This window comes from Pecten maximus, chromosome 3 (assembly GCF_902652985.1).
Source record: "Pecten maximus chromosome 3, xPecMax1.1, whole genome shotgun sequence".
Lineage (NCBI taxonomy): Eukaryota > Metazoa > Mollusca > Bivalvia > Pectinida > Pectinidae > Pecten > Pecten maximus.
In genome coordinates, this window is record NC_047017.1 from 33,173,339 (window position 1) to 33,245,427 (window position 72,089).

Genomic DNA, 72,089 nt, shown 5'->3' on the forward strand with positions numbered 1-72,089 from the left:
TCCTACGTCCCCGACAGACTGTAGACCATTTGATAGTCATGACGTGTATGGTAAAGTCCTACGTCCCCGACAGACTGTAGACCATTTGATAGTCATGACGTGTATGGTAAAGTCCTACGTCCCCGACAGACTGTAGACCATTTGATAGTCATGACGTGTATGGTAAATAAATGATACGTTTGTTGCCTCTCGCCAATGAAGCTGTCGATACGTGGGATGTGGCCGATGTCTGCGCTATACAAGTAATAAATACACAGCAACGCAATTTAAGGCTACTTTCAATCTCACGGATGTACAAAGATTGGATGTTTTGGTTCATATGCTGACATTTAATCACAGATCTAGAAGAAAACAGAGATTTTGTTAAATGCGTTATACCAGAAGGTGGCTCAAAACTTCCTTATTTATGGAAGGTTGTTGAATAGCTCTGCTTTACACTTCCCTGTCATAATGGAAGGTGAAGGCGAAACTCTGTTTTAGACTTTTTCATTGTCGTAATGGAGGACGGAGGCGAAACTCTGCTTTAGACTTCACTAGTAATGAAGGATGGAGGCGTAACTCTGCTTTAGACTTCACTGGTCGTAATGGAGGATAGAGGCGTAACTCTGCTTTAGACTTCACTAGTCGTAATGGAAGATTGAGGCGTAACTCTGCTTTAGACTTCTCTAGTCGTAATGGAGGATAGAGGCGTAACTCTGCTTTAGACTTCTCTAGTCGTAATGGAGGATAGAGGCGTAACTCTTCTTAAGACTTCCATTGTCGTATTGGAAGATGGAGGCGAAACTCTGCTTTAGACTTCTCTAGTCGCAATGGATGATAGAGGCGTAACTCTGTTTTAGACTTCGCTTGTCGTAATGGAAGATGGAGGCGTAACTCTGCTTTAGACTTCGCTTGTCGTAATGGAGGATGGAGGCGTAACTCTGCTTTAGACTTTCATTGTCGTAATGGAAGGTGGAGAAGTAAATCTGCTCTAGACTTCGTTGGTCACACTGGAAGGTAGTTGAGAAATTCTTCTTCATACTTCCCTATTTATACTAGAAGGTTAGAAAGTGGATGGATAACTTTGCTATGGACTTTCTTATCACGTTTGAAGGTAGAGGAGTAACTATGCTGTAGATCTACGAAGCTATACTAGAAGATGGAGCCGTAACCCTGTTCTTGACTCCCTTAGTAACAGAAGAAGGTGGAGACGTATTCCTGTTCTTGACTTCCTTAGTAACAGTAGAAGATGGAGGAGTAACCCTGTTCTTGACTTCCTTAGTAACAGTAGAAGATGGAGGAGTAACCCTGTTCTTGACTTCCTTAGTAACAGTAGAAGATGGAGGAGTAACCCTGTTCTTCACGTCCTTAGTAACAGTAGAAGGTGGAGACGTAACCCTGTTCTTCACGTCCTTAGTAACAGTAGAAGGTGGATGAGTAACCCTGTTCATCACTTCCTTAGTAACAGAAGAAGATGGAGACGCAACCCTGTTCTTCACTTCCTTAGTAACAGTAGAAGGTGGAGACGTAACCCTGTTCTTCACGTCCTTAGTAACAGTAGAAGGTGGATGAGTAACCCTGTTCATCACTTCCTTAGTAACAGAAGAAGATGGAGACGTAACCCTGTTCTTCACTTCCTTAGTAACAGTAGAAGGTGGAGGAGTAACCCTGTTCTCCACTTCCTTAGTAACAGTAGAAGGTGGAGGAGTAACCCTGTTCTCCACTTCCTTAGTAACAGTAGAAGGTGGAGGAGTAACCCTGTTCTCCACTTCCTTAGTAACAGAAGAAGATGGAGACGTAACCCTGTTCTTCACGTCCTTAGTAACAGTAGAAGGTGGAGACGTAACCCTGTTCTTCACTTCCTTAGTAACAGTAGAAGGTGGAGGAGTAACCCTGTTCTCCACTTCCTTAGTAACAGTAGAAGGTGGAGACGTAACCCTGTTCTTCACTTCCTTAGTAACAGTAGAAGGTGGAGGAGTAACCCTGTTCTTGACTTCTTTAGTCACAGTAGAAGATGGAGGAGTAATCCTGTTCTTGACTTCCTTAGTAACAGTAGAAGATGGAGGAGTAACCCTGTTCTTGACTTCTTTAGTCACAGTAGAAGATGGAAGAGTAACCCTGTTCTTGACTTCCTTAGGTAACAGAAGAAGATGGAGGAGTAACCCTGTTCTTGACTTCTTTAGTCACAGTAGAAGATGGAGGAGTAACCCTGTCATTATAAGGGATGACGAAGTCCAGTCCGTCGGTGACTGTATCCCCCTTTTCTTGTCATTTCCATTCAGTACTTTCTCTGGGCTAGACATCTCCCTCAAACGGATGGATTCTACATCCAAGGCGGGATTGGTAGTCGTCTACTGCCAGTCTTCCACAGAGTAATTCTTATGCCATACTGAGAGTTGGAGAATATCTTCTGTGATGTTCCATATCATGCTGAAAAAGGGCAAGAGTTTGGTGGTTGAGTAAGTATTATGGCATAGCACCAAATGTCATGCAAACAACTAGGTGGGGCTAGTGTCTGACTTCATGCAGGTCATGAGTGGATCATCGGCTATCAGCGACAGACGTCTCAACGGAAGTTATTAGGACAGAATGCAATGTCACAAGGGATAACGAAAGTGGTTGGAAAAGGACGTAACAGACATGAAACTGTGTTACAATGCATCAGAGTATTATATTACTATGTATCAGAATAATGTATTACAATAAATCAGATTAATATATTACAATGTATCAGAATAATGTATCACAATGTATCAGAATAATGTATTACAATGTATTAGAATAAGCACTATAGTAATTATTAAACGCAAACTGTCTTATCTGCATAATTATATGATAGTTGACTCCATGTTCTTCGAAATATGAGGAATGGACCTTAGATGCGATATTGACTTGGTAATGTACACCAAATCATGAAAATCCTAACTCGGATACATTGTTTGTACTCTTACTCTGACACTACAGAAAGCAGACAAGATGATACCAATTCATTGTGTGTCATGCCAACCACCAATATTTCTCGTGAAACGTTATAAATATTGAGACATACGTCATGGGAGTTTTGATCTTAGTCATATCGTGTGGTCAATAATTATTGGCAGTCATTGACTGAGTTACCACGGCCACTCTCTCTCCTCGACTTGTCAATGGCAAAATTAGGATTTATGGTATCATTTCCGGTCTGCAATGCTCGATTCCGTATATGACTAAGACACTTCCGGCTTGTCTATTTTCTGTGCTTTTAGTTTTGTAATCTTAATACACTCATCTACATCACGTTTAAGTTTACTAGTCTGTATCGAGTACTCCACTCATCAAACTGTGAGAACACGAGGATCTACAATTAATTACACCACAATCATAATTATAAGAAATAACGCACGTGAACCCTTATTTTCTCTACAGCTACATTACAAGATAAATATGTTCGTGTTTGACATCATTCCCCAGGTATTTCCTCTTCCCTGACATGTGACGTCGAGTAGAGCATCCATCCTACAGTATTGGTTAGGATTGGATGGCTTCTTCTCCCAACAAAACGTTTTATTGTATTATATTCCTGCTACTACGGCTGCGTCTTTTTACTCATGGTATAATCACAGAACACTTGCTATGCTAACAGATGCAGCAAATGTCAAAGACAACGTGGAATTTGAGAAATTATTGTATTTAATGAGTTGTTAAATTAAAACCGTTCTGATTTACGACTGCCGTAAAGCTGTCCCATCCATGCATAAACAGCCTGTTTTTGACATTGTCGTGTGAATCAGGCTTTTAATGTTTTATTTTGAAATTAATCAAGCCGACAGTATGGTAAACAAATAATCATTATAGGTGTAAAAACCGGACACTGATAAATCTACGGCCATGCCATGTGGAGTTGATCCTATCAAAGTGCCCTCTAACATAGTGAATGTCGGACACATATTTGTAAATTTGTGTTTGTATTTTCCGATATTGCATAATTCAAAACAGTTATTGAATTTAAGATTTATGGGGATATATGGGGGAAAATGCATCCAATCAGATGTATGCTAACCTTATAATTATATCATACATAACACTCCGTCTGAATACAACTGTCCACTAACAAGTGAACAATCAAGCAATCTCAATAGGAACAGGGAATACGAATGCGCGTGTATCATAATTTGCTAACTTATACAAGGCCAGCTAAGACTGTTATCAAATGAATGCCGAACCTGTCATTCTTCTACCTTACTACCTTGGGAACTATATACATTTTGATTTGTGCGTTTGTTATTCAATTGTTGCAGGTTAATGTCGTGAAAAAGAGGAAAGAGAGAGGCCTCAAAAAATCACCTGTTTTATTGCTTGAATCTCGTTATTACACAACCAGATATATACACGTCCTGTGTTATCGTTATTACACAATCAGAGATATACACTTCGTGTGTTTATTGTATGGAATGTCATTACACAGCCCGAGATATAGAGAATACGTGGTCAGTGTCTTAAAATGTAAGCTGTATTTTGGCGAGGGTAAAGAATAATCATTTTGAAGTGAAATAGTATCAACAATGACCCAAATATGTTCGCCTTTTAAACGTTATTTCGCTTGGAAGTAAGTCAGTCGAATTGACGCACGTGCTAAGATTCCAAAATACAGCTGTTTTCCGTCACTGCCGTTTACAGCAAAGATATAAATGGTGGGTGTATTCCGACAATGCGGTGGCAGTGGCAGGATAAATACACTTCCCGTGTTACGTGTATTGTATGGAATGACGTTATTATACAGCCCGAAATATACACTTCCGGTGTTACGTGTATTGTATGGAATGTCGTTATTACACAACCCGAAATATACTCTTCCGGTGTTACGTGTATTGTATGGAATGTCCTTATTACACAGCCCGAAATATACACTTCCGGTGTTACGTTTATTGTATTGAATGTCCTTATTACCCAGCCCGAAATATACACTTCCGGTGTTACGTTTATTGTATTGAATGTCCTTATTACACAGCCTACGTTTATTGTATTGAATGTCCTTATTACCCAGCCCGAAATATACACTTCCGGTGTTACGTTTATTGTATTGAATGTCCTTATTACACAGCCCGAAATATACACTTCCGGTGTTACGTGTATTGTATGGAATGTCATTATTACACAACCCGAGATATATAATTCCTGTGTTACATGTACGTATCAGTTGAAATAGACATTCATTTACCATTCCTTCTAATGGGCCTCCTAGAGAATATGTTTTTTGCAATTTATCATAAATGGTATATATGTGCTTTCAAACATTTTTTTGATCATGTTAAAAAGTAAGACGAAACATTTTTTCTACGTTGTTTACTTAAACTTTTATGGATTTTATGTTCCTCAAACTTAAAAATAACACAATACATATAGACATTGAAAATGGCCACCATAGGTGACATTTAATAATATTCATAGAAAAACTTATAGCCATTACATAACACATTATAAATTCAAAGTACAATGTTTTCCCCTACAAGTAGGTTATACAACATTTCGCCCTAGTGGGGATGTAAAAATCCGCCACTAACATCTAAACAAGTACAATAAATTCTAAACACGTACATAACAATGTACAATGTAAGTTCTAAGTAATGGGGTTGGAAAGTGGGTAGGTAATTCAAAATTATCTAGAAAGCACTAAGAATAACGAAATAAAAATGGAAATGGCGCAAACAAAGGATTTTCTTTTCTTGCTATGAAATGCGCATGCGCAAGATGATTTTTATATTTAACTTAGAATTTCAACCAATCAATTTGTCCAGAAATATATACCTCTTTGTTTACAAACAATAACAAAGTTAAAGATGCTTACCCCTTACATAGTACCATGTTTACAAACAATAACAAAGTTAAAGATGCTTACCCCTTACATAGTACCACTATTCTCATGCTTACCCATTACTTATCGCAACTCAACAAAATTGCATACGGACTGACATCAGGCCAATATTTAAGATTAAAATCGAAATTTAATATTTAACTTTTCAAACGAAATTATTCTTAAGTTCTCGCAAGCATATATTAAGCTAATTAATTAGCTGCCTTTTATGTTCCTCAAACTTAAAAATAACACAATACATATAGACATTGAAAATGGCCACCATAGGTGACATTTAATAATATTCATAGAAACACTTATAGCCATTACATAACACATTATAAATTCAAAGTACAATGTGTTCCCCTACAAGTAGGTTATACAACATTTCGCCCTAGTGGGGATGTAAAAATCCGCCACAGAAGTGTGTATATCTATAGACTATATATATGCTTTTAGCAAATGGCAGAAACAAAGGAGCAATGCTGTGCTATATGTAGACTCGTTCCAACAAACGATCAGAAACCATTCCCTTTAAAATATTACAAACATGTTGTTGCTGCATTTATTTGAACATTAAACTGCCATTAATGAAAAGTTATTGTCCTGTTATTATCACAGGATTACACACGAACTGAATAACGCGCATCAGCGTGTTATGAGTTGTTTAACTGCAATCCCATGAGAATTATAGAATAATAACTTTCCAAAGAATGCAGTTTCATCGTTACATTTTCTTTTTCTATATTTATATATAGTCAGCCTGTAACAGTGTTATCACATTCCAAGGTCAATATTTCGTGCTATCAATTAAGGATTGATTGTCAATTTTGAGTAACAAAATTGACAATCAATCCTTATATTTACGTAAACCAAATTAAAAACTTCGCCACCAGATTGCAAAATTCGGTCGCAACAGTGTGACGTAAGTGCGTCACTTTGTAACATTGTTATACTTATCGTACATGTGTGCACAGTAGTGGAATAGCAGACAGTCAGCTATTCTCGTCGCCAATGCAACACAAAATATAGTGCCATACACGTTTTGATTATTGCGATATTGATACACATAAATTGTACTATATTTTCAAGGTAAAAGATTCATTTATAACAAATATTTATGATATTGTATAATAAAAAGTTAGCAATACCCATATAAATACGAATTTAAAGTGCAGTGTTTACAGTATAGTATGTGTGTGATTTGGTCACTCGAGACACAGTGACTCGGTTAAATAAAATGAGCACAAGGTTAACGTGACGACAGTTCAGTGAAATACAACATTAAAAACAGTGTTTATGTACTCTCTAAAGCCTTGAAAAAAATCGATTTTGTAAGGTTTTATAATTTGAATGAATGTTGGATTTTTACTCTTTCAATTATTTATAGATGTCATATGTTACTCAAAATTTAACGCCGAACCCCTGTGACCGTATGTGATGCAGTCTAATAGCCGCTCGAGAAAAAGTGTAACAATGTGGATTTTAGTCGCAGGTTAGCTGATGATGTACATGGTGTTCTTGAAATATTGGATTTCATTGTCGCACTGGCGTTTTGGGATGTAAATTCTGATAATAGTAAGTAAAGAAACATTGATTTGAAAATTGGCGGTATTCGACGGCCGGAAACTTGTGTCTTCCATATGTTAAGTTTTAAGATTGAGTCAAATTACGACAATAATGTGTCCCTGTTCTCGAAATAGCATACTTCTGCTACCAGTCTGTTTTGTGTTGTTAAATAGTGTTTAAATTAAGGTTTATTTTCTGTGACCACTGAGATGGTATCAAGCATTGCATTCGAGATACAGCTAACGTTAGACCTACTGCGCTACGTATGTCATGAGCTCGGTGCTATCGGGAGTGTCAGTGCTTGTCAGATCTTGTTTTCTAAACTGTCTGCATTATGCTGGCATTTTTATTAGCACATAAAGCGGCTATTCCACTTGTGTTCATATACGTTTATAACAATGTTACACAATTCACAAAGTGAAAGTGCATTCAAGTCCGAGGCGGTACAGAACTCGATCGCCATTGCAAACTCAGTGAATGTTCGTCTCTCAGAACAGAAGCACGCGACCCAAAATCTTCAAGGGGAAATGAAGTGATCTGAGTTTACTATGTTCATTGAGGCGGAGAGAAGTGAAAATGTAAATATTTGGACATGACCTTGTAACGTCACGAATACAAGCGACCGTTCCCGGCAAAGAAATCTTGTACATGTACTTCGTGGAAATAATCACAAAAATCATCAATTTTATTTTAACATTTTAATGAATGTGTTCTATCGTGAGGACATTCACCTTTAATAAGAGCGTAAGGCGTACGAGCTGAAAGCTCTCATTCTGTTGACACCTGGGAATACACAAGAAAACAGTACAATCAGTAAACAAATTCTTACTTAATCAACATCGATTTCGTGTGCCACTGTAAATTGCATGTGCATCATTGAAGGCCGCCATTAAACTTCCAAAACTGGAACGGAGAACGACCCATTCCGGCCATTTCATTGGATAAAAATATAGGTGCTACAAAAACAACCGCAATACTCATGTACAATATATATGCTGTGAAACTGTTATGTTTCACGATAACATTATTGAACTTCAGACCCGTTCGGAAATTCAGCATCCCATCGTCTGTTACCGGCGGGAATCAATCATTGCGTCGACTGCTACCGAAAATTAATTATTTAGCGAACTGAAGATAACAACAACAATAGCACGTGGCCCATTGTACAGTCTCCGGACTGTAGTAAGTTCATGGTGATATTACTCATGAAATATGTAATTTAACAGTAACAACATCTTTCTGATTTTTAAACCTACTGTCTTCTGTTCTGCTGGTCCATTCTTAGTGAATGTTTCATTTTCATGTCGACACTTTCTGTCACATAACCATGAAACAAGTTTATCAACCGAGGTCAGTATTACAGTATGTTATCTCATTAATTTAATGTTAACCCAGTTTTCTTGTTACCTATTGTCCGCCGCACCTGTCAGCTGTATAGTATTACAGGTAATACAGGACCTGGTGAACATATCAATTTGCAAAAATAGGTGATATCATAGCTTGGATTACGCTCTTACACCGTGGATCATCCGTTTATATATTCCAACATAACTACGTATATTGTTGAGAGTAACCTTGATCAATCGGTAGCACGAATTTTCGTGACGTCAAAAATACACCTAGTACAGCGACGTTAGAAAGAAACGGTGTCATTTAAGGATTGAATAATGTTATGTTGAGGTGTATGGGGGTTTCAATCCTTATATTTATATTTTTTTAATATTTTGTACAATATTTTGTCTTTGACAAATAGGGACTTGTGCAAGTCTACCACAGAACTTACCGAAATGTACGTCATCACTCTCCATCTACATATGGTTGATACTTTTAGGGTTTCTTTCGTGAACAAACTTAATAGCGAATTAAAACAAATATTAGTTTTAAAGGAATTTATTTCATATAAATATGATCACTTTGGAAAGGAATTAAAAAATATAGTCCAAGCTCAACAAATGTATTCCTATGCCGGACTTGATATAGTTCATTGAAAAATGACTCGAGTTAACTGTGGTAGGTTCATTAAGTCTGAATTGAGTGGAAATATAAATATTTGATGATGACGTCACCAACATTTTTCTTCATATCATTTCACAAATGGGAGTTATATAGGGATTGGTTACGGTTATCTTGTGTTCGCGATTCGACATGTTTGTGTGTTGTCGCTTTTGCGCGTTCTCAAACAGCGCCATAGTACGATTTAAGAGATAAAATGACATCTTGTCGCGTTTCTAAACTGCGACAAAGAAACGCGACAAGGCACAACCCCGAGATGGCCGTAATCGGCAACCATGCTATGGTAGAATTATGGTCTCGTAACTTCTATTTTGCTTCGTAAGGTTATAAAGTAACAATTTTGAGCAAATAGAAACATTTAAGCATTCAACGGCTTTCAGTTGGCATTCATATTGACTATGAATGCCAACTGAAAGCCGTTCAATGCTTATATTTACCATCTGCGATTTTTTATTTGTCGTGCGATTTTTTTTTGAAATTTTCAAATTCAAATTTCAGTTGGCAGTTCATAAGCTGGTGAACTCGCAACTGAATTGGTAGGGTTATATAGTGGCAGTGCTATACAATGGTAAATATTTGTTTATAACAACACATTATGTTGGTCTGTCTAAGAGTGGTAGAAAGGAATGTAAATATCCACAAATGCGGTATTGAATAATATTTACGAGTTTACGAGTTGCTTAAAATCCAATTAGGTTCCATTTTAATGAAAAAAATAATGTATTCATTCCAGCAACTGGCTGTTATAGTCACGTGGCCGTTCTCCACTGACAACGACTCTTGCTGTCCTCCTGGACAACCCCTATAATGAATGTCGCCTAGACATACAGGTCTCTCTCGCCTAATTGCATTTCGGGCAAGAAAGAAAACTAGATTTGTGAAAACGCATCTCTAAATCAGGAATTATTGTAGAAGTTACATCAGACATAACCATACACTTCCGACACGTCACAACTTCGTTACTATAGCAACATGTAACGTTGATGAAGCAAAGGAGGATTTAAAACGCACATGAGGATTACTGTTAATGTTAACTTGGCGCGTTGTCTAAAGGTTCGTATAAATCTCATCCCTATATCGCCGTGTAGCGCCCAATGTTACTGTGTAGTTCCACGCTCCTAACATCAGTACTATTTTAATACTGTTTCAGAATTTTATTATTTTCCCAAAAACTGATTAGTCGTGTCAGCCATTCCTCTGTATATTTGATTTGCCGTCGGAACCATCGGAACGTTGTTAAAATATTTAGTCAGTTAAGATGGTTGCCTTCACCTACCATGAAACTTTCCCTGTGTATAGAAAATTTTCAATTTATTTTCAGTGATTATCCAGGCTATGAAGGGTCAAAATTTGAAAGAACAAAGATAATTGGTCTCAAAGATTATTTTACAGAAAATCCCAGATTTGCTCAAATAAGACACTGTCGGGAAAATACTTTAAAACTTTCTTTAAGTGTTTTCATTTATGTTTTCGTTTTATGTTTATATATATATATATTCATGGCAATTTTTACAAAGAGAAAAACAATAAAACAAATAAAAACTATAAAATTGTTACCCAAAATAATACATGGCATACAGTACCTTGACACAAAATCACGAAGGCCAGGGGCGAGTAACAGGATATGAGCTAGTATACAGGTAAGTATAATTTCCAACCATGAGTGTACATTTCATTGTTACGGAGCTGAAGTGCTAACTTTGCAAAGTACAGAAAAACGCGCCTGCAAATAATACCGGTAGCATATATGGCACTTCCATGGTTCCTTGTGCTAGATGAGTAGAACACTATCTCACAAACCCATATAGCATTCGACATTGAGGTGCTAGGTCCAGGAAACAATATATATTGTAACAGTATTGTAACACCCTGTGTCAAACGGTAAATAGCAATTGTGAAAAATGAATGCCATCTCTAATATATTAAATATGTCTGAATGATCTTATAAATCCTATATGCGTTTTTGTTGATAGATATGAAACTTTATCAAGTTATATATATAACCTTCACAATCCCCTATCGATAGATCTTACGTCACCAATTCATAAGTAAAGAATGCAATAAACATTTAAAAATAGAACTTGAACCAACCTCGCCGAGTTACTTTACTTCTTCCGATGCTAAAAATAATAGGAAGGATTTGTTTATCAAAGAAATGCCGAGAAGTTTTACTGCCAATTCATGTTGACTTTTCAATATTAATCAATCTTTCATTTTGTCTAACAGACTCACGTTGACTTTGATCGCCAGTCTACCATTCTTCAAAACAAACTAGTTTGCGCATGCGTGTATGCCATATTTTTCGCGGCTCATTTACATATAGAGTTTTGTGCACCACATTAGAGATTCCGAGTAGTCAGTGAATAGTTTCCCGATTTTAATTGCAATTATTATAAAGTAATTTTAATTATTTCCAAAATATGTTCACTTTATGTAGCTGAATCTGAATTCTACCTCAAAAGTTGGTCTCAGTGATGGGTGTATTGCAAATTCTATCGGATTACATTATTGCATATTGCTGATTCCATATCGACGCATAATTCTTAATAATTAGAAGATCGTATCAAATAGCAAGACAAAAAGATTGTTTAATGCCGTTTAATAAATACTGTCTGTAATTAAAACGAAACAGTATGGACAGCTCAGTGGTAAACGCACCTGGTCCCAATCAATGACTCCATGAATACCGATGCACTTATAACTTTTATTAAGAGGTATTTATTTTGTATAGATCTCCATTATTGTTGCTCATGGGAAATGAAAGAAGACCGTTTACTCACTCACAGATTACCAAATTTCCCCCAGGAACCATGCATTTCACAGCCCAGATCGCTTTATAGCATCTGGTCTATCGCACTTTCAAATCAAACTTACTTTTTTCTGTTCTCGCACCATGTTTGACAAATGATGATAAAATAATGATAAACAAAGGGGATTTAGATAGTTTTATTGTTTGATTAGATATTGCTTCTTAAAATAAAATATATTTGTGTTGTATAGCTTATTACAACTAACTGCGATACACAGAGATAATGGAGCAATACAAAGTACACAGCGATAATGGAGCAATACAAAGTGTTTTTTGTCCGGCAAACATTACCTGTTTATTCGACCGATGATTTTCGAACCTGGTAATGAAATATCTACCAAAAAGATCACGACTGTGGTCATTAAAATTTTTGGTAAGCAGAAATGCTCCTCTCACGGAACGGAAAGTTCGCGCTAGGCAAAATGAAAATGTTTTTCCTGTTGATCATGATAAATGGCTAAAGTTTTCCCTTGCCTGAATTATGCTATTGGGTAGATTTACTGGCATATAGGCTACCTTGATGTTTAAAGTCGACGGGGAAGAAAAAACTGTAATCTCAAATCCAGGAAGGTATTCTTGTATATGAACGGCATGGTTACCAATTTCTTTATTTAAATAAAGATTATTATTGTCTCAAAGAAGTTTGAATAGTGTTTTGCCTGTCAAAAAATTTAAATTTATCTTTGGTCATTTATGTGTCTGGTTTTGACATCAAGATCACACCATAAAAAAACGGCTCTGTGTTTGGATTAATTTAGGATTTTACGCTTCCTCGTTTTAGAATGTTTGTCACGTTGGTCTCATGGGTATATTCACTCCAAGTGAAGTTCTGCAAGATATCGTTTTTCCACTCCGCCCGGAATCCATGAGTATTCGGAATGAAGATTCCATTTGATAATAGGGTTCTCTAGACATTATGGACGCTTCATAAAGCCCCTGGTAACAGTACATATTGATAAGGTTTAGAATGTCATTTTTACCACGCGTTCAGTTGAACCCTACATGTCTCGAGAAGCAACAGAACAAAATGCTAAGGAGTGTTAAGGTGTTCTAAATCGTATTGTTTCTGGACAAGTTACGTATAGTGGTATAATTGCATCCTCCTGTCGGGCATTATGTACAGTATTAACCAGTTTTGGAAGCAATTTAGGTAACATAAAATCCATTCAGACTGGTTTAATGTGTCTAATGTGTACATCATTAACAGTTTTATTTTTTGAAGTCTCCACACATCATTAACAGTTTTATTTTTTGAAGTCTCCACACATAATTAACAGTTTTATGGTTTGAAGTCTCCACACATCATCAACAGTTTTATGTTTTGAAGTCTCCACACATCATCAACAGTTTTATTTTTTGAAGTCTCCACACATAATTAACAGTTTTATGTTTTGAAGTCTCCACACATCATCAACAGTTTTATGTTTTGAAGTCTCCACACATCATCAACAGTTTTATTTTTTGAAGTCTCCACACATAATTAACAGTTTTATGTTTTGAAGTCTCCACACATCATCAACAGTTTTATTTTTTGAAGTCTCCACACATAATTAACAGTTTTATGGTTTGAAGTCTCCACACATCATCAACAGTTTTATGTTTTGAAGTCTCCACACATCATCAACAGTTTTATGTTTTGAAGCCTCCACACTAATTGATACCACATCAGGAACAGTTTTAGAACAAATGGAATATTAAATATACAATAATGCAGTTCGAACATGGTTCACACCTTATGATTAAGATGACCAAAATGTTCTGACTATCAGTTCTTACATAGGTATGTTTTTTACCATAACGGCCATTTTAATCTTACACGTATTTACAACGTGATCTAGATTATACACCAATGAAACATATATGTAGACTGGCCCCTTTTCTCTAGAATATTAAAATTGAGCTTTATGATTTTGGTCCCTGTGATATGTCTGATTGTAGAAGTTTTAAACTAGGGGGAGATAATTAGAATTTAGCTTGGTAATTCTTAACAACCAGAACTTAGGCTGTGGTGGTCAGTCTAACATGTATGCTATGTTTCAGGCTTCAGTTACAAAAATATGTAGCTTCAACTTTTAGCGTTATGTTATATTCTGGAGTGGTAGAAAATCTGAAGGACGAGTGAATGTACTACAAGGCCCTGTCGGTACAGAATATCTCCTTTACATCAATTAGTGACAGATCACAAAACATTCCCTTAATAAGTATTACATTTGTATGTTATCATGCTTGAAAATTGTAAACATTCTCCTTAACAGAGACGTGTAATTGACGTGATTTTGATGGATACACTGCCTATTGACATCTTTACGACAATGTAATCCAAGCGTCCATCAAATGATCCTATACGCCACTCCTCATATAAGATTTTGTAGATTACCGCCACTCTCGTTACGGCCGTGCACGTGCAGTAGTTCAGAAGAAAGAAAAGTCAATTGACTTGAAAATTATCACATCGATGAGATTACTAACATTCAGCGAATCGCAAAATTCAGCGAGAAAGCAACACGCAATAATGATGCTTACTGGTCGATCTGTTGTGTGAGCTGTGCCGGAACTGAAGATAGGGATACTGCGCCAAAACGCATCTACGGCCTGAACGTAATTGTCTTCTTTTATTGGCGATTTACTCAATCCAGACATTTGGTATATCAATAGCATGAAATTGATATGACTTCTCAGCGCCTAGAACGGACATGTGGAGACAGGCCTGGCTATGTAAGTCGGGGACATGTCGCAGAGAGACGGCCAAGCCTCAAGGTCAGACGAGCGAAAGTCGCCGATAGAAAAACAGGTTGCCAGAGACGATTACGAAACCCTTCAAATAAAATTTGATAAGCACACACTGAGTTAACTGGTTGATTTCTTTAAATACATAAACATGAATATTCAACGACAAGTAACAAGATGCAAATATCTTATTTCACATTGTGTACCGCGGTATTTAATTAGCTGTTTACGATAACAATATGATACATAACACAGGCATAATCATACCACGAGTCATATGTGTAGAAACCAATAATAAGCTTGGTACATCATAATAGATAGATGAAGATGTTGGTAACGTAAAGCTGTTATCCTACATAATCAATCTAGTACTATTTATTATATATCTTTGCACTCACAGTTTTGGGGACAAAGCAGTATTTCATTCTGATGGGTTTTTTATTTATTTGGTGTGGCAATGGAAGCTAAATGCCAACTTCCGTTTGGATAAAATTGTCACTGTTGCCTGGCATGATTGATCGGAACCTGGATATCATTAGATTTCATTCTTTCGTGTCCAAATGCATCATGGCGGTGTGGGCTTAATTTTCTCAGTGGAAAAAGTGGACGGCCGCGGGTGTGCCTCTTACACACAGTGAATCCCGTTTTTAAAGTATTGTGTACATCCATTACGTTACTCTATCGTTGATCTAGACATACAAATAAATACACCAAATCGGTCAATTGGTTTAATTGGTTTGGTTTATTTTGTTTAACGTCCTATCAACAGCCGGGGTCATTCAAGGACGTGCCAGGTTTTGGAGATGGAGGAGAGTACCCGGAACATCAGTCAATACCACGTGATGTTTTGGTAGTTTATCTGTTGGTGTCTATACCTGGCGACAGGTAAACACTAAGTACCAGACTGTCCCCTCTCTCTAGAATATCAACATCATAAATAATATTTATATTTATGATTTTGGTCTCTATGATATGTCTAATTATAGAGTTCCAAACTAAGGGGAGATACTCTAGTATTAAAATCAAGTCGAACTGTTCTTAACGAAAAACTTCCGGACTGGTAGTCAGTCTAATACAAACATACATTTCTGATCAAGAAATGCTATGTTTTCTGACACGTTTTTTTTTTTTTTTGTTATGTTATTTACGATAGATCAATCCCACTCCGAGCATGATACTGTTTTGAATAACAAGACAAAATGAGAGACAATTGTGTTGTGAAACATTTTGAGATCATGGGTTCGTACTGGGAGATGTGCCAGTTTATGTGTTTAGTACAAATCCTATGACGACCTACCAGCAGCCACACCGTCATACCGCCACCCTCACCAACCTTTTAATTGTGCAGTGATATATTGTTAGACGCTCTTGACAGTATCCTGTTGCATGCTTCCGAGTCGTTTCCGAGTTGATCCGGCGGTGTAGTGAGTGGTGCTTGGTTTATCATGTCCTCCTCTCGAGGGATAACACAGGCTTAGTATTCAACGTGAGGTTGTTTAGGGATAACACAGGCTTAGTGTTCAGCGTGAGGTTGTTTAGGCATAACACAGGCTTAGTGTTCAGCGTGAGGTTGTTTAAGAAATAATTAACGATGATTCGTGTATTGTTGCAGGATATACAACTCGGACCAGGATATTTTGCAATTAAATTAATAACGAAGGCCGCAGGCCTGAGTTATTAATTAAAATTGCAAAATATCCGAGTCCGAGTTGTATATCCCGCAACAATACACGAGTCAAAGTTGATTATTTCTATTCTACCATGTACTGTTTAGTTCTGAGATCGACCTCTTTCTAATAGAAAAACAGCAAAGAAACCCCGAGAAAACCTTGTAATTTATTTCTTTAGTGTTCAGTGTGAGGTTGTTTAGGGATAACACGGGCTTAGTGTTCAGTGTGAGGTTGTTTAGGGATAACACGGGCTTAGTGTTCAGTGTGAGGTTGTTTAGGGATAACACGGGCTTAGTGTTCAGTGTGAGGTTGTTTAGGGATAGCACGGGCTTAGTGTTCAGCGTGAGGTTGTTTAGGGATAGCACGGGTTTAGTGTTCAGCGTGAGGTTGTTTAGGGATAACACAGGCTTAGTGTTCAGCGTGAGGTTGTTTAGGGATAACACGGGCTTAGTGTTCAGCGTGAGGTTGTTTAGGGATAACACGGGCTTAGTGTTCAGCGTGAGGTTGTTTAGGGATTACACAGGCTTAGTGTTCAGCGTGAGGTTGTTTAGGGATAACACAGGCTACGTGTTCAGTGTGAGGTTGTTTAGGGATAACACAGGCTTAGTGTTCAGCGTGAGGTTGTTTAGGGATAACACAGGCTTAGTGTTCAGCGTGAGGTTGTTTAGGGATAACACGGGCTTAGTGTTCAGCGTGAGGTTGTTTAGGGATAGCACGGGCTTAGTGTTCAGCGTGAGGTTGTTTAGGGATAGCACGGGCTTAGTGTTCAGCGTGAGGTTATTTAGGGATAGCACGGGCTTAGTGTTCAGCGTGAGGTTGTTTAGGGATCACACAGGCTTAGTGTTCAGCGTGAGGTTGTTTAGGGATCACACAGGCTTAGTGTTCAGCGTGAGGTTGTTTAGGGATAACACGGGCTTAGTGTTCAGCGTGAGGTTGTTTATTGATAACACGGGCTTAGTGTTCAGCGTGAGGTTGTTTAGGGATAACACAGGCTTAGTGTTCAGCGTGAGGTTGTTTAGTTCACGACGCTTTCTCTCCGCTTAACTAAGATAATATATTTGTTTACCAGAACAATATATACCTTCCTCTACCAATAATTCCGTGAGCAAAGGAAAGGCAGCACATCAGAGAAAAAACTACGACAGCAAATCAATGTAGACGTTTTCTTCTACAAATGATTACATAACATGATTAACGGAACTTTGACCGAGGTGCTGGCCTGAGATATCTATTCCATAACAGTGCAACTATTAAACACGATACAATCCATTAAATGCTAGCTGGTCTGGCCAACGTTTTGATGGATGTATTTTACATGCCGACACCTAACCTTTGTCACTCATAAGGGACCAAGTCGCCATAAAACATTCAATTTTGTTGGAGTTTTACCGGACATTGATTTTACCGCTCGTTTGTTTGACGATAGGATCTTTATCTGTAACTCGCTCTGTACATCAGCAACAGTCTCTGGCTGCTCGTGCGCTTTGATCTCCGCGGGAGTGACGTCACGTGTTTACCCTCAACGGAGGTGGGCGTGTCAACTCATGTCACACACTTGGACGGTTACCACATCTCCCTGCTGACATAAATGACGCCTTTGAACAATGTCGTGGGTTTTTTCTGATCACTATTGCCTAATCTTGTTAATATCTGCGCCAATACAAGTGCTTGCCTCATTGGACACTTCCGATATCTCATCCTTAATCGTCTTTACCTCATGTTTGATAGGTTTTATGACTCCTTGGGGATTCACAGCGAGCCAAAGTTGCCTGAAATATTTGCGAAACTGATAACATTGAGCTATTTTTGTAGATGGTCCCAACAGGTGATCGATGACTTCAACGTACGTCATGTGTCAACGCTGCACAACAACTATTAATAGATCGAAATTCCAGGTACAAGTACATACATGTACACTATCCAAACCTTTGAAGAGTAGTTACTTAGAGAAAGACTGACACCACAACAACAGCAACAACAACAGAAAAAACAAACTGGTCTTAATGCGGACTTGTTTTGGTTTGTCCGAGTGCCATGCTTACGAAGAAAGGTTCACTTTCCTTTGGTTTCATAGGTCATAGTTCATAGTTTCCCAGTCACACATTGGCTTGACTAAGCACTATGAAAATCATTCTAACTTAATCATAAGTGCATGGTCACGTGGTACCGGAAGCAATGCTCTACGACACAGAATGGTTTATTGGCGCGTGTGTGTTAATGTAACGAGATTTGGTCATTGCTTCCATTAAATTTGTACCCTGTCAGATCACGTGATTAGCCGCTAAAGACATGCCATTATCTCAGTATCAGTGGCATGTAATCCCTTTAAGTAAAGCATGCCGCCACCACAGTAATGTGTATTGAAATGATCCCGCATCACCAACCAGTTTACAGACATTTATTTCTCTACACTCTTTCTGTACAATGACATGTTTATAATTTAGGACCACAACAAACTGTTAATAGTTCGAGCCAAAACTGTTAACGAATTCAATAAATGTAAGTTTAAATTTTAAAAACACTGTTTAGCTCTGTTGATGTTTGTAAATATTGCTACACAGAGAAAGCTTATTCTCATACGTGAATCAGAGAGACAAGTCCGCACAGTGTTCTGCTTAGGAGTGATAAAATTATACATTCTTGTAGGGTGTATCGAATGACACCGATTTGATTATTTACAAAACACGTTTGCAGACACTTTTACAGTTATGTATGTCGCTTTAACGAGAACAAAATTTGATGAGACAAAGGGACATAGCAACATGTGGCAACTAGGATATGACCAGCTGAGGACTGATGTAAAATACACTTAACTTTAACTAATCCCTGCTTTTGACTTTGAAATTGTTAGTTACTGTTACGAGACTAGTCCGTCGTCATTCCAGGAAAACAATGGGTCAGCTTTCACAGTGAAGTGGTCCTGTCTCCCGGGGGTTTAACACTACAACTCATCATACTGGTTTATTATAGGTCACGGGTAATCTGCACCATTCCAAGATACCACAGTAATGTCGATAAATAGCAACGAAACCCATTATTTCCCAAAGATCAGTGTTAGCAACGACATACATTCAGTGTTATGGTCAGTTAAAACGTTATGGTTTGTAACAACAGACATATTCAGTGTTATGGTTTGTAATAACAGATACATTCAGTGTTATGGTTAGTTATAACAGACATATTCAGTGTTGTGGTTAGTTACAACGTTATGGTAAGTTACAACAGACATATTCAGTGTTGTGGTTTGTTATAACAGACATATTCAGTGTTGTGGTTAGTTACAACAGACATATTCAGTGTTGTGGTTAGTTACAACAGACATATTCAGTGTTGTGGTTTGTAACAACAGACATATTCAGTGTTGTGGTTTGTTATAACAGACATATACAACGTTATGGTAAGTTACAACAGACATATTCAGTGTTATGGTTTGTTATAACAGACATATTCAGTGCTATGGTTTGTTATAACAGACATATTAAGTGTTGTGGTTTGTTATAACAGACATATTCAGTGTTGTGGTTAGTTACAACAGACATATTCAGTGTTGCGGTTTGTTATAACATACATATTCAGTGTTATGGTTAGTTACAACAGACAGGGTTGTTTGTAGTTTTACATGTCACGATCGAGCTACATTCATGGAGTCATTGGATTTTGTTGTCTTGTCGCATGACATACAACATGGGCACTATCGTGTAATGCGTTAAATGTCACCAAATTCCAATGAACGAGCTAGGGGGAGAGTTTGTTGCCATTTTATGTTTCTGGAGTTTTATAGAATATGTCTTTCGAAAGGGCAACTCAGTTTCTATCAAATGATACTTTGATATAGAAGCTAAATTTCCATGTCGTAAATTGTTGATGAGCAAACCTTTCCCGTCAAAAAAAGGCATTCAGCAATAAATTGTAAGAGAGGGGACCAGTCCTTGATTCGGTTACGGTAATACTGGTGAATTCCCCAAACAGAACTTCATTCCTGAATTATTTTCTTATTGTCTTTACTCAAGAAGTTTATATATTATGGCAGAATTCGCCGCTACAATAGCCGAATCGCCCTCCTGTGGGACCCATTTTCTTACGCAATCGTAGACTAATTCCTTTCTTTACCTTACATCTCATTGTTTGATGACTTCTTGGTGATTTTAGGGAGTCAAATGTATAGCGGAGGTATCTACAGGGCTTGTCACACCAGACGGGGAGCCATCTTATCAGTCATTCGGACTAATTAGGATAGCTTCACCTATAGGGGATGGTCTAAGATGATAATTTATGAAGCTTGGTAAAGTAAACATTGAGCATATATAACATTACCGGTACAAGTTATTGCCACACTCTCGCCACTCTCCAGCTTATCTTCAAAGAGGGATAGTAGTACTAAAATATATGTAAGATAATAAATGTTTCTCAAAGTTACCTGTTATTTACCTGTTATATATACAGGATCCTGGCAAGAGCGAGCTAGTAAGATCAATGATAGTTAAAACAACAGGGTTAACATATTCATTAGATTGAAAGTGGTCATTTTATTGATAGAAAAAAAAAACGCCAGTTCGTAATATAATATTTCAATTTGACATCATAGCATACTAGAACATTTTGGTCTTAGGTGGTGGCCAAAAAAATGCCATAATATCTACTATATATTACATAATTTTTACTGTGATATCTGTGAATTAACGTGACAACACATACCACATAAAAAATACAATGAAGACTTTGGTCTCTTCCCGAGACAGACATAGAATCTACTAAACTGAGATCGTTTTGAGGTATATCGTCATCTAAATGCAGGATGGGCCAAGGGGATGGAGGTGGGCGACGTAAGATCCATTTTTTTCCAGTCAATAATCCTTTGTTTTTGTTAGATAACATTTTCTCGGTGAATTATTCTGCGAAGCCCCATCACCTCCAGCTTCCAGATGACCCTTCCGCGAAATGTTTGTTAACAAACTCTTATCCATTAAAAACATAGTCCATAATTTTTCACAACAAAAAATATATAACTTTGCACTGACCTGCATAAAATTAATTGAAATGATATTTTAATTGTTATTTACCTATTATTTACCTATTATTATAATGTCTTAGTCCTTGGTATTCAGTGAGATTTTTGTTTATTTTGTTTAACGTCCTTTTAACAGCAATATTCATATAGGACGTGTCAGGTGTAGGAGGTGGAGGAAAACCCGAGGTACCCGGAGAAAAACTACCGGACTCATTTTTGGAGGGTTAAGTGTCGGGATACCTTAATCACCGCGGCCCCGTATTCAGTGAGAACAATTACCCCTGTTGAATACTACAATCATTGTATAGTAATGGGGTTTTATATCGCAGTATCTTATAAACTAAGTGAGCATTTACTTCCAATCGCTGAATAGTTTAATTGTCATTTTATAATAAAAAAAACTACCATAGCCTTTTGATTTCGGTCGATACATTATTGTACATGGTTTTGTTAACCAGAGAGAAGACAATCTAGGACTTTCTCGTCAGTTTATATTTTCTCCGGATAACAAAACTGTGTATCAACCTTATCGAAAGGCTATGACTGTATGAAATATAAAATAAAATCACCAAACCCGATAATTAACATTGCTATGTCTATCTATACTATGTAGGATCTTAAACTACAGTATTATGTAAACACATGTTTTGAAAACAGTCATATCATGGTATACAATGTATCGTGAATTCTCAGACAAACAAAACTATCTGGCTAACAAGTCAGAATCAATCCAGGTTACGTAATGGGGTTGTTCACACCTAGGGGAAATCAACGGAAATTAGGTTGAAGCAGGTTGTAGTTTTTTCTTTTTATTAATCTTCCTGTTATTCTATCGCTTAGTTTCAACTATTGCAGGGGGGGAAAAAATAGAAAATCTTTAAACACATCTTTGCAATATTTTACACAATAAACCCACAAACCGGATGCAGGAAGCTCCAACATTAAGGAAATGTGGGCTGTTCGGTACTGCTCAAAAGCTGAATATCGACAAACCGGATGTTATCCTCTGATTGTTATTACTGGACAGAAACGCTCGGGGAATGTTATTCTCAGTGGCTAGTAACCAACCACAATACAGCATAGGTTTGAGTAAACCAACCACAATACAGCATAGGTTTGAGTAAACCAACCACAATACAGCATAGGTTTGAGTAAACCAACCACAATACAGCATAGGTTTGAGTAAACCAACCACAATACAGCATAGGTTTGAGTAAACCAACCACAATACAACATAGGTTTGAGTAAACCAACCACAATACAACATAGGTTTGAGTAAACCAACCACAATACAGCATAGGTTTGAGTAAACCAACCACAATACAGCATAGGTTTGAGTAAACCAACCACAATACAACATAGGTTTGAGTAAACCAACCACAATACAACATAGGTTTGAGTAAACCAACCACAATACAACATAGGTTTGAGTAAACCAACCACAATACAGCATAGGTTTGAGTAAACCAACCACAATACAACATAGGTTTGAGTAAACCAACCACAATACAGCATAGGTTTGAGTAAACCAACCACAATACAGCATAGGTTTGAGTAAACCAACCACAATACAACATAGGTTTGAGTAAACCAACCACAATACAACATAGGTTTGAGTAAACCAACCACAATACAACATAGGTTTGAGTAAACCAACCACAATACAGCATAGGTTTGAGTAAACCAACCACAATACAACATAGGTTTGAGTAAACCAACCACAATACAACATAGGTTTGAGTAAACCAACCACAATACAACATAGGTTTGAGTAAACCAACCACAATACAACATAGGTTTGAGTAAACCAACCACAATACAGCATAGGTTTGAGTAAACCAACCACAATACAACATAGGTTTGAGTAAACCAACCACAATACAACATAGGTTTGAGTAAACCAACCACAATACAGCATAGGTTTGAGTAAACCAACCACAATACAGCATAGGTTTGAGTAAACCAACCACAATACAACATAGGTTTGAGTAAACCAACCACAATACAACATAGGTTTGAGTAAACCAACCACAATACAACATAGGTTTGAGTAAACCAACCACAATACAGCATAGGTTTGAGTAAACCAACCACAATACAACATAGGTTTGAGTAAACCAACCACAATACATCATAGGTTTGAGTAAACCAACCACAATACAGCATAGGTTTGAGTAAACCAACCACAATACAACATAGGTTTGAGTAAACCAACCACAATACAACATAGGTTTGAGTAAACCAACCACAATACAACATAGGTTTGAGTAAACCAACCACAATACAGCATAGGTTTGAGTAAACCAACCACAATACAGCATAGGTTTGAGTAAACCAACCACAATACAGCATAGGTTTGAGTAAACCAACCACAATACAGCATAGGTTTGAGTAAACCAACCACAATACAGCATAGGTTTGAGTAAGAACGTGTGAAAAATAACTTCCACAGTCTACAGAGATAAGTCAAAGGAGGATAGCATAGCTGATATCACAAAAAATCGAGAGTTGTAATTTTTAACATCGAGACGTGTAACAATTTAACCAAGGTCACTACGGGACGTGTAGTTACATTTTTATATACATCAAACAATTCAATTTTTGTTAAAGTTTAACTTTTTAAAAATGAAACTACAAAACTAGGTCTGTTTCATTTAGCAATGAATTAGACCAGATTAACATTGTCTGAACTTATGAAAACCTGCTTAATATCATACCATCTAACCTAAGACTTCGGCGTATCTTTCTAAAATAGAGCATTTTCAGGAATTAATGTTAACAAGATGCGCCTGTTGTAACTACTTAAAGCTAACAATGGTGTCGACGACCAGGTAACAGTTAGTTATCAATGGCAGACTTGTGTGGGCTCCGGTTAAAACAGGCGTGTTGAATTAAAATACAAGTATTGAGATTGCCTACAGACATATTCAACATATTCAATTTGTCTCCGGACTAACTCAATTCATCATCCCATGAAATCGACATTAACAAGTTTCAATACTTAATACAGTCACTACGCGTGGTAAACAATTAAAATACAGTCACTGATATAAAGTTGACTCACAAGAAAAGGCTGGAAATTTATCAATATTGCAGCTAACATGTATTTACAAAAGTTTTGTCACGCACATTTCCTCCCGTGGTCCAATATGAATCAGTCACCAAGCCTCCAAGCTATGATTGACTGTTAGTCAAGACTTCAATGGGAGTCCGAGAAACGTAAAAATCAAACATTTTGTTTGTTTAGAAGTGGAGTTTATTATTTATTTATTTCATTGAAAATTAAAGTGTGTGCGTGTCAAGTGATTCGATGGTCCCACTGGGGACTACTATTGTTTGTCTGCCAGTATAACTTCCGTATTTTGGAGATTCTCTCTCTTAAAAACACCTGCTCATTTACATATTGCATGTCTAAGGTCAACGACCACGTACACAGGTTCAGGAGGGGTGGTGGGGGTAGGGGTGTTGGGTATTGTCTTAATAGCACCCCGGGTCTTCCTGTCCCTGCATGCTACAAATTAGAGCGAGAGATGATTTGTGATCCCTTGTGACCGTCGATATAACAAAAACAAGGATGGGAAACTGATCACTATCGTTAAACTGTCGGGTCGCTATGACCATCGTGATAGACACCAGCAGGAGTCTGATCTAACCGGGGGCCCATAATGAGCATTTCCAATTACAGTTTAAACAATCGTGGTCGAATGTATTTGGTATCTGTAAATTATTAAGATATGTATTACAGATTAATTTTAATGTAATCTCTGTATTTGCATTGCTAACCCATCACATTACGATCGCGAACATCAGTGATGTCAGTGATTGTTTGTATACAAATACTGTAAAAGTAATTAATTGTAACATGAAATGACACGTGTACTTATAATGTGGGACATTCCTATTGTGTTTAGGGACTGTTTTTAGGAATGTGTATATGGCCTGCCGCGTTGGGACCAATCAGTCTGAGCAGCCGACAACCCTCGATCTCCGTGGACATGACCTGGTACTTTAATACGTAACAAGTCCACGTTTTATGTTTTACCGTTGTTCCTAATCTTATTCAGTAGTAAGGACTTGTCATTGTTTTCTTTTTTATGGGGCCGCGATAGCTCGGTCGGTTAGAGCGCCGGCAATGTTACCTCAGGTGAAGATCCGAGGTGCGTGGTTTGACACTCCCTGCCGATGTCCGGGTGTCCTCGGGAAGCTGAGAAACGGAGTGGTCCTTTCTGTTGTTATTGTGTCATTTTTTATCCAAATTGCTCTGAATGGCATGCCACGGCCTCGTATGTTGTTTGGTGAAGTAATCACCAACTACTACAAAGATACACCGCCTCGAAATGACCATGACTGTTCACTGGGCGATAGACATTGTGGTAGGGTCGATCTGACAACAGACTAAACATTGGTATCAATAGGCATTACATTATCTAGGTAAGGGACAATCTAACAAAGGCTGAACATTGGTATCAATAGGCATTACATTATCTGGGTTAGGGACAACATGACAACAGACTGAACATTGGTATCAATAGGCATTACATTATCTGGGTTAGGGACAACGTGACAACAGACTAAACATTGGTATCAATAGGCATTACATTATCTAGGTAAGGGACAATCTAACAAAGGCTGAACATTGGTATCAATAGGCATTACATTATCTGGGTTAGGGACAACATGACAACAGACTGAACATTGGTATCAATAGGCATTACATTATGAAGGTAAGGGACGATGTGACAACGGGATGATATACACTAGCTGTAATTAGGAGAGTAGGGACGAAGTGACAACGGGATGATATACACTAGCCGTAATTAGGAGAGACGGGACGACCTGACAACGGGATGATATACACTAGCCGTAATTAGGAGAGACGGGACGACCTGACAACGGGATGATATACACTAGCCGTAATTAGGAGAGAAGGGACGACTTGACAACGAGATGATATACACTAACCGTAATTAGGAGAGACGGGACGACCTGACAACGAGATGATATACACTAACCGTAATTAGGAGAGACGGGACGACCTGACAACGGGATGATATACACTAGCCGTAATTAGGAGAATAGGGACGACCTGACAACGGGATGATATACACTAGCCGTAATTAGGAGAGACGGGACGACGTGACAACGGGATGATATGCACTAGCCGTAATTAGGAGAGAAGGGACGACGTGACAATGGGATGATATGCACTAGCCGTAATTAGGAGAATAGGGACGACCTGACAACGGGATGATATACACTAGCCGTAATTAGGAGAGACGGGACGACGTGACAATGGGATGATATGCACTAGCCGTAATTAGGAGAATAGGGACGACCTGACAACGGGATGATATACACTAGCCGTAATTAGGAGAGACGGGACGACGTGACAACGGGATGATATGCACTAGCCGTAATTAGGAGAGACGGGACGACGTGACAACGGGATGATATACACTAGCCGTAATTAGGAGAGACGGGACGGCATGGCAATGGGATGATATACACTAGCCGTAATTAGGAGAGACGGGACGACGTGACAATGGGATGATATACACTAGCCGTAATTAGGAGAGACGGGACGACGTGACAACGGGATGATATACACTAGCCGTAATTAGGAGAGTAGGGACGACCTTAGAATGAGATGATATACTCTAGCCGTAATTAGGAGAGACGGGACGACCTGACAACGGGATGATATACACTAGCCGTAATTAGGAGAGTAGGGACGAAGTGACAACGGGATGATATACACTAGCCGTAATTAGGAGAGACGGGACGACCTGACATCGGGATGATATACACTAGCCGTAATTAGGAGAGTAGGGACGGCATGCCAATGGGATGATATACACTAGCCGTAATTAGGAGAGTAGGGACGGCATGCCAATGGGATCATATACACTTGGCGTAATTAGGAGAGACGGAACGACCTGACAACGGGATGATATACACTAACCGTAATTAGGAGAGACGGGACGACCTGACAACGAGATGATATACACTAGCCGTAATTAGGAGAGACGGGACGACCTGACAACGGGATGATATACACTAGCCGTAATTAGGAGAGACGGGACGACGTGACAACGGGATGATATGCACTAGCCGTAATTAGGAGAGACGGGACGACGTGACAACGGGATGATATACACTAGCCGTAATTAGGAGAGACGGGACGGCATGGCAATGGGATGATATACACTAGCCGTAATTAGGAGAGACGGGACGATGTGACAATGGGATGATATACACTAGCCGTAATTAGGAGAGACGGGACGACGTGACAACGGGATGATATACACTAGCCGTAATTAGGAGAGTAGGGACGACCTTAGAATGAGATGATATACACTAGCCGTAATTAGGAGAGACGGGACGACCTGACAACGGGATGATATACACTAGCCGTAATTAGGAGAGTAGGGACGAAGTGACAACGGGATGATATACACTAGCCGTAATTAGGAGAGACGGGACGACCTGACATCGGGATGATATACACTAGCCGTAATTAGGAGAGTAGGGACGGCATGCCAATGGGATGATATACACTAGCCGTAATTAGGAGAGTAGGGACGGCATGCCAATGGGATCATATACACTTGGCTTAATTAGGAGAGACGGAACGACCTGACAACGGGATGATATACACTAGCCGTAATTAGGAGAGACGGGACGACGTGACAACGGGATGATATACACTAGCCGTAATTAGGAGAGTAGGGACGACCTGACAACGGGATGATATGCACTAGCCGTAATTAGGAGAGACGGGACGACTTGACAGCGGGATGATATACACTAGCCGTAAATAGGAGAGTAGGGACGGCATGCCAATGGGATGATATACACTAGCCGTAATTAGGAGAGTAGGGACGACCTTAGAATGAGATGATATACACTAGCCGTAATTAGGAGAGTAGGGACGACCTGACAATGGGATGATATACACTAGCCGTAATTAGGAGAGACGGGACGACGTGACAACGGGATGATATACACTAGCCGTAATTAGGAGAGTAGGGACGACCTGACAATGGGATGATATACACTAGCCGTAATTAGGAGAGACGGGACGACTTGACAGCGGGATGATATACACTAGCCGTAAATAGGAGAGTAGGGACGGCATGCCAATGGGATGATATACACTAGCCGTAATTAGGAGAGTAGGGACGACCTTAGAATGAGATGATATACACTAGCCGTAATTAGGAGAGACGGGACGACCTGACAACGGGATGATATACACTAGCCGTAATTAGGAGAGCACGGACGACGTTACAACGGGATGATACAAGCCGTAATTAGGAGACGGGACGACCTAAAATGTTGCTGAGCGAATGTGCCAATGGCCTGCGATCATGTATCGAGAGTTTGGAGTTTGTGGTCGATACAATATCCCTACTTTGTTACGAAAATAAAAACTAAACGTGCCATGTTTTTAGTTCATTGATTGTTAACGAGACTGCAAACTGCAATCGTCATTAGCTGGCTATGTGTGCTCAAGAGGATAACGCGAGATAAACTTTAAACAAGTTTTCCTTTGCGAACTCTCTCACCCGCATCTCACTAAATAGCTTGTAATGTTCTGTACTTCCGTTTACAACTCGTGTTGACAATTACATTGATGCCGAAGCGCATTTCCTCGTCATGTCTCTTCCTTTAGCAGCTCGCTCGGGAGACAAATTGTACTTTTTATGATTCATCTCAAATCCTTAATCAAATGGATTCTTTTTTATCTTTCTCATCTTCCAGCTTTCCTACATCTCCAACATTTACATCTTCAACATTTCGGAGTTGTTCGGAATCAAGTCTTTGAATGTGAAGCTTATGTTTATGTTTTAATGGTTCCCGACTATTTTCTTTCCTCTACCAATCTTTCCTGTTTTAGTCATTTAGGTATGGGCCCCGACTGTTTCCGTTCCCCTACCAATCTTTCCAGTATTAGTCATTTCGGTGTGGTTCTCGACTATTACCCTTCCTCTACCAATCTTTCCTGTATTAGTCATTTAGGTATGGTTCTCGACTGTCTCCCTTCCTCTACCAATCTTTCCAGTTTTACCCATTTAGGTATGGTTCTCGACTATTTCCCTTCCTCTAACAATCTTTCCTGTTTTAGTCATTTAGATATGGTTCCGACTGTCTCCCTTCCTCTACCAATCTTTCCAGATTTAGTCATTTAGGTATGGTTCTCGACTGTCTCCCTTCCTCTACCAATTTTTCCTGTATTAGTCATTTAGGTATGGTTCTCGACTGTCTCCCTTCCTCTACCAATCTTTCCTGTTTTAGTCATTTAGGTATGGTTCTCGACTGTCTCCCTTCCTCTACCAATCTTTCCTGTTTTAGTCATTTAGGTATGGTTCTCGACTGTCTCCCTTCCTCTACCAATCTTTCCTGTATTAGTCATTTAGGTGTGGTTCTCGACTGTTTCCCTTCCTCTACCAATCTTTCCAGATTTAGTCATTTAGGTATGGTTCTCGACTGTCTCCCTTCCTCTACCAATTTTTCCTGTATTAGTCATTTAGGTATGGTTCTCGACTGTCTCCCTTCCTCTACCAATCTTTCCTGTTTTAGTCATTTAGGTATGGTTCTCGACTGTCTCCCTTCCTCTACCAATCTTTCCTGTTTTAGTCATTTAGGTATGGTTCTCGACTGTCTCCCTTCCTCTACCAATCTTTCCTGTATTAGTCATTTAGGTATGGTTCCGACTGTTTCCCTTCCTCTACCAATCTTTCCTGTTTTACCCATTTAGGTATGGTTCCGACTGTTTCCCTTCCTCTAACAATCTTTCCTGTATTAGTCATTTAGGTATGGTTCTCGACTGTCTCCCTTCCTCTACCAATCTTTCCTGTATTAGTCATTTAGGTATGGTTCTCGACTATTACCCTTCCTCTACCAATCTTTCCTGTTTTACCCATTTAGGTATGGTTCTCGACTGTCTCCCTTCCTCTACCAATCTTTCCTGTATTAGACATTTAGGTATGGTTCTCGACTATTTCCCTTCCTCTACCAATCTTTCCAGATTTACCCATTTCGGTATGGTTCTCGACTATTACCCTTCCTCTACCAATCTTTCCAGATTTACCCATTTCGGTATGGTTCTCGACTATTACCCTTCCTCTACCAATCTTTCCTGTATTAGACATTTCGGTATGGTTCTCGACTGTCTCCCTTCCTCTACCAATCTTTCCTGTATTAGTCATTTAGGTATGGTTCTCGACTATTACCCTTCCTCTACCAATCTTTCCTGTATTAGTCATTTAGGTATGGTTCTCGACTGTCTCCCTTCCTCTGCCAAGTCATTTAGGTATGGTTCCGACTGTCTCCCTTCCTCTAACAATCTTTCCTGTTTTAGTCATTTAGGTATGGTTCTCGACTATTACCCTTCCTCTACCAATCTTTCCTGTTTTAGTCATTTAGGTGTGGTTCTCGACTGTCTCCCTTCCTCTACCAATCTTTCCTGTATTAGTCATTTAGGTATGGTTCTCGACTGTCTCCCTTCCTCTACCAATCTTTCCTGTTTTAGTCATTTAGGTGTGGTTCTCGACTGTCTCCCTTCCTCTACCAATCTTTCCTGTATTAGTCATTTAGATATGTTTCTCGACTGTTTACCTTCCTCTACCAATCTTTCCAGTTTTACCCATTTAGGTATGGTTCTCGACTATTTCCCTTCCTCTAACAATCTTTCCTGTTTTAGTCATTTCGGTATGGTTCCGACTGTTTCCCTTCCTCTACCAATCTTTCCAGATTTACCCATTTAGGTATGGTTCTCGACTATTTCCCTTCCTCTAACAATCTTTCCTGTTTTAGTCATTTAGGTATGGTTCCGACTGTTTCCCTTCCTCTACCAATCTTTCCAGATTTACCCATTTAGGTATGGTTCCGACTGTGTCCCTTCCTCTACCAATCTTTCCTGTATTAGTCATTTAGATATGGTTCCGACTGTTTACCTTCCTCTACCAATCTTTCCAGTTTTACCCATTTAGGTATGGTTCTCGACTATTTCCCTTCCTCTAACAATCTTTCCTGTTTTAGTCATTTAGATATGGTTCCGACTGTTTACCTTCCTCTAACAATCTTTCCTGTTTTAGTCATTTCGGTCTGGTTCCGACTATTTCCCTTCCTCTACCAATCTTTCCTGTTTTAGTCATTTAGGTATGGTTCCGACTGTTTCCCTTCCTCTACCAATCTTTCCAGATTTAGTCATTTAGGTATGGTTCTCGACTGTCTCCCTTCCTCTACCAATCTTTCCTGTATTAGTCATTTCGGTATGGTTACCGACTGTGTCCCTTCCTCTACCAATCTTTCCTGTATTAGTCATTTAGGTATGGTTCCCGACTGTCTCCCTTCCTCTACCAATCTTTCCAGATTTACCCATTTAGGTATGGTTCCGACTGTGTCCCTTCCTCTACCAATCTTTCCTGTATTAGTCATTTAGGTATGGTTCTCGACTGTCTCCCTTCCTCTACCAATCTTTCCTGTATTAGTCATTTAGGTATGGTTCTCGACTATTACCCTTCCTCTACCAATCTTTCCTGTATTAGACATTTAGGTATGGTTCTCGACTATTACCCTTCCTCTACCAATCTTTCCTGTTTTAGTCATTTAGGTATGGTTCTCGACTGTCTCCCTTCCTCTACCAATCTTTCCTGTATTAGTCATTTAGGTATGGTTCCGACTGTGTCCCTTCCTCTACCAATCTTTCCTGTATTAGTCATTTAGGTATGGTTCTCGACTGTCTCCCTTCCTCTACCAATCTTTCCTGTATTAGTCATTTAGGTATGGTTCTCGACTATTACCCTTCCTCTACCAATCTTTCCTGTATTAGACATTTAGGTATGGTTCTCGACTATTACCCTTCCTCTACCAATCTTTCCTGTTTTATCCATTAGGTATGGTTCCCGACTATTACCCTTCCTCTACCAATCTTTCCTGTTTTAGTCATTTAGGTATGGTTCTCGACTGTCTCCCTTCCTCTACCAATCTTTCCTGTTTTAGTCATTTAGATATGGTTCTCGACTGTCTCCCTTCCTCTACCAATCTTTCCTGTTTTAGTCATTTAGATATGGTTCTCGACTGTCTCCCTTCCTCTAACAATCTTTCCTGTTTTAGTCATTTAGATATGGTTCCGACTGTTTCCCTTCCTCTACCAATCTTTCCTGTATTAGACATTTAGGTATGGTTCTCGACTGTCTCCCTTTCTCTACCAATCTTTCCAGATTTACCCATTTCGGTATGGTTCCGACTGTTTACCTTCCTCTACCAATCTTTCCTGTATTAGACATTTAGGTATGGTTCTCGACTGTCTCCCTTCCTCTACCAATCTTTCCTGTATTAGTCATTTAGGTATGGTTCTCGACTATTTCCCTTCCTCTAACAATCTTTCCTGTATTAGTCATTTAGGTATGGTTCCGACTGTTTCCCTTCCTCTACCAATCTTTCCAGATTTAGTCATTTAGGTATGGTTCTCGACTATTACCCTTCCTCTACCAATCTTTCCTGTTTTAGTCATTTAGGTATGGTTCTCGACTATTTCCCTTCCTCTAACAATCTTTCCTGTTTTAGTCATTTAGATATGGTTCCGACTGTTTCCCTTCCTCTACCAATCTTTCCTGTTTTAGTCATTTAGGTATGGTTCTCGACTATTTCCCTTCCTCTAACAATCTTTCCTGTTTTAGTCATTTAGGTATGGTTCCGACTGTTTCCCTTCCTCTACCAATCTTTCCTGTTTTAGTCATTTAGATATGGTTCTCGACTATTACCCTTCCTCTACCAATCTTTCCTGTTTTAGTCATTTAGGTATGGTTCTCGACTATTTCCCTTCCTCTACCAATCTTTCCAGTTTTACCCATTTAGGTATGGTTCTCGTCTATTTCCCTTCCTCTAACAATCTTTCCTGTATTAGTCATTTAGGTATGGTTCCGACTGTTTCCCTTCCTCTACCAATCTTTCCAGATTTAGTCATTTAGGTATGGTTCTCGACTGTCTCCCTTCCTCTACCAATCTTTCCAGTTTTACCCATTTAGGTATGGTTCTCGACTATTTCCCTTCCTCTATCAATCTTTCCTGTATTAGTCATTTAGATATGGTTCTCGACTGTCTCCCTTCCTCTACCAATCTTTCCTGTATTAGACATTGAGGTATGGTTCTCGACTGTTTTCCTTCCTCTACCAATCTTTCCTGTATTAGTCATTTAGGTATGGTTCTCGACTATTTCCCTTCCTCTACCAATCTTTCCTGTTTTAGTCATTTAGGTATGGTTCTCGACTATTTCCCTTCCTCTACCAATCTTTCCTGTATTAGTCATTTAGGTATGGTTCTCGACTGTTTCCCTTCCTCTACCAATCTTTCCTGTTTTAGTCATTTAGGTATGGTTCTCAACTGTCTCCCTTCCTCTACCAATCTTTCCTGTTTTAGTCATTTAGGTATGGTTCTCGACTGTCTCCCTTCCTCTACCAATCTTTCCTGTATTAGTCATTTAGGTATGGTTCCGACTATTTCCCTTCCTCTACCAATCTTTCCTGTTTTAGTCATTTAGGTATGGTTCTCGACTATTACCCTTCCTCTACCAATCTTTCCTGTATTAGTCATTTAGGTATGGTTCTCGACTGTCTCCCTTCCTCTACCAATCTTTCCTGTTTTATCCATTAGGTATGGTTCCCGACTATTACCCTTCCTCTACCAATCTTTCCTGTATTAGTCATTTCGGTATGGTTCTCGACTATTACCCTTCCTCTACCAATCTTTCCTGTTTTAGTCATTTAGGTATGGTTCTCGACTGTCTCCCTTCCTCTACCAATCTTTCCTGTATTAGTCATTTAGGTATGGTTCCGACTATTTCCCTTCCTCTACCAATCTTTCCTGTTTTAGTCATTTAGGTATGGTTCTCGACTATTACCCTTCCTCTACCAATCTTTCCTGTATTAGTCATTTAGGTATGGTTCTCGACTGTCTCCCTTCCTCTACCAATCTTTCCTGTTTTATCCATTAGGTATGGTTCCCGACTATTACCCTTCCTCTACCAATCTTTCCTGTATTAGTCATTTCGGTATGGTTCTCGACTATTACCCTTCCTCTACCAATCTTTCCTGTTTTACCCATTTAGGTATGGTTCTCGACTGTCTCCCTTCCTCTACCAATCTTTCCTGTTTTATCCATTAGGTATGGTTCCCGACTATTACCCTTCCTCTACCAATCTTTCCTGTTTTAGTCATTTAGGTGTGGTTCTCGACTGTCTCCCTTCCTCTACCAATCTTTCCTGTATTAGTCATTTAGATATGGTTCCGACTGTTTCCCTTCCTCTACCAATCTTTCCTGTATTAGTCATTTAGATATGGTTCTCGACTGTTTCCCTTCCTCTACCAATCTTTCCTGTATTAGTCATTTAGGTATGGTTCTCGACTGTCTCCCTTCCTCTACCAATTTTTCCTGTATTAGTCATTTAGGCATGGTTCTCAACTGTCTCCCTTCCTCTACCAATCTTTCCTGTATTAGTCATTTAGGTATGGTTCCGACTGTCTCCCTTCCTCTACCAATCTTTCCTGTATTAGTCATTTAGGTATGGTTCCGACTGTCTCCCTTCCTCTACCAATCTTTCCTGTATTAGTCATTTAGATATGGTTCCGACTGTTTCCCTTCCTCTACCAATCTTTCCTGTATTAGACATTTAGGTATGGTTCTCGACTGTCTCCCTTCCTCTTCCAATCTTTCCTGTATTAGACATTTAGGTATGGTTCTCGACTGTCCCCCTTCCTCTACCAATCTTTCCTGTATTAGACATTTAGGTATGGTTCTCGACTGTCTCCCTTCCTCTTCCAATCTTTCCTGTATTAGACATTTAGGTATGGATCTCGACTGTCCCCCTTCCTCTTCCAATCTTTCCTGTATTAGACATTTAGGTATGGTTCTCGACTATTACCCTTCCTCTACCAATCTTTCCTGTATTAGACATTTAGGTATGGTTCTCGACTATTACCCTTCCTCTACCAATCTTTCCTGTATTAGACATTTAGGTATGGATCTCGACTATTACCCTTCCTCTTCCAATCTTTCCTGTATTAGACATTTAGGTATGGTTCTCGACTATTACCCTTCCTCTACCAATCTTTCCTGTATTAGACATTTAGGTATGGTTCTCGACTATTACCCTTCCTCTACCAATCTTTCCTGTATTAGTCATTTAGGTATGGTTCCCGACTGTCTCCCTTCCTCTACCAATCTTTCCTGTTTTAGTCATTTAGGTATGGCTCTCGACTGTCTCCCTTCCTCTACCAATCTTTCCTGTATTAGTCATTTAGGTATGGTTCCCGACTGTCTCCCTTCCTCTACCAATCTTTCCTGTTTTACCCATTTAGGTATGGTTCTCAACTGTCTCCCTTCCTCTACCAATCTTTCCTGTTTTACCCATTTAGGTATGGTTCCCGACTGTTTTCCTTGCCCTGCCAATCTTTCCTGTTTTACAGATCCAGGTATGGTTGTCATTTTGTTTCCCTTGCTCTATCGATTTTTTTCTGTTTTGGCTGTTTTATGTATGTCTGTTGTATATAACTGATGAAATGCCTTTGCCTAGCTATTCCATATTTTTGTTTGTTTTGCTGATTTTTTTTATATTTGTTTTACCGCTGCTATCGACTACGAACTAAAACAGTCAGCGTATATGTCTTGACAGACTTAACGTTGTTGATATATCATACTGTGGTAGGCTAAAGTTTGGTATGTAGATTCGGCAGTGGATAAGGTGAGTATAGTGTCGGATGTTTGATTGTGAATCCTACGAGTTCAGCAAACAGTAAATGGGGCTTGGAAGGGATTACGAATGATTTCGTTCATCATATTTGTGAGAATTCCTGACGATTTGGTAATGTGATTTTATGTGGAGTGATAAATCATATTGTTTATCTGCATGACTGCATTTAGCCTCAAATAAGTGGAGAATTGGATACTGCATACCCATACGGGTGCAAATAAAATAATGAGATCAAATGTCTCATGACGTAATTGAGAGATGACGTAAATCGATACTGCCATTTTGATTGGCTAATATGTAAATAGGCTCGGCGACATTCCTTTCAAAAATGGCGTTTTTGGATTTTTGCGCATAATACAAAAATCTATTTCTTAGTGTAACTGATTTTTAGTCTAACATAAAAGGGCCAGTAATCGAAACGGAAAACAATTCTACATAATGTTGGTTACATTGAATGTTCAAAAACATGGTAGTACATCTATCAAGCAGTCGCTCAAGGTTTCGACATCACGGTAGTTTTAAAAACTAAACCTGTTATTTGAAATACTGCATACACCTGTAAGTAGACATTGAATATAAAATAAAACGCCTTTGAATTATTTACAAATCCTTTATCCACGCTGAACATCTCAAAAACGTATCAATTGTGAACAAAAAAGAATCCCGAACCTGAAATCAAACACACGATTCCTTGATCGAATAAACCAATCAGCGCTTACTTGGTGAGGACCCTGACCAAGATGGCCGCCTTGACCTGTCTTAATCACTGAATCACTGGAAGACATCGATATAAGTCTTATTTGACTTCTTTGATGTATCTTGACGTTTTCCCACAGCTAATGATCTTTCGAGTATTCATGGGGGCAGTCTAATAGAGAGAAAAGGTACTAAGACAGTTAATCTAGTCTAGGGAACTCTGGTGACATCATGACCAAGGTTATGAAGAATTGGTCACGTTGAAAGCTCGGGCTCAGAATTTCCATTTCTCCTAGTGGTTGAATGTACGCATGGAGAGCGAGAGACCGCTAGCTTTTCCTTACTCCTTCCCATAACAGAATATAAGTACGTGTAGGGGACTCGACACACGGGACTCGTTCACAGCACATTGGTAACACTAAGAGCATACAGGAGGAGGCCATCAACTCCGGGAATAGACAGGCCGGCAAGAACACGTGTGTCAGCAATGGAACACATGAAAATGATGGACAATGGAATTGAACACAATGATGACACATTTTCAGCACACACCAGGGCGGGGACATAAAGAGAAATGAAGTGATGTCGTATGGTACTCCCTGTTACATGGTGATGTCACCAATGGGACATTCCACTCGTTGTCACGGTTTTCATTATCAATTATCCATTGTTTGGAAGACAGAGACAATGTGAGCTAAGTGGTACCATGACTATAAAATTCTAGTTAACTAAGATAATGATTTGGTGACGAGATCACTCTCTATATTTCATTCCATTTTTATGATTGTTTGTCGAGAAATGTTTTCTGGAAATGGCAGTATATTGTTCTTGTTTCGTTTACGGAGCATTCTTTTTAAGTTAAAAGCCTAGCAGATCCCATAAATAAGGTAGAGATTGTGGAATTACTGCGGTATCAGGGAAGCGGGTTCAGTAATTCGAATGTTACATGTCATGCTATTAATATATTCTGGTTTGGAATGATGGTGAAAATTGATTTCTTCTCACCAGGTAAACACGTGCGGCCTCACACTGAAAATTTAACAGCACCCACTTTAAACTTCTGTCACATAGTTTAGGTTAAATTGAACCATCCTACACCTGTCAGACTACCCAGGTTCTACATCTCGCACTAAGTAATGTCACGTCATTTTTGTTTAATGCAAACACAGCACGTGTACTAGGCATCCCAGGGTCAGCAACCAACGCATGTCACGTGGTCTTGGCGTAATTCTAACACCTCAATCAATATCCTGATTATTTGCCCCTACATTCGCCAGTAATAAAAGACATAAAATATAAGTCATAAGTAACATAGTTTGACCCCAGAAGTTTGCCCTGGAACTGATCCTAAGACCTTATATAGCATGCTCTGTATAATAAACAATAGTTTCATGGGTAATTGGAGAATAGCCTAAATCAGATGTAGGGGAAAACCTGCGATACCCTGTGTGACATGATCTATTGTCAGTCTGGGACCCGGATACCCTGTGTGACATGATATATTGTCAGTCTGGGACCCAGATACCTTGTGTGACATGATCTACTGTCAGTCTGGGACCCGGATACCCTGTGTGACATGATATATTGTCAGTCTGGGGCCCGGATACCTTGTGTGACAAGATCTATTGTCAGTCTGGGACCCGGATACCTTGTGTGACATGATATATTGTCAGTCTGGGGCCCGGATACCCTGTGTGACATGATCTATTGTCAGTCTGGGACCCGGATACCTTGTGTGACATGATCTACTGTCAGTCTGGGGCCCGGATACCCTGTGTGACATGATATATTGTCAGTCTGGGGCCCGGATACCTTGTGTGACATGATCTATTGTCAGTCTGGGACCCGGATACCTTGTGTGACATGATATATTGTCAGTCTGGGGCCCGGATACCCTGTGTGACATGATCTATTGTCAGTCTGGGACCCGGATACCTTGTGTGACATGATCTACTGTCAGTCTGGGGCCCGGATACCTTGTGTGACATGATCTATTGTCAGTCTGGGACCCGGATACCCTGTGTGACATGATCTATTGTCAGTCTGGGGCCCGGATACCCTGTGTGACATGATCTATTGTCAGTCTGGGACCCGGATACCTTGTGTGACATGATCTATTGTCAGTCTGGGGCCCGGATACCTTGTGTGACATGATCTACTGTCAGTCTGGGGCCCGGATACCTTGTGTGACATGATCTATTGTCAGTCTGGGACCCGGATACCTTGTGTGACATGATCTATTGTCAGTCTGGGGCCCGGATACCCTGTGTGACATGATCTATTGTCAGTCTGGGACCCGGATACCTTGTGTGACATGATCTATTGTCAGTCTGGGGCCCGGATACCCTGTGTGACATGATCTACTGTCAGTCTGGGACCCGGATACCTTGTGTGACATGATTTACTGTCAGTCTGGGACCCGGATACCTTGTGTGACATGATCTATTGTCAGTCTGGGGCCCGGATACCCTGTGTGACATGATCTATTGTCAGTCTGGGGCCCGGATACCTTGTGTGACATGATCTACTGTCAGTCTGGGACCCGGATACCTTGTGTGACATGATCTATTGTCAGTCTGGGGCCCGGATACCTTGTGTGACATGATCTACTGTCAGTCTGGGGCCCGGATACCTTGTGTGACATGATCTATTGTCAGTCTGGGACCCCGGATACCTTGTGTGACATGATATATTGTCAGTCTGGGGCCCGGATACCCTGTGTGACATGATATATTGTCAGTCTGGGACCCGGATACCTTGTGTGACATGATCTATTGTCAGTCTGGGACCCGGATACCCTGTGTGACATGATCTACTGTCAGTCTGGGACCCGGATACCCTGTGTGACATGATATATTGTCAGTCTGGGGCCCGGATACCCTGTGTGACATGATATATTGTCAGTCTGGGGCCCGGATACCTTGTGTAACATGATCTATTGTCAGTCTGGGACCCGGATACCTTGTGTGACATGATCTACTGTCAGTCTGGGACCCGGATACCCTGTGTGACATGATCTATTGTCAGTCTGGGGCCCGGATACCCTGTGTGACATGATCTACTGTCAGTCTGGGGCCCGATACCTTGTGTGACATGATCTATTGTCAGTCTGGGGCCCGGATACCTTGTGTGACATGATCTATTGTCAGTCTGGGACCCCGGATACCCTGTGTGACATGATTTACTGTCAGTCTGGGACCCCGGATAACTTGTGTGACATGATCTATTGTCAGTCTGGGACCCGGATACCTTGTGTGACATGATCTATTGTCAGTCTGGGGCCCGGATACCCTGTGTGACATGATCTATTGTCAGTCTGGGACCCAGATACCTTGTGTGACATGATCTATTGTCAGTCTGGGGCCCGGATACCTTGTGTGACATGATCTATTGTCAGTCTGGGACCCCGGATACCTTGTGTGACATGATCTATTGTCAGTCTGGGACCCGGATACCTTGTGTGACATGATCTACTGTCAGTCTGGGACCCGGATACCCTGTGTGACATGATCTATTGTCAGTCTGGGACCCGGATACCTTGTGTGACATGATCTATTGTCAGTCTGGGACCCGGATACCTTGTGTGACATGATCTACTGTCAGTCTGGGACCCGGATACCCTGTGTGACATGATCTATTGTCAGTCTGGGACCCGGATACCTTGTGTGACATGATCTATTGTCAGTCTGGGACCCGGATACCTTGTGTGACATGATCTACTGTCAGTCTGGGGCCCGGATACCTTGTGTGACATGATCTATTGTAAGTCTGGGGCCCGGATACCTTGTGTGACATGATCTATTGTCAGTCTGGGACCCCGGATACCTTGTGTGACATGATCTATTGTCAGTCTGGGGCCCGGATACCTTGTGTGACATGATCTATTGTAAGTCTGGGGCCCGGATACCTTGTGTGACATGATCTATTGTCAGTCTGGGACCCCGGATACCTTGTGTGACATGATCTATTGTCAGTCTGGGACCCGGATACCTTGTGTGACATGATCTATTGTCAGTCTGGGACCCCGGATACCTTGTGTGACATGATCTATTGTCAGTCTGGGGCCCGGATACCTTGTGTGACATGATCTATTGTCAGTCTGGGGCCCGGATACCCTGTGTGACATGATCTACTGTCAGTCTGGGGCCCGGATACCTTGTGTGACATGATCTATTGTAATTCTGGGGCCCGGATACCTTGTGTGACATGATCTATTGTCAGTCTGGGACCCCGGATACCTTGTGTGACATGATCTATTGTCAGTCTGGGACCCGGATACCTTGTGTGACATGATCTATTGTCAGTCTGGGACCCCGGATACCTTGTGTGACATGATCTATTGTCAGTCTGGGGCCCGGATACCTTGTGTGACATGATCTACTGTCAGTCTGGGGCCCGGATACCTTGTGTGACATGATCTACTGTCAGTCTGGGGCCCGGATACCTTGTGTGACATGCTCTATTGTCAGTCTGGGGCCCGGATACCTTGTGTAACATGATCTACTGTCAGTCTGGGACCCCGGATACCCTGTGTGACATGATCTATTGTCAGTCTGGGACCCGGATACCCTGTGTGACATGATCTATTGTCAGTCTGGGACCCCGGATACCTTGTGTAACATGATATATTGTCAGTCTGGGACCCCGGATACCTTGTGTGACATGATCTACTGTCAGTCTGGGGCCCGGATACCCTGTGTGACATGATCTACTGTCAGTCTGGGGCCCGATAACTTGTGTGACATGATCTAATGTCAGTCTGGGACCCGGATACCCTGTGTGACATGATCTATTGTCAGTCTGGGACCCCGGATACCCTGTGTGACATGATCTACTGTCAGTCTGGGGCCCGATACCCTGTGTGACATGATCTATTGTCAGTCTGGGGCCCGATAACTTGTGTGAGACAATGTTTTAGATTTTATTAGACCTTATGTAATTTTCTAGACGGGTGCGCACTGGACAGGAAACAGGCTCTCCGTCCGATGACGCCAACAATCCATCTCGCAATAACACCGTCACGGGCACCAGCTAATACATTTAGGCAAAATACGGCCAGATTAGCTGATGGAATATCTGCTTTTAACCAAGAAATATTGTCAGCTTTAATCCAGATGTATGGCTTTGACAATGCAGAATGAATCTGCAACGACTAATTGATTGACTTTAGGGTAATTGATAAGCATCCGTGTCAGTTATGGGGATGCTGCCAGCATGCATGTGCACAGCTTTCGGATGCTAATAATCGTAATTGCAATTATACATTTCTAGTTAAAATTCAACAGGAGTAAAATGTGATTTAAAGCAGGTCGGGTGATGCTGAAAATAGGGCATGTGGAAAAGGGAAGGCCTGGTATCTCGGTGTGAATGGAGGGTGTAAAGAACGGCGGAGACATTTAACAGGAGTATGTTGGTGACGGACATAGATGGAATTAGAGGTAGCTGATATTAAGTACATCTGTACCGGTGTATTGATGCGTTCGATTGATTTATTTTTAACTTCATTTTTTTGTATGGAACTATACTTGAAATGCGTGTGGTTAATTTGATATATTTTCAAGAAGGTGTACATTTTGTATATCATACAAGTTGTGCTAATTTTAATGAAAACAAGGGTAGCTTGGATTACATTGGTGTACAAATCTTGGCGGTGTACACTTGACATCGGGCAGATATCCTGTTAATATCTTATATACGGTTTTCATATGTATTTTTCATTTGATGAATTGATAATAATAGCAAGTCACTGCAATAGATAATTATTGGGTTTCAGGATATTTGATGGTTTCCCGTTGAATCTAACATGTATTTCACCTGTATGACAGAACGTCGCAACTTTTACCGGTATATTCTGCTATGCGAGTGGAATACAATAAAATATACACTGTATGTTATATTCAACCGGAAACCATTCCATATTTTTTTATTTCAGTTTTTAAAGCCAGATTAAAGAGAAATCTTTGACAACGTATTTTGTCAAATGAATATTTCATCAAAAACTGCAACGTATAATGGAAAAGTGCACACAAAATAATCACTTATTCTACATTCGCTTTGTTCGTATCTAAATAGAAAAATTGGCGGATTTCAGTGCGGTAAATAGAAAGTGCCGTTCTGATTGGTCAAAAACAAAAGTTAGTGCTGCTCTAAGCAGTGATAAAATATTATTATATATTCTATATATTATTATTATATTTATTACATATATGAATGTGTTGTATACGTTTTCTGATTGGTCGATTCTTAACATTTTCATTTTGCTCAAATAGTATATAACCATAAATGAACGCTACGGTACCAAATATAGTAACAAGAAACATCCTCACTTCCATTCCATGACGTCAAAAGTAGTAAATTAACCAATCAGTGCACTTCTAGAACGGCGGTGCTTAAAACATTTGCTGATATCAGACAATACAATATAACAATCCCAACAATAAACGAAAAACATTTATTTCATTTTAGAAGCGAGGGGTTCCAAAACATAGTCAAGCGACGGACTTCTCAGCGAAATAATTTCATTGTTTTGTAAACAATGTAATACAGGGAAAAGGAAGCTTAGTGCCATTCTGTCAGCCGCTGATTTATATAGAATGTTGTCTTAATCTGAGGCCGAGGCTAACAACGGTAGGAACGGTTCACATTACAAATGATTGTTACTGTTTTCGTTGCGGCGATTAATCGGTCCTTCACCATCCATTCTGACATCAATTTGGGTATTATTCACGGTCCGGAATTCAATACCTTAAAAAGGCTTTTCAATCTGCGACATTTTAGAGTCTTAAAAAAGAGTGTTTTACAGCTATACTTCCATCTGAAAACCTGTTTTTCATAAATTGCATATTCATTAAGGCCAGTTGAGTTTAAAACAATATTAGAATGTAAATGATTTTTTGATTAATCATTGAGTCTTTATTTTATCGTAATTCTCAGCATTTTCACTTCCTACTATCGATCATTCACGTTCTTTCTATCTGGTCGGACTGATCATTATAAAAGGTGAAAATGTCATATAAGAAAACAGTTATTAATCTGTTTTCCGCTGAATACGATGGTTAATCAACCCTCGCAGTAACATTTCCTTGCCGTTCATATATATTTACATTCTATATAAAACACAGTAACAAAACTGACGAATGAAGACAAGTTTATGACTCGTTACCTGACCGGGCCTCGAAGTTTATGATTCGTTCCCAGACCAGGCCTCGAAGTTTATGACTCGTTCCGTGACCGGGCCTCGAAGTTTATGACTCGTTCCCTGACCGGGCCTCGAAATCACGACCTACGACACCTTATCGCCTAGCAAGAAATGTCCACAGCTTATACCAATGTGCCACATCCACATTCTTTTTATATAAACTATATGCATACATGTCCAATCTTGTGTAGTAAGACTATCTATTTGGAGAGGTAAACCGTTGGATTTCGAATGTGTCAAAGAGTCTCTGTTTGGACGAGGCAAAGGGAGGTGGTACGATTTATTCATAAAGGTTACTTTATAGACAATGTGAGTGATGGGAAGCGTTTTGTATTTGATATCAAGCCTTGCAGAAATGAGTCCCTGGAGAGAGCTCCTGGAGTGGTCGGGTTTCTTTACGTTGACGTGTAGAGAAACTCTGTTAGGCCTATAGGCTGATGGTAAACAGATACCAGTTCGCCACCAATCCGATCGTTGTCTGATGTGGTCAGGGGCTACTTCAATATCACAATTTTTTATAACTACTTTGGACGTCAATGATAAATTAATTGTCATCTCGTCTCCACGCTCCATGTTTAACCCTATTACTTGAGCTCGTCTGGTTTGGAATTGGCGACGAAATCTCGCCGGCCAAAGATCTGTTTCTACGTTGATCCGTTTTAAATTTGATAAGGTACATCGCCATCGGAACGATAGAATGCACTTGATAGAGAAATAATAGGCCTATCATCAACTTAACGTTATCCTGTGCCACACGCCACGCCGCCGCACGTGCTTCTCCGGCCAGGTGTGGTCACTGTTATGCCATTGTTGCGTCACTGTGTCACACAGCTGGGCTATTTCTAAAAGACTTGCATTTGGTGTGCATGTCGGAGATTCGATTACGACGCAATTTAACGGCGGCATATTTCATTACATCGTCGCTGCCTTGGTCTCCAATCACATCCCATAGTTTGAACATCATGTCAATAATACAGGCTGTATGTGGTACAACCTGATGTCCAGATACCCGGTATCGGTCGGTATCACGATTTGTCTGCCACATCTATCTCTATTTTATCTCACGCATCATGAAGACATGGGGCTACAGTTCGACATATAACAAATGATCTGCCTGGCTCACGTTTGACCACGGGCGCTTGCATAGAAAATGTGATTTTCAAAATAAAAAAAAAATGATATGACAGTGGTATGTGTAATCTGTAAATCGCATTTTCTATGCAAGCGCCTGTGCGTTTGACCGCCGATTCTTGATGGCTAACAATCTAGTCAGTTACCTGTAATCAGTTTTGTTCCTCAAAGCTCAGTCCCTCGGTTCTCACTTGTTGCTGGTATTCACCTATAATATTATTTCCTCCGTTCATTCGAAAATAGTCTCTTTGGTGATTTATTGTAGGCATATCCCCTCCGCCGAGGACGCATTGCAAATCCAAAACGACACCTATTCTTTGACAACGTGGTGCATTCAATTTCACCCAAGCAAATCCAAACCCCCATCATACATATTGGGCACACACCTGAAGGACTCAGAAACCTGAATCAGCTGATTTTTCTCCTAAACTGAGTCCCTGACGAAAGTGTCTTTCTGATGTTTGTGGCTATTTTTAGTAATTATAATAAGGAATGGGTACTTCTTACATACGAGAATGATGACTTATGTCTTAAGACTTGAAAAACAAAAATATACACCCCTACTGAAAATAGATAATGTATGTCTACAGGTGAAAAAAGGCGGGAATCCCCACGGTGGGAGTTCCCCCGTCTACTGTCAATGCCAGGCGTACTGTCTTTCGAGTACATGCGTGCTCTTATTTTGCCATTAAATTTATTTTTAAAAAAGCATCCTCTTAGGTCACCAAAACGTCAAAGTTTAATTTGAGGGACTACCGAGAGGCTACGACCTGACAAAGTCTACTCCATAAAGTTTGATTACTTTTTCTACCAACTACCGAACGAATATTCGAATATTCTTTGACGCTCCATCTTTTATTTAGAATTAACCTACAGCATTGTTTTTTGTTTGGGCTCTATCTTCAGCAACTGAAATAGTAGGTTACAATTACCACTGTTCAGTAATCCTACAATTTTTGAATATGAGTGTGATTTTTGCCGTTGCCTGATTGGTCGAAAAGTGCAATATCAACTTGAGATCAATGCTCACATGTTCCGAGATTAACAATATACAGTTATCAAATGGGTATGAGGGCGGTAGTAATTTTGTCAGCCCCGGATACGAAGCAACAACTGTTGCACGAGGGCTTTAGCCCGAGGCAACAGTTGTTGACGAGGTGCTGACAAAATTACTATTGCCCGAATTACCCCATTTAATAACAGTTTTATTATACCTTTACGTTTTTTTTTCTATATATAAAAGTAGTTATTCGCTAACCCCCCTCCCGCCGATAAAACTCATTTGATCACTTTTTCTCAGGAAATGACAAAACTCTATTAAATTCAACAAAATAAGTTTATTCAACAACTAACAAGATCACAAATTTAAGATCAGTCCATTCTGAAATAATTAGTTTGGATATATCCGAACAAGAACAGCCTTGAATACGTCATTTGCACTTTTAAAATCTGCATCATTTATGATGTCTTCACCTCGTTTTTTTTCACAAAAGTTTTTGTAAACCAAATCGGACACTAATCATTGACTTCTTGACACAAAACTCACCATTAGCCTTTCGGATATCTGCGTAAAATTTTCTAATAAATAGGTGAAAATCCGTTGTCGGTATAATGCTGAGATATCTGCGATGTTGGTGCTGGTATGAGAATCTGCTATATAGTCCTCCATTAACTTGACAGACGTTTGTATGACCCTTTTAGTGTGTTTGCTATCTATGTCCGTTAATAATGACTCGATCTCTACGTCTGTGGCGTTTTGAAAACGCGAGTGTTGATCCATGTTTGACAGTTTCGTGAGAGAAAACAAAATGTTTGGCTACCGTCTGCAACAACAAACAATCTGTGTCAATTAAGCGCTTGCATGTCGTTGTGTCTTTCAAACGTTCTGACGACGTTACAACAGAGGTGTGACAGTTCGCCGTGTGATAGTCCTGGAAACACATGCGCAATCCTCTCGAGGCTGACACTCAAATTATTACATTACTTTTACTAGAGAAAAAAACATAAGGGTATAATAATGCACTTTGGTTACCTTAACTATAAATAGTAACAGGGGACTTCCTTAGCTTTCAGTATTCGTGACCAATCACAAAAGAGGATTGTCGATCATCGGCCTATAACTTAAACAAAATGACAGATGAGACTACTGCCGGCTGGCTTTATAAGGACCATCAATGTGGCTCTTCCTCCTTATACGACGCAAGGATAAGGCACCAGTATACATATACTAAAGCACGAGCATTTCCATTGAAACAAAAGTATTCCTTGGTTTATTGACTAATTCCGTCCAGTTTGAACCCTGTGTCATAATTCTATTTCTTGACGGGGTTATGGACCTTTGCACCATTTTTTTCTACCACGTGCCACATCATTTTTGTAAAATAGCAGAGGAGCTTGGTCATAATGAATTACAGTTTTATTTCGGACATCGTGTCAGCATTCCTTTTTTTTTTTTTTGCTGGAGTCATTGCCCTTTGCATTAGTACTGTCTCGTGATTACTTTTTTCGCCACATTTGCTACATTTGTACATCAATTTGTTACTTGGTATGTGGCCTTATATATTAGATTACAGATTGAGTTTCAACCCTATGGCAAAATTCTATTTTTTTCCTTCGCACGCAGATTATTATCACAATCATTCGATTTTTCATCTGTGTTTCCCACTACACTCGCCACTGCAAATTGAATCTTCGTATCTGGCTTATTCAGAAAACAGAAAGCATCATGTTTATCATATGGTGACCGTGATATTTTCAAAATGACACTCTTTTAATTAAATTGGCGAAGGCGACACATCCATTTCTGTGGAATTCTAGTTGGTTAAATCATTTAGATGGCATGCAAATATATTACCAGGAAATGAAAAGCGCTTCCTTCCTTTGATCAGGTATAATGTAGGATGACATCTGATCAATTAGGTGTCGTTTGTGATATAAGCCGGCGATAGATGATGTAACGAGGATACGGAATCCCGGGGGTGTCGTTGTTTAAAATCATATGTAGACACCTGGGCCTATCAATACATGTTACATACATTATTTATGTTTAAACGACATTGTTATTTAAACGACATTGTTATTTCGTCGTATTTATCATCTAGACTGTTTACAAACTGTAACGTGAGTATGATTAATTGATGACCAGGGGTGTTTGATGTTCTGCTATATCTCGTGACCTCATTAAATTAATGATAATTTGTGAATCCCCACATATCGCTGGTGGGTGTTGATTTTTATCGAAAAGTCGTAAGTCTGGCTAGTGGAAACGAACGAATTCCAAATCATACAGTGTACTATTGAAATCTTCTCAAAGGGTTTGAACCAGCCGGTAAATATTTTCGTAATTTAAGTGAGAAATCCTTCATCGGTGGTAATTTGAGTATTTGTACATGTATAGTGCGAATAAAGTAGATAACTTTTATTGTGTTTTTTTTTCTTTTTTTTTCAAATAAATAAAACGTGTATTACATGCGCAGATAGCTCAGGTCAAATGCTGTTGATTTGGATAACAGAGTCTGATCTCGAGAAATCATTATTTCGCAGAGGTAACAATAGTCAGCAATCCACATATTATAAGAGAAGTTTGGTATATTTAACACGGGATGCTATAACACCAAACTAATCTTCCGGGTGTAACTGTGGTCTTCAGTATAAAAGATATGCAATCATTGTAAAAGGACAATGTCAAACCTCTTCACATCGCGTTACCCTCACACGATAGTCAAAGGGAAATAACTGTGATGTCTGACTACAGCTGGTAATGGTGGTAATACTATATTGCTTAGAGTGGTGGATATCAGACTGTTTTAACATGTACAGCGTCATTTATACAATATAAAATGGTACTGAAATCATATAGAAGGGCAGGGAAAATGTCGGTAGACGCTGAGATGCTAGTCTGTGCGGGATGTTCCTGAGGATGCAGACACTACCATCAATATATTTAAGGGCCATATAGATCTATATAGGAGAATAATGTTAAATTTCAACCGCAAATAAATATCTACAGATTTGCACAAAAATAGTCATGTCATATACCAAAATGTTTGTTTGGATATGTAGGTTCTTAAAATCACCGATTACTTGCTGCGGATGTTAACAGTTCCTTCTTTACTTTGTGGTAAGATGTAGCATGGAATAAACCTGAAAAATAGTAATGCTGTCATGTTCACAAGTGTCTAAGTACCGAACGGGAGTATTTGATTGACAGGATCGGACATTGTGTACGTATAAACACTTACTTTGTTTTTACCTTGAAATGGCAATATTTGTGTTCGCCATTTGCTTTTCATGGTCAAAATAGATTCAGTATTTATACATATCATAAAGTCTAATCTGGTCAAACAAATGCTACTATTGTGTGCTTTAGACGCAAAACGACATCCAAAGAAGCTAATAATATCCCCTTTAAGCATGCATTTTTACATGTCTTGTTGAAATTTATAATCAGCTCAACAGACTATATGTCAACAGCAAAGCCCACTGTTTGCCACGATACATGCTAAAACTTGATCAAGTTGATTCTGTTAAATTTAATTATAGAAGGAATTATAGGTTTGTAACATATCACTGTTTTTCCTGGATTTGCTATTTAGATGCCCCTTTAAAAAGAGGCATTCGAATTAGAGAAAGCGGTCAAAAAAGCATGGGTTGACACGTTGTCACCTGTGTAGTACGTCCATATAACATGAACAATAAGCCATCTTTTATCTGAAAAGCACTTTTAAATCAGTCAGTACCGATATTACGGCCACTTTAGCAAGATGAGACTGACTAGACTCTAACCATATAACGACGTAGGCTTGTCTGACCAATCAAATGAATGTTGTACTACATTACAGTACAGCAATAAATCCCCAGTTGAAAAGTTTCATTTTTATTTTCTGTATTGAGTTTATTTCTAATTCTGTAGAGTTGTAATCAGTAGTTTATTACTATACCCGTGTTGCCCTGTCGTTACACCAACATACGGCCAACAGTTAATGTGACCAAGGTACTAAGTTGCTGCCCAACGCGTGGAATGCCTATCCTCTAGATTATTTTTACTCACCTACTGTATTATTAAAACGTTTTAAATTGTTATTCTACCACGTCGATGTTGTAGCTGCATAACCTAATAATGGTTTATTGGATAATAGAAACGCGCGTACATGTTTTATTTCCAATCATTAATCACGTGTTACACTATTTCAAACATTCGGTCCTGTCAAACATTGATGATCTACAAGTACATGATCGTCATAGATGATTTTTGTGGTCTTGTTTTTTTGTGTATATATGGGAGCACGTGCATGTGTAATAGTGTATTACCCAATGCTCTATCTAAATGACAATTAGTCATTTTGACTGTTCCTGGGTTTTATTGGGGTTTTTTTTTTGTTTTTTTTTGTCAAATATCGGCTGCAAAGGTTAAAAAGTCCAAAGTGTTACCTGGCGAGAATTTGATGCACAGAAGTTCCTCATTCAAGCCTTCCGATGACTCCGACTCAGTATTATTTACGCAGACGACGCATTGGCGAGTACAAGGTTTGAGGAAATAATTGAGACTATCGAGAGGAATTATCAGAAAAGAGTGATTCACTGAGAACAAAGTATGTAACCAAAGGTATAGTGAACATTTTCAAAACCTCTTGTGATGACAAAAAAGGTGTCCCTGGATGTAGGCCTACATAAAAAAGAATTAAATTGTCTGCTAAGCAGTTATGCTAGTTCTTATTGATATCGAAACAATAAATCAATTGTAAGCTGTTAGATTTGATCTTTTTTCGCTTTTTCAAAACAAATATCACTACATGCAGCGTTCATACTAAGTATTAGTATTATATGTATACATGTATATGGACATCCAGGATAGCATTTTGTTCTCGGCATAGCGGTAAACAGTTTGTCTTGATGCTAGTTTTCACTGTTCCCTCCGGGCCTCCGTAGCTCACTGCAAAATGACTTCTCCGGGTACCTCAAGATCCCTCAAGCTCTCTGTAGCTCACCACACAATTACCATCCAGTTCTTCGTAGCTAACAAAAAAACATATCGCCATAGCTCACCACGCAATCACCCAACCATATCTCCATAGCTCACCACGCAATCACCCAACCATATCTCCATAGCTCACCACACAATCACCCAAACATGTCTCCATAGCTCACCACACAATCACCCAACCATATCCCCATAGCTCACCACGCAATCACCCAACCATGTCTCCGAAGCTCACCACACAATCACCCAACCAGTTCTTCGTAGCTCACCACACAATCACCCAACCATGTCTCCGAAGCTCACCACACAATCACCCAACCAATTCTTCGTAGCTCTCCACACAATCACCCAACCATGTCCTCGAAGCTCACCACACAATCACCCAACCATGTCTCCATAGCTCACCACACAATCACCCAATCAGTTCTTCGTAGCTCACCATACAATCACCCAACCATGTCTCCGAAGCTCACCACAATACCCAACCATGTCTCCGAAGCTCACCACACAATTACCCAACCAGTTCTTCGTAGCTCACCATACAATCACCCAACCAGTTCTTCGTAGCTCTCCACACAATCACCCAACCATGTCTCCGAAGCTCACCACACAATCACCCAACTAGTTCTTCGTAGCTCACCACACAATCACCCAACCATGTCTCCGAAGCTCGCCACACAATCACCCAACCAGTTCTTCGTAGCTCTCCACACAATCACCCAACAATGTCTTCGAAAATCACCATATAATCACCCAACCATGTCTCCGAAGCTCACCATACAATCACCCAACCAGTTCTTTGTAGCTCTCCACACAATCACCCAACCATGCCTTCGAAAATCACCACACAATCACCCTACCATGTCTCCGAAGCTCACCACACAATCACCCAACCATGTATCCATAGCTCACCACACAATCACCCAACCATGTCTCCATAGCTCACCACACAATCACCCAACCATGTCTCCGAAGCTCACCACACAATCACCCAACCATGTCTCCATAGCTAACCACACAATCACCCAACCATGTCTCCGTAGTTCACCACACAATCACCCAACCACAGCTAGTTCTTCGTACCTTATCAAAAAAGACCCAACCAGTTCTCCATAGCTCACCACACAGTGACCCATCCAGGTATGCACAACTCACTACACAGCTGCCCCTCCAAAATAACCAGGTCTACGTAGCTCACCACACAATAACCATCAAGGTCTCCGTAGCGCATAGCACAATGATCAGTCCTATTGAATCTCTTATGCATGCATGATATCCTCTGTCTCAGACTCACTGTATACGACAAAACTTCATACTGTCAAGATTTCCGAAGGCACAGTTCAATATGACGCTTCTAAGCCTCCATACTTTTTTCGAACCACAAAGGAGACAATCCTTATGACACACAACAAATGCACATGAATGTGATGCCGTTGAGCATTGCCATTATCCTGTCAAAATTCACACGAAGACCGGGGTCATTATACTGATAAACATGCCTTCAGCGAAACCCGTTGTTTTGTTTGAAATTCCGGCCATGATCAAATATGTATTCCACTACTTTCTGTGAGCATTCAAACAATTATGTACGGTTATTGCGGCACGATAATCCTAATAATCATATCTCCTTCATAGGCAGCCGGCGTTTGTCACTTTTCATGTTCTCGGGGCTTGGTATATCGCAACCTATTGAGAGATACAGGTTTCTCTGATAGGTCTTCACTCCAAAATGCCAACGAACCCTTAGTAGTATACATCTACTAATCATAACAAAACCTGACACATCATGTGAATGAAGAAGGCCACCCTCTGTGAGGGTATGACGACTAGAAGATGTCACTGACAACTATATATCACTGACAACTAGAGGATGTGATACACAACAAGAGGACGTCATTGACAACTAGAAGTAGCAATAGACTATCGGCGGATGTAATCTGTATACCAGGTAGACTTCAGACCTATTATATGTATAACTATGTTCGTAGGCCACTGACCTTTCAGAAAGCTTACAAGTTACCTCAGTATCCGTATATAGGTAACTACATAATTATTATGTATGTTCGTGTGGACATTGACCTTACGGATTGCTTGCATACCCATTACCTCAGAATAATTATATAACTATGTTCGGGGCCATTGACCTTACGGATTCCTTACAAACCCATTAGCTCAGTATCCATGTCTATGTTCGGGGCCATTGACCTTACGGATTTCTTACAAACCCATTAGCTCAGTATCCATGTCTATGTTCGGGGCCAATGACCTCTCGGATAACTTACAAGTCCATTGCCTCAGTATCCGTGTATAATTATATATGTATGTTCCTGTGGACATTGACCTTACGGTTCCTTACAAACCCATTATCGCTGTGTCCGTATATACCTATATATGTATGTCCCTGTGGACATTGACCTTACGGTTCCTTACAAACCCATTATCGCTGTGTCCGTGTATAACTATCGCAGTCGTTTATGTTTTCGTACCATAAAAGGGAAAATTGCTATGTTTTCATGTTTACACATATCTATTACTAGCAATGTTTATACAAAAGACAAACAAGATGCTAGCACCTTCCAATACAAATAATAGACACAGTAGAGCCAAACCTGAACGAATTGTATCATACAGCTATGTCGTCCTTCCAGGAGAAGACAGTGATGAAAGGGACCTTAAGTGTCGATACCTACATGTAGGTGATGATAGAAAACTAAAGGTAGATAAAAAGAAATGTCAAAATATGAATGGAGAGGTTATTAACCCCATAATTCAATATATTTTATAATTTTCAGTATTGTATTTCACAAGAACACCAAAATACTGAGCCCCTATTGGCCTGTTATATCCTTCGTGTTAACATTCTGTTTCGAATGTCTTACATGATTTCTGCTGAGCAAGCCATTAGTACCACAACTATTTCACTGGGAATACACAATCACTCAAACTCTTTATCTAAATTCTAATACACGTAACATTGAACAGATTTCAGAACTTAAACATTTTAGTTACTTAAAAGATATGCATGAAAACATTACCATTTACAGTAGTGTTAGCTCTTTTTCCAAATCAAATACAATCAAATACTACAGAAATAACACGAAAATTACTTGTGAAATATTTTTGACGACATAATCCGAATGGGTTGGTAACTAAATCGTACCTGGATGAAAAATAGTTACTAACATGTGTTCCTTGTGTTCAGTATGTGTATCGGGAACAGTGTTTGGAGCCTTTCTCCTTTCTGATAAAAAAAAGTCCTGACTACTGACTATATAAGTATCGCAATTACTTCTAACTCTACACACTAAAGGGTCTACAACATTTCAACTGGCACCATTTACAACTACAGCGGATTCATCATTTATACCTGATACCTGTACGGTGTGTAATAGTCTACCACTTACAACAACCAACAATAATCAAATTTAACAAAAAAACCTCTAACCAAATCGGAAGAAAATAAGCTTTTCGCCGGTGTTGGCTCTAAGAAATTATTCATTCTTTATGCATTGCATGCTACATAACCTTCTAGCGGCCTCCGATTGCTCAGATGGTAGAACATTCGACAAATGTAATATCATGTGATGGTTCCATAGGTTTGTGGTCCGATCCCTACCGGAGACACTTTGCACATGTATTTCTGTGGAAGCTTGGCTCAAAGACTTTGCCGTGCTGCGGGGATTGTGTCTTGGATAAGACATTCTACATTTAAGTTGCTCCAGAAAGCGTTGGGCGGCCATGCCGTATGATGTTTAGTGCGATTGCCACGCCCGCCTCCCACAAGGAAACTTCATCTCTAACTGGCTCTGTTTGTTTTAAGGGGTGATTAACCCATCAAACAAACAAAACTTAGAAACCAAGCTAGTAGGTAGCTATAAATACTGGTGTTGGTTATCAAATTTTATCCCATAACCACGCTTGTTTCACAACTGATATGGCACGTGATAAAATTCGTAGCAGTGTGTTATTGTTTTTGTTTACACACCGCAGTGTGTAACCACTTTCTAAGCCTCCGATTGGTCATTTGTGACCTCCAACGAATCTGATTGGCTAACCTCTGGCCTTTGACCACGGACTATTTTTACTACTCTCACTTATCTTCTCTTTTTTTTTGCCGTCTGTCTTCAAAAGATCAGCATGGACACGTTTTGATGATTTTTTGGTGCTCAACGTTAGCATATTAAACTGGGTGAGAGGGGTCCCCGGGTGTCCTCATGGAAATGTCGATTAATCTGGGGTTTGAGTCGTACGAAATATAATTTGATGGTAAAATAGACGACGGAAGCGAGATATTGCATCGATTATAGGCCTACAAGTAGCGAATTAAAACTGACCCCTTTATTACGAATATATTTATCCCAAACACAAAAATTTAAAAATCATCTTGGAACATTTGTCTCATGTCACTAAACTGACGAGATTTCTTGTAAATACACTGACAAACGTAAACTAGGTCTAACGTTACATAACTGTTAGGCCTATATTGCTCAACACTCCAGCTCGGTTTCCGAAATATTTGTTGAAATGCACGATGTCTTGAATGAATAAATCTCAGAATGAACATTTAACATCACAATAACCAGTAATAGCATACCTACGAAATCCAGGAAAGGACCGATAATTGAATCTGACAATGATTAGTCTAATATTCAGCGGTGACGTTCAACTTCGCGATGACGGTGTCGTCTTCGAATATTTCGAGCGGAGTTATTTAAACAAGTTACCTATTAATAAATTACACAGATACAAGGACTTTCAAACTTATATTTCGTTTTGTGAAATAATATCATTTGCAAATATAGTACAGAAGATATGAGTCGTGCATCTAAAATAGATGATAAGCTTTCGTTCATAACGACCTATATTTTGTCCCGTAGTGATTTGGTTCACGGAATTTAGTTGCTACGTTGGGAGAATTTGAACTTGACATGCTTACATTTGTAAGTAAAGAAGTTATGGGATAAACAAGTTCCCCTACTCGTGACGATTGTTTATCATTTTTATCCAACTCTCGTTAGTTAATTTTCTAATTTTGAAAAGACACTCGCTAAAGCTCGTGTCTTTTCAAAATTAGAAAATTAACTAACTCGAGTTGGATAAAAATGATAAACAATCTCCACTCGTTGGGGAACCTCTATAACTCGACTTCTAGCCAGAGTCGCCCCTGTGAAGACTGGCACCATTATGTTTTGTATCTCATCTCCAAATTACCATTTCATTATAGGAAATGTAACGATCATTGCAATCTTTTCTGATGATAGTAATTTGAAAGATGCTGACGGGACAAAAATATAACATAGCTTGAGAGATAGTTATCGTATATAAGCGGATAGTCGCCACCAGGATGTCAAAGGGAAATATTTTACATTTTGTATTTCCGTTTCCGATACCAAGTTGGGGTGTTTGGTGTTCGTTCATACGACAAAACGTGTAACTTTGATCCCATTCCGTATAGTAGTAATTTCGCCATCATATACAGGTATGTTTGCTTTATTAACACGAACAGGTTTGTCATATTACGTACAGGTATAACTTTACCACCATTACGTACAGGTATGACTTTATCATCATTACGTACAGGTATGACTTTACCACCATAACGTACAGGTATGACTTTATCATCATTACGTACAGGTATGACTTTATCATCATTACGTACAGGTATGACGTTGTCATCATTACGTACAAGTATGACGTTGTCATCATTACGTACAGGTGTGACGTTGTCATCATTACGTACAGGTATGACGTTGTCATCATTACGTACAGGTATGACTTCATCATCATTACGTACAGGTATGACTTTATCATCATTACGTACAGGTGTGACGTTGTCATCATTACGTACAGGTATGACTTTATCATCATTACGTACAGGTATGACTTTATCATCATTACGTACAGGTATGACGTTGTCATCATTACGTACAGGTATGACTTTATCATCATTACGTACAGGTATGACTTTATCATCATTACGTACAGGTATGACTTTATCATCATTACGTACAAGTATGACGTTGTCATCATTACGTACAAGTATGACGTTGTCATCATTACGTACAGGTATGACTTTATCATCATTACGTACAGGTGTGACGTTGTCATCATTACGTACAGGTATGACTTTATCATCATTACGTACAAGTATGACGTTGTCATCATTACGTATAGGTATGACTTTATCATCATTACGTATAGGTATGACTTTATCATCATTACGTACAGGTATGACTTTATCATCATTACGTACAGGTATGACGTTGTCATCATTACGTACAGGTATGACTTTATCATCATTACGTACAAGTATGACGATGTCATCATTACATAAAGTTATGTATTTTTATCATCATTACGTAAATGTATAACTTTATCATCATTACGTACAGGTATGACTTTATCATCATTACGTACAGGTATGACTTTATCATTAGTACATACAGGTATGACGTTTTCATTATTACGTAAATGTATAACTTTACCATCATTACGTACAGGTATGACTTTATCATCATTACGTACAGGTATGGCTTTATCATCATTACGTACAGATATGACTTTATCATCATTACGTACAAGTATGACGTTGTCATCATTACGTACAGGTATGACTTTATCATCATTACGTACAGATATGACTTTATCATCATTACGTACAAGTATGACGTTGTCATCATTACGTACAAGTATGACGTTGTCATCATTTCGTACAGGTATGACTTTATCATCATTACGTACAGGTATGACTTTATCATCATTACGTACAAGTATGACGTTGTCATCATTACGTACAGGTATGACTTTATCATCATTACGTACAGGTATGACGTTGTCATCATTACGTATAGGTATGACTTTATCATCATTACGTACAGGTATGACTTTATCATCATTACGTACAGGTGTGACGTTGTCATCATTACGTACAGGTATGACGTTGTCATCATTACGTATAGGTATGACTTTATCATCATTACGTACAGGTATGACTTTATCATCATTACGTACAGGTATGACGTTGTCATCATTACGTACAGGTGTGACGTTGTCATCATTACGTACAGGTATGACTTTATCATCATTACGTACAGGTATGACTTTATCATCATTACGTACAGGTATGACTTTATCATCATTACGTACAGGTATGACTTTATCATCATTACGTATAGGTATGACTTTATCATCATTACGTACATGTATAACTTTACCATCATTACGTACAGGTGTGACGTTGTCATCATTACGTACAGGTATGACTTTATCATCATTACGTACAGGTATGACTTTATCATTAGTACATACAGATGTGACGTTTTCATCATTACGTAAATGTATAACAGTACCATCATTACGTACATGTATGACGTTTTCATCATTACGTAAATGTATAACTTTGTCATCATTACGTACAGGTGAAACTTTGTTATTACATTTTACAAAATTATTGATATCCATCATTGCTGTAGTAAAACATAAGGCGTACATCATTAAGTGGAACATCATGTTAACAATAAGGCAGGATTCCTGTCCTGTCATACTGGATGTAATTACGCCCGGAAGTTGTCAGAAATAATAACATAATCATCCTCCCCCAGTAGGTTAAATGTCCATTCTACAGGTCGCCACGCAAACTTATCAGAGGTAGTGGTTTAAAGTGACGTCATAACGTCCTCATGGGTGTGAAAATTAGCCAGTGTGGCAATCATTCCCGCAGAATCGAGTGACGGGGAAATCATAATGATATTCCCTGGAATCAAATCCAGTTACGGGGCGCCCCCTGGCGGCCAATCACTCGGGCTATCGCCGAGGCTAATGCATATTCATCAATTTGTTTCCCTATGTTACACACAAGTTTACACATTGTTAGAAATCAAATAAATACAGTTATCATATCTGGACTATAAGCAGTAATCCTGACTGGACATACTGAATATATATGAAGGCGAGCCTGGTGTTTACCACAACGTGGACAGGATTGAACCTTGTCTTCTATGAATGAAAAGAACGGGAATCAAAATGACCCATGTATGTTTCCACTGATAGTATTCAATCAAATCAAGTACAAAGTATTGCCAAAATGACACTGTCGTTAGGGAGATATCTACGTCATACCACAAGGTGGCGCCAAAGTGACATTACCAGTACAGAGAACGGATACACCTGATATCGTCAAAGTAATAATTGAACACTACGCTTAGAATGGAAACTATGGTAGATGTTTTCTTAGAACAAACAGAATGTTTATCCTCCATTGTATTGCACTGCATGTTTTTATTTTTTTGTCCAAGCAACCTACAGTACAATATCAAGGTGGCCAATCGGAATTAATTGGCGTTTGTTGATTAAAAATAACACACTAGATTAAAAGTCTTTGCCGTTATAAACATCATTTGGTCAAGTCTTAATTGTCCGAGGTTCCAGTCAGTGTATGGTATTACTCATATATGTTGGGGGGTTTTTTCATTTTTTATTTTAAATTTTTTATCTAATTTTTTTTTTTTTTTTTATGTATTTATTTTTGTCAGCATGATGAGTGATGCATTCATATCGATGTTTCACTGCCTAAATTCTGGAAGTGAAGAGTCAGTTGTATGATTTAATGATGAATTACAGTCCATTAACCTATCAAGGCAGGACACAATTAATAGTGGTATTGGCCTTAGGGTCCTCACAACAGACTTTGATCAATTGATCCAGAAAAGATGTGTTATACATTTTTTGGTAACTTTTTCGCAAAGTAAAGATACATATTATAGCGGTAAACTTAATTTTAGCGTTTTTCGCGCGGGAAGTATTTCGCAATATGATGATTTCGCTAATTGTAGTTTATCTACATTAGTTTCTATGTCAATCATTGTTGGTGCTCCAATTCAACATTCAGCTAATCTGTTTTAATTTGGTTTTGCGCAAAAAACTGAGTATGTCAAATTAAGTAGGTTTACAGTGGCTTGACGAGACACCAGTAATCCATACAGGAGAAGGACTGATACCCGGTGATAAGTGTGATGTGGAATTTATACAAGTATAACATTACAGTGGCTTGACGAGACACCAGTAATCCATACAGAGGAATGACTGATGACTGGTGATAAGTGTGATGTGGAATTCATACAAGTATAATGTTTTCAATAAAATTGCACCAAATTGATTCAGTCGCTCAAAACATCACATTTGACCCATACAATGGTTAACATAGAAACATTGAGTTTAGTTAACTTACATTTGTACATTTCAATCTGTTCTCGATTCACGCTCCCTCTGATACCTGCGCAGCGCCGACTAAAACAAAGCACGCAACTCCACGATGAATATCGGTGCAGGGAATTAGGTTTGACTACCATTTCGATTGAAGAATGGGTATCTTTTCTTTTTCCACTTTTGAAAGAAATGCATGGAATATTTTTTTTATTTTTTTTTTTAAACCTGAAACCGTTTTCATCTGTCCATGTCTGACGTTTAGTTAAGTACTGCAGTAACTGTCGTTCAATTGTATAAATATGTTAGGATCTGTAACAAATCAAGAAATCACCAACAAATACTGATCACTCCGTAGAAGGTCCGAGACGTTTGAATATACTGTTGTCAGAGAAAGAAGAAATGAACATGAATTAAATGCTTATAAGAGAAATCTAGTTTTCTTATATTTCAATACGTAAACGATGACCACCTTTAGAAGACGCTTACTATTCCTGAGTGCATGGTCTTATTCTCATTGTACCTTTTCAATGGTCTCCACGCAAACTATACTTTTGTTCTTGCCTTGCCCTCGTGTTACCGATATTGAGGATGTTTTATGGTTTCGTTGTTATGTCGGTATTCTTTGGGTTGTTTTTAACCGACCTTAATTTTTTCCCATCAATGCCTCAAAGTAAACATATTAAGCGTGTGGCTGCTGATTTCAATGTATCTAATGTCATCAAATATTCATACTACATTTTGATACATAAACTGATAATTATTGCAATTAAGTCTTAAATTAGTAAATATATATATATATATATATATGTTTTTTTTGTGTTCTTTTAAAGTAAAAGGGAGAATTGTGCCAGAACTCAATTTTACTCGGTTTATATGGAAGTAGAATCACCTTATATATATGTACGTAATGTGTTTTATCTTTGCTAAAGATTAGGGTAGTATCTTTCGATGTCGCTAACCCGTCTATTGTAGTGGGAAGGTGAAATTACCCGGATCTGACTAAAATTTTCAGATTTACAGCAAGTGATAAGTACCCTTCAATGACAGCTGATCTTATCCTTAAAACTTTTCAACGATATCTGTGTAAATATTTCCCCATAATATGCCTTCTCTTCATTGATTTTAGCGAGAATCGCGGTTTTGTGTTCACCTCAGCTTTCTCTTGCTGTTTTTATTGCATAATATGTGACTATTTTTATCCAGACAGTTCAAGAACGTCTGACGGGGTTCGGAATAAAAATGAATAAAGCTGTTTATAAGACAACTTTATGTTTCATTTTGTCAGGAAAAAACATGCTATGCAATGATTACAGGTAGCTTTAATTAAATATGACGTGGCAGTTGAGGATGTCTACAATAGGTGACGCATTATACCGACAAGACAATGTGGTCGCCTGTCGTTTATACAGACGTTAAGACGTTCTATTTCCCCGTTACTTCGCGAAAATGACTTATCACCCGGACAAATATTCCCTAAAGAGATCCTTAAATGGAACCATGTCTGATATATGTAGCGCCGACAACAGTCTTCAAACCTAAGCAAAGTATTCCTCTATTGCTCTATAACAGTCGTCCATTGACAACGACAACAACCAAGCCATTCAGCATACACATATAACAATATATTTCACGTTTGTGTCATTGTTTTTCCTTAATCAGCCTTGACGATGTCCAAACATGTTTGAGATCATCTGTTAATTGCCTGGTACAGACAGCTCTAAATCATGCTGTAACGATATGTCGCTAGTGTCCATTCATATCTTGGGGGGAAAGCAAACAAACAAAAACAAAACAAAAAACAAAAACTTTTTTAATCATGATGGATGCTGTCACAATGTAATACCAAGCCGCCATATTTATGTGGTGTTGAGACATTTTAGATCCTATAGACTGGCTAAATAAGACATTCATCTCTGTTATATCGGTCTGTAATCTGAAGTTAACTGTATACAAGTCTCGATTTGAGAATATCATGTATCACCATATACCCTTATATCACTTGTTAACGTCCAATACGACTTTTGATAGGAATCCCCTATACAAAACAAGGATATAACATACTTATATGTATCACTTTTTAAGCGAATTCCAAAATTCACCATTAAATCATTTCATTATTTATTTTATCATTTTTCCAAAAACAACCGGAAAACATCCACTTGATAGCACTAGACGTGTCAATACTTATGCATTCCAAAGCAAGTATCGAATGTCACAAAATCACTTATTCTCAAAATTCACCTTAATTTATAATGTTTACACCAAAATTCACAGTCGAAGAATATTCCGATTTGAATATAATTTTTGTTTCAATCAAAAATACAGGAGGGGAGGTGGGGGGGGGGGGGGGGGGGGGAAGAATTCAGGTAATCTTTATAGTGTGTTGAGTTGTCCATATTACCTATACTACAACGCAACTAAATTCCAGGTTCGGTTCAAATAACATTCATATTTTTTTAATTCTGGTATAAATCAACAGGTTTAAAAAATCTTCCATAACTCTAAAGAAAATACTTTTTTTTGTTAGTTTTACAAGAAACCATATATATCTAACAACACATATGGAGATGATGGATTAGAAACACTTATGGATTTGTCCTGTGAAAGGTCAAAAACAAAATTCAATTAAAATCACATATTATGTCAAATTGGTATCTTTGACCTGTCAAAGCAAAACAATAAAAAAAAAACAAGCACACGGACATATTATTCTGGTATTTTTCTCCTATGCCATTAACTCCTATTTCCCCAAAAAATTATACAGCAATGTTTAACATCACAGAGGTATACATTTTTAACGCAAAACTGTAAAGTCAAGATTCCCGACATCCGTAATTCCCAAAGTCCTTGGACATTCACTCGTAAATGAAGGCAGTACTGAGATGTCCAGTATCTGATCTAAATATACACCAAGTTTGGTTAGAATTGAGAGCAATGAATCTAAACGCAAAACAGTGAAATGCTGTTGACCTCGCCACCGCCGTCGCCGCTATAAAAGTAATACCGTAGTCTCGCTTCGCTTATTGAAATTTACAGATGACGTAATCGTCAGCAAAGCATACTTCAACAAACAACATAACAGGAATCTCGATCAATCTCTGCGAACACAGGTCTGCTGGTTTGTCTCCGTTAAAATCTCTTCGAACACAGACCTGTTTCAATGTCTACCTTGCTATCCTCGAACACAGTCCGGTTTCAATGTCTACCTTGCTATCCTCGAACACAGTCCTGTTGCAGTGTCTACCTTGCTATCCTCAAACACAGACCTGTTTCAATGTCTACCTTGCTATCCTCGAACACAGTCCTGTTTCAGTGTCTACCTTGCTATCCTCGAACACATACATGTACCCGTTGCATTGTCTACCTTGCTATTCTCGAACACATACCTGTTGCATTGTCTACCTTGCTATCTTCGAACACAGACTTGTTTCATTGTCTACCTTGCTATCCTCGAACACATACCTGTTGCATTCTCTACCTTGCGATACTTGAACACAGGTTCGCTGTATTGCCTACCTTGCTATTCTCGAAGACAGGTTTGCTTACATTGACTACCTGGCAATCCTCAAACACAGGTTTGATGCATTGTCAACCTGGCAATCCCCGAACACACCCCGATGATAAACTCTGCTAAAACAAGCATCTCCTGTACGAGTCTGCTGTTTATTTTCTGGTCTATATCAACTTTATAGGATTTGACGAGTTGAAACTTTTAGACGCCAAATGAAATCTTCAAATCATCTGGGATAACAATTTTCTCTGTTCTCTGATATCATTAGGCGTGATGTCATGACGGCAAGTCATCTTGACTATCTGTATATGGCACGTTGGGTAAGTAGGCGTGAAAGTTAGGGTCGCTTACACTGAATCAATAGGGGAAATTCGGAAAAATCAATACATTGCTCTATACAAATAAGCGTGTTAAGTCGCTTTAATATAAAATATTTCCTAACGACATGTATTGATGACACAACTGGTTAGATAAAGTTTGGTCTCTTGTGTCATACGCCCTTCCTTTTCCGTTCACCATGATTACTTTAGATAAATGCGTACTATGTCGTGGAAGTCGCGAAGACATTTAATGTTATGTATGGTGGTAATAAAAGGAATACCAATGCCGGTTTGAGTAACAGTTTAACGAGTTTGTTCATCAAAATAAGATAACTGTCCAAACCTTCAGTGATAAATAATTATAGATTGTATTTAGGCGAACACATCAACTTATAAACAATCGTAACCAGTCTACAAGTTGCATCTTGTACAACGACACAGAGAAAACACTACACAGCTTGTGTATCTCTGGGTCCTTTTACCACAGTCAGGATGTCAGCGAGACGAGAACGACTGGAAACCTTCAGATCCCTTGGGACCAGTGTGTGAAGATGTGAGTCCTTTCTGGCAGTAATGTGACATAAAGATGCTCTTAACATATAAATACATGGGTTGCCACAGCAACGAAGACCATGGTCAATCAATTTTCTCAAATGACCAAAAACTGATGACACTATAGTATTGGGCGGCCAACACCTTTTTCCTAGTTTGGATTATTTCATCAAATTGATTGGTGGCAAACAACCTTCGTACATGTAAAATCTGTAGTACAGGAGCATCTGTCTCGGTTTAATTCGATAAATTATATCACAACTTTTATAGTTATTTTAATACCAGGTTTATAATCCCACGCTCTGAGTCACGGTGGTCATACTTGTTAATTCTTCACGTCGTTATAGTAGGTAAAAAAATAGTGGTCTTTTGTTTTAAAGCATCAGGATAAGTAATAACTACATTCGGTTAAAAAGAGATATTTAATATTCCGCATGATATTTTAGTTTCATTCTATGAATTTGATAACTATCGAATTGCCATTTAGCGCACCAGTGTATTAGAAAAGCTATTGAAGCGGATAGCCCTTTCCAGATTAAACATTACTGGATTGAGATCATCAGATGTTTCTTATATCTCTAATCCTTTATCCACAACATCACTATTTCCCTAATACATAATAAGACAGACGAAAATGGCGATACCACGGGAAAAAACGACCCTGTTAACCAACACATGATGTTCTTATCTTTGTCCATTCTCTGGTGCAGTGTTCCACTGCAGTTCTATGAAATGAATGTAGTCTCTCAATAGTCTCCTCCTTTATACATTATTTATTTGTAACAATCTTGTTTAACCTTGACACTTCGAATTGTGCAAAGATCGCCAGTTATTGCATTTCCACCAGGATTGTGGGACATGTCATTGTGATTGTAGCTTTGTCTCGTAATTGAATACTTAGAAGCCGTTGACTTAGAGTAAATGCAGAAAGTTACAGGGGTATTTCCGTATCGTTAGTATTGTGCTATGTTAGTTTTGACAGACTCATATTGTGTAGGATATTACCTATTGGCAGGCTTAAATATCAAGTACTTTAGTCTGAATTGGGCCATATTTTTAAATTTTCTTTTCATCTCCAAGCTAGTTCCCAAAGAACACCAGTGCCAATTTTAGAGAAATCATCTTGTAATGACCATAATGCAGACAAAGGAAACGTAATCGAGACAAAGGAAACGTAACTGAGACAAAGGAAACGTAACCGAGACAAAGGAAACGTAACTGAGACAAAGGAAACGTAACTCAGGCAGAGGAAGTGTTATAGCGACAGAGGAAGTGTTACAGCGACAGAGGAAGTGTTACAGCGACAGAGGAAGCGTTGCACAGACGAAGGAAGCGAATATACATATGTAACTGGGCTCGAACATGGTGGACACTTGATGGTTTCTGAAGTCAAATTAGGCTTTCGAACCTGACAGTGTATCCGGTTCGCCAGTGGTACATTTACAAATCTATGTTGCTGTTTTAGGACTGAATGAAAACACTACTATTTAGAAAAAAATATACGGCCTCTGGATTCATTTGACTTAACAATAAGTACATATCGGTCACTTAGTAACGTCAGCACGAGAATTACGCGTAGTTACGTTAAAATTGAAACAGGAAAAATCGTCGTCTTTCAAAATTGAAGGCTTTGACCACAATTGAAGCCCGATTCATTCTATATCTATATCGTATTGAAGAAAGCATTTCAAACAATGCCAAACATTTTCTGATGGTGTTGTTGTAGGAGAGAACGTAGTCTATGGTAGATTCTGTACTTTTATTGTGCATGTAGATCGTACTAATAACGGGCCTTAGGAAACCGCTGAATATATAAGATTATATTGTAAATTTTGCAAGAAACGAGTGATCCATCAAAAGAATTAGATGACAACTAGTCCGACAGAAACATGGCTGGCCTGTCTGGAATGTCAGATATAATGATATAACATAGGAACCATAGCTACCGTTAGATGAAATCATATGACCCGTGGCCAAGTTAACGTGACATTTTCTATTTCATTTGATAGTATTGATTTGATATTTTCTATACCATAAGTGCAATTTTATGCATTTTTGTAATAAGTATAGGCTGTCGGCGCTGTAGCATATTTGAAATACTTACATTTACATTTCCATATACATGTATGATTAATGTGCATTGCATATCGTGATTGATTGGTAAAATGTTTTATTCATTTATCAAATGTACTCATATTAAGTCACCCAAACTGCTTTGCAATTTCAATCTGCAGATAGAACATTTCCGGAACCTTTATCAAGGCAAGTCCTTTCAGTGTAGTCTATGTTCTCCTTTTTGTTTCTGTAAGGAAAGGAAGGAATAACATTTAACCACGCAATTAGTAAATTCATCGTTCACTGGATGTACCTGGACGTCGTGAACATGGCTGTTATTCTTAAATACTTTGCTTCTCCACTGTCGTTTGGCTTTTGTGTCCGAATGCCAATTATGGTAACATAGATATCCAAATGATTTATTTTGCATCTTTTCCAGCCTCACTTTCTCTATGATGCAAAAGTAGTCTAAACAGTCTTTCAGTCAGCTCCGAGTCTTTAGTTGGATAAAGCAACATGGACTTGGTTCTGACATGGGTTTGTATGGATAGTTATACATTGGTGCATCAATGAAAATTGAATTTTAAATAAATATTTCTTAAATGAGACTTATTTTCTTGTTAAAACACAATAGTGAGGGAAATACTTATGGACTGTGATACTTGTTCAAATGAGATCTGACCAACAGTGATATCTCAGTTGTTCAATGAAAGCCCTTCAATCAAATTCAACATGAACATGAAGAAGCAAAAAATGTTTTCATTTGTTTACGTTTACATTGAATGTGACATGTACAGCCACCCCACACAATCATATGTACACGTATTCCTCCCTCTTTATATGCAAGAAAATTATTTTGCTTATAAATTACAGATTACTTAATTACAAAAAAACCGCTTCCTCAACAAAAATGACACCAGGAAATTAACAAAATAAGTATAAAGTTATGAAACACAACACATGAGCATGTAGTTAATGCAATTTTTGATTTAGGAACCAAAACTGCAATAGTAAGCAGATAAAACATGAAACCTTTAAGTTTTCTTGATAACTACTGACAAATAGTTGCTTGTAAATGTATAATTTCAAAACACCAAATAAAATGTAAAACAAAAATGATTGAACGATATACCCGATAAGTCGACTCTACTCTCCCCTACTGCAGACCATATGTACCGTATAAACTCGCCTAAAATTAGAAAATTTAAGATTATGTTTTGCACAAAAGTGGGGGTGGGAGAGGAGGGAGGGCCGACTTTTATTCGTTATCGAAATGTTTTGAGAAAATTGTTGCCAAAAGTAACCAACATTTGTTTCTCTTGACAAAATCTACCGGTATATTTAATTCACTGGGATTTAACTTCGTGTTGTTACAGGAAAACATCCTGATGTCAATATTCTAGAACATTTTTTTCAGATTAATAATGTAAATATTGTAAAAATTATATTACACAACCGATATGATATTTAATATGAAACATTACTTATAATATTGGTTGTGCTATATAATTTCTATCATATCCTGATGTCAAAATTCGTAAGCAAACACCTGTAAGTCAAAACATTACATTGAATTTTGTTCTTTTAGATGTAAGATATGACTATTATCTGCATGTAAATTTGCTGTTGTACTGGTGCATTACTGACCGATACAGACATTCTGGTTCTTTATGATATTGACACTGTAAGTTTGTAGTTACTGTAAAAAGAATAACGTACATACCAATGGAAAAAATTGAAACTCTGAAGAGCTCAGGATAATTTCCATGCATTTCCTTAGTAAAATCTCAGGACCATATTTTTTCCACAATTTGTTTGGATCTTTCACAAATAAAAGATTCATTTCTACAAATTTTGTTTTGTAGTTGGACGATATCACAACGTAGCTGTTGAATAGAATCGTGGGCAAATGATTGGGTTGTATCATGTTCACCTATTTGCGATGTATTGGTAATAATTACTATAATCGTGGTTTGCCAAAGAGCTCAACGCTGGACGTTGCTGCAGGTGTGGGCAAATGTAGGATAGGAGCGATAACATGCATCAGGTGTTAAGGACAATTTTGTTGACAGAACCATGTCAGTCGGTGAGACTAGGTTTGTTACTGTGTCAAATTTCCAACTCACCTGCTTTGATTCAGTGTCATTTAAACTTTTCCACAAAACGTTGACTTTCACTGGCGTCTGACCTCTTAATGGACGATGGAGTTGTTGACGTTCGTATGTTTTCCATAGAACGCTAACTTTCACTGGCGACTTACGTCTTACTATTAACGATGGAGTTATTGACATTCGTTTCTGTTGTTTATGCATGTTAATAAATCCGTAAATATTATAAATAATGTACATATTTGCTTGAAACTGATAGCGACTGTACGCTTTATTAAAGCAGTTTTCACACCCATGCATATTCCCACGCAATTCAGTCTATATTATTAAATAACATCTTGAGATAAAACACACTTCAAAGTCGCCGTCATTTTTTATCCGTGAACTTCAGAGTTGAGGTGAGATGTAGGGTAGCGGAATCTATCGAAGTTTACCGATTGGCGTCTTTCTGAGTACATGTAAGTACACGGTTTGCAGGGAAAACAGGTAAGCGGAATCCTAGCATTTGTTTTGTCTGGAATTTCACCAACAACAAGATTATACTATTTGGGTTCAATTAACTTATATCATCGGAGCTACCCGTGAGGAGACATTTTGTTAAAGTTTCGTTTATCAATAAAATGTCCTCCCAAAAAAAAAAAATGTTCATCAATTATTTTATCATCGTTTCTGTTGCCACACGCATTGCTAGAAACGGACATATTTTTGTTTCGCATAATATGTTGGTATATACATGCAAGACAGTAACCCTATTCTGTATTGCCTCCAAAGGAAAACGCAAAAGACACAGACAGGATCACATCGATGTAAAGGAGTGTGTAGCGTATATTGATAGGCGCTACCGTGCATTTATCGCGGTCAATGTGCTTTTGTTCGTATCCCCGTAAAAATGCATTTGAGAAAAAAATGGAGAAAAAAATGGTGTGTACCCACTGAACAATTGTAGTGAGACAATATGTCCAGGATAGCATTCTGAGGACGGACTGACTTTTTCACATAATCTTATCATAGTTGTACTAAATGTATGTAGCATGTCAGTGATTAATCTACATTTAATTTTGAATTGGTCATTTACCTTTGTCCAAATTCTGAGCGTTAAGCGAGAATAGCAACTACTGCTTTTATAGATCCTGGCATTTTCACAGATACACTAGCACATTTAAGAACACGTTTAGATACTATACCCAAAGCTCCTGCATAAAGGGGTTGCCTGCAAATTCTACTCTGGTAGCTATCTTGTACGTTGTGTTCATTGCATATTTTGTATACTCTGGTAATCCAAGTCTGCAGCTGGTCGGGAACTTGCGAGCTACGGCATGGACATTTGCTAGTTACCTCGGAGCTGACAGGGATCAGCGCAGTGACAGGGCGCCCCGTAACTGTTGGTGGCGAGCTTGATGAGAAGCTGGTTGACTGTCACGTGGTTGCTATTTTTAAGTGTGACTACTGGTTGGAATGATTGTGTGCGTTTAGGCGACGTATGTCGAAGTACGACAGCAAGGGCTGAAGACAGGGGTACTGTCCATGACCATATTATTATACTTATATATATAATCACGTTCTTTATATTGTATATGTTAATGTTCAACTAATCGCTTCTAGAGCAGGTTACTCTATCATTATTGAGATCTAAACCGTGCACGCACGCTACCAGGGGTTGCATGTTACATTATCTATGAATACGCAAAGAATTTTACGGTCCGCTCTCCAATCAGTACGAGAAAGGACTTGTATTATGTTCAACGGCTTAGAACATTTATCCTTTAGATACTTTATGTGTGGTAGGAAGGAGACTTTAGAACACCAAAGATTATACCTAGACATTTTGTTTGTTCGGCAACAGGGATGTTTGCGCCATCAAGTATAAGATTTGGGTCATTGTGTGTTCTTCGTTTTTGGTAGAAATGCATGCACAGTTTTCGTATTTAGAAAATTTGAAGCCGTTTTCGTCTCCCAATTTTGTAGTTTTTTTAACGTGTGCATGTTCTTAAACCTGTAACAGATCAAAAACGTCATCCAAGAATAACGACTCTTCTGTTGACTGACTAAGACATTTGACTATATCGTTGAATTTAAGACCAAACGAGGTAGCTGATAGGATTCCACCAAGTGGGGTTCCCATTTCCTGTTTGACAGTTTCAGAAAAAGTTCAGCCGACACCGACTTTGAAGTGTCGATTTGATAAGTAATTAGATATAAAATTGGGGATGTTTCCACGTACGCCAAGGTCTTTCATGATGCCATACTGCCAAGCTGTATCACAGGCCTTCTTATGATCGAAGAACACGGCAACAAGGTGTTCCTTCTTGGCATAAACCTCTCAAATGAATGCCTCTAGTCTGATGAGATCATTTGCTCCTCTTCTGTTTTTAAAACCACTTTGGTTATCATTCGTTCTAAAGTTTTACATGCATGGCTAGTCGGAGAAAAAGGGGCGATTGTTGTTTGGGTCAGTAGAATCCTTACTCGGTTTTAGGATAGGTATAACTGTGGAGTTCTTCCACGAATCTGAAATCTCTCCGGAAGCAAAAACTTTGTTGAAAATGCAAAAAAGAAATGATAGTGCGAGTCCGGTAAGTGTCTAAGAAATTGATATGAAATTTTATCTGGAACTGCAGCAGTGTCATGTTAGGATGTTAAATTTTCTTTTTCTCGCTTATTTACCTAATCATAATCAATACTTTCTTGGAGGACGTGTTTGATGATATTTTGGATACCTATTTTCTCTTACCTTTTTTTAATTGATCGCCGAGCTTCTGCCCTACACATTTTAACATAACTGTAGTTTGAAGTAATTGGGCAATCCAACAAGCTCCTTGGAGCAGCTGCCCGATTACTGCGTGTTTTAAAAGATTCTTCTGATAAAAGGAACTTTGTAGGTTTTTGGTTCCTTTTTTGAAATTTCCTTTGGTGTAATAGAAGTAATTTGATTAGGTCGTCGAGGTTAACCAATCTTTCTGTGGTAAATTCCTCA

At 38.8% G+C, this 72,089-nt stretch overlaps 1 protein-coding gene across 1 annotated transcript; it reads right to left on the minus strand.

Moving 5' to 3' along the window:
• Window positions 1-1,118: 1,118 nt before the first annotated feature.
• LOC117322726 (mucin-2-like) lies at window positions 1,119-47,165 on the minus strand. Its single transcript, XM_033877665.1, has 2 exons — window positions 46,932-47,165; window positions 1,119-2,111 (listed from the first exon to the last, which is right to left on the minus strand). Exons 1-2 carry the CDS (start codon window positions 47,163-47,165, stop codon window positions 1,119-1,121), a joined length of 1,227 nt encoding a protein of 408 aa, XP_033733556.1.
• Between the last annotated feature and the right edge of the window lie 24,924 nt (window positions 47,166-72,089).

Coding starts and splice junctions, on each gene's coding strand:
- LOC117322726 (XM_033877665.1), bottom strand. CDS start 47,165: ATGGATCAACACTCGCGTTTTCAAAACGCCACAGACGTAGAGATCGAG. Junction 2,112..46,931: donor AGATATCCGAAAGGCTAATG/GTGAGTTTTGTG, acceptor CTGTTACCTAAG/GAAGTCAAGAACAGGGTTAC.